Source organism: Lygodium microphyllum, chromosome 28, assembly GCF_053477565.2.
Source record: "Lygodium microphyllum isolate KBCC chromosome 28, Lygodium_microphyllum_v1.1.10, whole genome shotgun sequence".
Lineage (NCBI taxonomy): Eukaryota > Viridiplantae > Streptophyta > Polypodiopsida > Schizaeales > Lygodiaceae > Lygodium > Lygodium microphyllum.
The window spans coordinates 123214902-123286990 of NC_141162.1; the positions used below are offsets into that span (position 1 = coordinate 123214902).

General features: G+C 41.5%; 1 protein-coding gene across 2 annotated transcripts; it reads right to left on the reverse strand.

Annotated features, from left to right (window-relative positions):
- Positions 1 to 15830: 15830 nt before the first annotated feature.
- On the reverse strand, positions 15831 to 26903 carry LOC148011941 (ABC transporter B family member 2-like). Of its 2 annotated transcripts, XM_087670304.1 has the most exons (12): positions 26125 to 26903; positions 25850 to 26032; positions 25254 to 25308; positions 24884 to 25059; positions 22224 to 22424; positions 21800 to 22059; positions 21149 to 21465; positions 20708 to 20934; positions 18564 to 18928; positions 18041 to 18465; positions 17539 to 17774; positions 15831 to 17459 (listed from the first exon to the last, which is right to left on the reverse strand). In XM_087670304.1, exons 2-12 carry the CDS (start codon positions 25994 to 25996, stop codon positions 16245 to 16247), a joined length of 3624 nt encoding a protein of 1207 aa, XP_087526430.1. In that variant the 5' UTR covers positions 25997 to 26032; positions 26125 to 26903; the 3' UTR covers positions 15831 to 16244. The 2 variants fall into 2 exon arrangements, with proteins under 2 accessions (XP_087526430.1, XP_087526429.1); XM_087670303.1 differs by having other exon boundaries at positions 25850 to 26903.
- Positions 26904 to 72089: the final 45186 nt, after the last annotated feature.

The following is a 72089-nucleotide window of genomic DNA, read 5'->3' on the forward strand; positions in this document are numbered from 1 at the left end:
GCTCATATGGTAGGTCGGTCAGCAGGCCGACCTAACGACCTTCGCGAGCTATAAAAGCTAAACCCCTTTGCAGCCATCTTACACTCATCTTTCACCCAGTCAGAGTTGTTGTTCCAGCTAGCCTTAAGCTCTTCACCTATCTTCTGTCTAGATCGCCATCTAAGCTTCACACAGTGGAAGCGCACGGGTGGACAGAGCCATCTTTGTATCAGTTGTTTGGAGTTAAAGAATTTTACTGATTCTCCTCTTATCTGTTGTGTACTCTCTATCTCTTTCTCAGATTCTGTTCGCTGCGCCGTGTAATATTTTACATGGTATCAGAGCCCAGGGGGCTCTAGAGATCGGAGAGAGTGCAAGAGGCAAAGGCTTCAACAGCAAAGAGAAACGATGTCGACTCCGGGAAGCAGTTCTGGCGCATCAGGAAGCGGTGCAGGAGGTGGTGCTGCTGTACCGGCTATTCAAACACTGAGGATTCGTCCACCAACCTTCAGTGAAGGCAAGTTAGATGGTACAAACTACACCTTGTGGAAGTTCAAAATTACTACTATCCTTGATTCTTATGAGCTTCTGGAGACTGTGCTGGGGACTGACGCAGAACCACAGCCTACCCCCGACCCATCAAATCCTAGTGTGATGATTCCTCCGAATGCAGATCTCCTACGAGCTTGGAAACGAAGGAATGCAGATGCATTGTGTGCCTTAGTTACAAGCTGTTCTGACAGTGTTTTGACTCTGATTCAGCATACAACCAAAGCGTCAGAGGCTTGGAATGTACTAAGGAGTCAGTATGAAACACGAAACCAAACAAGGATTCAAAACTTGGAGAATCAACTAGCAGCGGAGAAGTTTGCTGAAGGAGAGACGGTTGAAGCATTCATCACTCGGATTAAGAATCTGCGCGACCAGATGGCTGGCGCTGGGATACAAAAGACTAGCGAAGAGCTAGCTCGGAGGTGTCTTCGGATTTGTCCACAAAAGTTTGATGGACTAGTAACTGCCCTTAATACTCAAGTGAGACCTCAAGCTTTGACTTTTGAGGAGTTTTGTGCATTATTAATGGAGGAGGAGTTGAGGCTGAAAGCCCGAGAAGGAAGCAACAATGGAGATGCTGCATTCTCTGCCAATGCAAAAGGCAAAGGTGTTTCCTCCACCAAAAATGATGGTGACAAAAAGAAAAAGGGCGGCAAGAAGAAGTTTCAAGGAGAGTGCTTCTACTGTAAGAAGAAAGGACATGCAATTGCAGATTGTCGTGTCAAGAAGGCAGATGAAAAGAATGGTACCCTTAAAACTAAAGGGAAAGAGACAGCCAATACGGCTGAAGCAGAGTTGGAATTATTCATGGCGACCATTGAGGAAGTGTGCTCCTCGGCGCAAGAAGAATCTACCACTGACTCTTGGGTGTTGGATAGTGGGGCCTCCCGTCACATGACCAACAAGAAAGGTCTATACAGTTCTATGCAGCCTCTACAAGAATCCATCACTGTGACGGTTGGAAATGATGCTAAATGCCCTGCTGCGGGCACAGGTACTATTTCTTTTGTTGCTGCAAATGGTGAAGTCAAAAAGCTTTCAAATGTGTTGTATGTTCCCGAAATCAGAAGAAATCTCTTATCAGTTGCTGCCATAACTGATCTTGGTCATGAAGTAAGGTTCAAGAAGACAGGTGCAGAAATTATTGATAGTGCTGGCACAATTGTTGGCAAAGGAGAAAGGAGGAACAACCTGTATGAGCTAAGTGCTCTTACAGCCACCGCTGGAGTGGGCACAAGTAAGCTTTGGCATGAAAGGTTTGGACATATCGGATTTGCAGTATTGAAGGAGATGCAAAAGCAAGGTATGGTTGCTCACCTACCTACAATAACTGAATTGAAGGAACCATGTGAAGCTTGTATGATGGGCAAGCAACAGAGAAAGGCATTTCCACAAGAAAGCAAGAATAAAGCACATGCTCCTCTAGAGTTGGTGCATGTTGACTTGTGTGGTAAGATGCCTACACAGGCCTTGGGGGGATCTTCTTATTTTATGTTGATTGTCGACGACTACAGTAGGAAGATGTGGGTGTACTTCCTTCGTGATAAGGCTCAAGCTTTTGGTAAGTTTAAACAATGGCTAATACTTGTTGAGAATGAAACAGGGAAAAGTGTGAAGAAATTTAGAACAGATGGTGGTGGTGAGTTCAACTCAAAGGAGTTTGAAGGCTTTTGCAAGAGCAAAGGGATCAAGCGTCAATTGACGACGCCTCACACACCTCAGCAGAATGGTGTTGTGGAACGCAGGAATCGTACCATTGTGGAGATGGCAAGATGCATGCTAAAGGGCAAGGGATTGCCTAACCATTTTTGGGCTGAAGCTGTTAATACTGCAGTCTACATTCTAAATCGGAGCTACACAAAGGCTCTCAAGGGAAAAACACCTCATGAGGCTTACACTGGTAAGAAACCATATGTTTCACATTTCAGAATTTTTGGATGTGAATGTTATGCACATGTTCCAGATGAGAAGAGAAACAAGTTACAACCAAAAAGCAGAAAATGTATCTTCTTGGGTTATAGTGATGAGCAGAAGGCTTACAAGTTATATGACCAAGAGGCAAAGAAGATCATCGCGAGCCGTGATGTGGTGTTCAAGGAGGAGCCGCATACAGTGGAGGAGGAGAAGGCAAGGTCTTCCACTTTATCATCAAGCGAAGAAGTAGTCCACTATGAACCTGTCCCGAGAGCTATCCCTATCCTTAAGGAGGAGGAAGCATCATCTTCAGATGATGAGGAAAAAGTTCACCAACCTGACATCACCCCACCGGAAAAGCCATTGCCGCGCTGGGTGAAGCAGCTCTATGACCACAATAATCCTATGCCTGCATCTGTTGAGGAGAAGGCAGACGGACCAAGGAGGTCTCAGAGAATAGAGGAGCAAAGGAGGGCTTCTGCTCACATAGTCAACATGGCCTTAATGGTTGAGATTATGAGAGAAGTAAAGGAGCCAACTGACTTAGAAGAAGCACTTGCAGATCCATCATGGAAGGCTGCTATGCAGGCGGAGTATGACAGCATAATGAAGAATGACACTTGGGAGCTAGTGGATCGGCCAGCAAAGCGGAAGATTATTGGCACCAAGTGGATCTGGAAGGTAAAGTACAAGGCTGATGGTACCTTAGAAAAGTACAAAGCTAGACTGGTTGCCCAAGGATTTTCACAAGTTGAAGGGTTTGATTTTCAAGAGTCATTTGCCCCAACTGCCAGAATGACCACTATTCGCACGGTACTTGCAGTGGCTGCCCACAAGAAGTGGCCAGTGTACCAAATGGATGTTAAGTCAGCGTTCTTAAATGGTGACCTCAAGGAGGAGGTGTACGTGGCTCAGCCACCAGGGTTTGAGGCCCCCCATTCTGAGAACAAAGTGTGTAAACTGAAGAAGGCATTGTATGGGCTGAAACAAGCCCCCAGAGCATGGTACCAGCGGATAGATAGGTTCTTTTTAAACCTAAACTTCAAAAGATGTGCCTCAGATGCTAACTTGTATGTTTACAGGGATGGTAAAAAGTCTGTAGTGATTGTCCTATATGTGGACGACCTTCTTATTACAGGTGACTATGAAGATATGATCAACCAAACTCGAAAGGCTTTGAGTTTTGAGTTTGAAATGACAGACTTGGGCTTGCTGCACTATTGTTTGGGGATTGAAGTCTGGCAAGAGCCAGGAAAGATCTTCATCTCTCAGAAGAAGTATGCATGGGAGATCTTGAAGGCATTTGGTATGACCGAGTGCAAGGAGATAGCTACACCTATGGAGGTGAATGTAAAGTTATCCGTTGAGGATACATCAGCACTAGCAGACATTGGGAGGTATAGGAGGTTGGTCGGCAGTCTAATCTACTTGTGTAACACCAGACCAGATATCAGTTTTGCTGTTGGTGTTTTGAGCAGGTTCTCAAACAAACCTCATGAGAGTCATTGGAAGGCTGGGATGCGGGTGCTCAGATACTTGAAGAAAACTCTTGACTATGGTATCACATACAGTTTCGGAACTTCTCTTGTGGGGAACTGTGACTCAGATTGGGCAGGAGACATTGATTCCAGGAAGTCAGTTTCTGGTTATTGTTTCTCTTTGGGTTCAGGAATTTTCTCTTGGATTAGTAAGAAGCAACCAACAGTGGCATTGTCTTCTACCGAAGCAGAGTACAAGGCAGCTTGTTTTGCTGCATGTGAGGCCGTATGGTTGAGAAGGATTCTATGGCATATGGGAGTGCAGGATGAAGAACCAACTGTGCTGAGATGTGACAATCAGAGTTGCATCGCCATTGCCAAAAATCCAGTGTTTCATGCACGCACCAAACATATAGAGATCCAGTATCACTATGTGCGTGATTTGATGGAGGATGGGATAGTGGAATTGGTCTACTGTCCAACAGAGAAGAATGGAGCAGATATCTTCACCAAAGCACTTACGAAGGATCTGCTTCAAGTTCATCTTCAGAGACTCGGCATTGGGCCGAGGAGATAGTTCACCTATGGGTGGACATTGAGGGGGGGTGTTAGATATGATCAATGCCCCACCCTCATTAGGTACTACCAATGATCCATGGTGCTCAAAGTTGTAAGGCCCCCATTATGAGGAGAAGCCAAGTGTGAGCCCGGACATTGGTGGAGTCCTGACTTGTATATCAGATGAGGTCTATGTGACCGGATGGCAAAAAGGTGACCATTGTGGGTCTAATCTTTGAGTTAGACGGAGTGGTTAAGCTGGTAGCAACTCGAGGCACATTGCATTGAGTTGCGTGGTAAGGGAGTTAAAAGGGGCCCCTATTGTGGGGTCCGGGGGCCGCAGAAGCGGCCCCTGGCTGGGGGGTCCCAGGGGGGCCAGCGGCCCCCCTGGCGGGGGTCCGGGGGCAGCGCCCCCGGCCCGATGGTAAAGGGAATATTCCCTGGAATATTCCCTTTCCCTGGCCGACTAGTGGAGGCTCATATGGTAGGTCGGTCAGCAGGCCGACCTAACGACCTTCGCGAGCTATAAAAGCTAAACCCCTTCGCAGCCATCTTACACTCATCTTTCACCCAGTCAGAGTTGTTGTTCCAGCTAGCCTTAAGCTCTTCACCTATCTTCTGTCTAGATCGCCATCTAAGCTTCACACAGTGGAAGCGCACGGGTGGACAGAGCCATCTTTGTATCAGTTGTTTGGAGTTAAAGAATTTTACTGATTCTCCTCTTATCTGTTGTGTACTCTCTATCTCTTTCTCAGATTCTGTTCGCTGCGCCGTGTAATATTTTACAAATGTCAATAGCCATACCAATGCATATGCAAAAGACCACACTTGTGGCACCTTAGGTCAACCTCACAAGTAGATGGTGCCTTATTTGTGTGTTTGATATTATTGTAGTTCAAACATGGTGTGGTGTCGCATGGTCATGTCCTTCTATGTGTTTTTCTTCTTGAATTTGGCCTTGTTTTCTTTATGCCATGGAATGTGGTGTATGAGTACTCTACTTCTATCTTTGTCAAACTACCTATCTGCTTTGCTAGTGATCTTGCCCTCATTCCATACTACCTATTATAAATCCCTCACATACATTTCTCCAAGCTACAATTGCCTTTGATATGTCATTTTCTATCCACTCTTAATTAATATCCTCTCCAAGAAGTGCTTTTATTGAGGAGTTTGCTAAGAGATGGTTCAAACAAAAAATGCCCCACATCAAATTGGCTAGGCTAAGGCAAAGAAGGCCCTTCATTTGATTGGATAAGCCAAGGCAAAGAAGATTTATCATTGGATTGAATGGGGTTGAGATTGAGTAGATAGACCACAACTTTTAGGTTTAGGAGAACAAGTTCTTTTATAATGTAGACAATTTGGTTTTGGTGACAATATGGTTATGCAACTTTACCGTGTACAAACCACCTTCCTCAACCATCGCTACATGTCCTTTTGCTTGGCATGTTGCAAAATGAAAGATTGTGTTTAAAAAGCATTGTTCGGAAGGATGATTTGGAAGCTAGTGGGGTCTACAACTACAAAACATTAGACATTGTAGATATAACCTGGTCTCGATAATTCCAAGGGGAGCTTTGTGGTAAACTTCTTTGGAAACATCAACTGCTCCATGTAAAGGCACTTTGGGTAGCTTGGTTTTCAACTAGTAGCACAGTTTTTAGTAAGAGAAAACTAGGTCAAAACTTGCTTGCTAGTGGGGGCTAATCAAATTTAATTGAAAGGTGAGAAGGATCGAAGCTTGCACGCGAGCTATAGCGGGAGAGCAAGAGCAAGAAAGAGAGAGACAAGAAATGGGAACTCCAACAGTCACAATGTGTGACCGGGCCTTCCTTTATTCAAACTGTCACTAAAAGAATAAAGAATAAAGTGACGTGACGGGCGCCCGCCACCTGCAGTGTGCAGTGGCGGGTACTGTCAGTGTAGTAATACACGGGGCGGCACGGCGGAGGCGCCTTTACCCCCAACAACCTCCCACTTAAAGGCGAATCTGCCCTAGTGAGAGAGAAAAGAAAAAGAAAAGACAGTACAAATGTACATAGGTGAGGAAAGGTGACATCTCATCCAACGCCCATCAACCTCCTGAGGAAGGCAAAGCGCTTAGTAGTGAGGCTCTTCGTGAGCAAATCTGCAGGATTCTCGTCAGTGGAGATCTTGACAAGGTCAACAGACCTGTCCTCCACGACACCACGTATGAAGTGATACCTCACCTCAATGTGTTTCGTCTTCGCATGGAAGACCGGATTCTTAGCCAACTGAATGGCACTCATAGAATCCGAATGCAGTGTAGGTGTAGCATCAATCCCAAGGTCAGCAACTAGACGGCCTAACCATATGGCCTCCTTGCAAGCCTCAGTGGCTGCAACATACTCGGCCTCAGTGGTAGACAAAGCCGTACACTTCTGAACCCTGGACATCCAAGAGATAGCCCCTCCAGCATAGGTGAATACATAGCCAGAAGTGGACTTCCTACTATCTGCATGTCCTGCATAATCGGAGTCAGTGTACCCCACGACCCCTGTATCCTGGCTGCCATAGCAAATACACATATCTGCTGTGCCCTTCAGGTACCTCATGATACCCTTCACGGCATCCCAATGTCTGCTGCCAGGTGTAGCCATATAGCGTGCCACAACACCAACTGCATGTGCAATATCTGGACGAGTGGCTATCATGGCATACATCAAACTGCCCACGGCTGATGCATAAGGGATCTTGGCCATCTCGGTCCTCTGCTCATCTGTCTGCGGACAATCGGCCTATGATACCTTCACATAAGAAGGTAATGGACAGCCAATAGGCTTTACGTCCTGCATGCGGAAGCGCTCAAGGACTTTATGAATGTACTCCTTTTGTGAGAGATACAAAAGTCCCTGATGCCTATCGCGCTTAATGCGCATCCCAAGTATATGTGAGGCCTGTCCCAAATCCTTCATCTCAAAGCTCTTCTTTAGCTGAGATTTAAGAGCATCTAGCTCATCATGAGCTTTCCCTACTATCAGCATATCATCAACATAGAGTACCAAGATAAGCAAACTGGCATCACGGGCTTTCTTCGTGTAAAGACACGGATCCATAGCACTCCTGCTGTAGCCCTGTGACTGCATAAAGGCATCAAAATTATGATACCATTCCCTAGGTGCCTGCTTCAAGCCATACAAGCTCTTCTTCAACTTGCACACTAGGTGCTCCCTGCCAGGTTCTGCAAAGCCCTTAGGCTGATCCATATAGATCTCATCATGCAAGTCCCCATGTAGAAAAGCCGTCTTGACATCCATCTGATATAGATCTAAGTCAAGCTGTGCAACCAAAGCCAAGACTAAGCGCAGGGTGGTCATCTTAACCACAGGAGAGAAGACCTCATCAAAGTCCACACCATGTTCCTGCTTAAAACCCTTTGCTACCAATCTAGCCTTGTATGCCGGCTTGGGGTGTCCAGGGGTACTTTTCAGCTTGTACACCCACTTGCATGGCAAAGCCTTCTTGCCCTTAGGCAAGGCAACCAAATCCCAAGTCTCATTCTTATGCAGGGAGTCTATCTCAGACTGCATAGCCCTTTCCCAGGAGTGACTGTCACCCCTGCGCATAGCCTCATCATAAGTGAAAGGCTCTCCTGCATCTGTAACCAAAACATAATGCATAGAGGGCTGAAATCTGTCAGGTGGACGTCTATCTCTAGCAGATCGTCTCACCGCAGGCTCTGCTGCCTGTCTAACTACCTGTCCAACACCCTGGCCCTGTGGAGGAACTGCTGCAGGCTGTACTACTGGCTGTGCTGGAGCTCTAGGCTCCTCCTGAAAGATCACTCTGCGGATCTCAACCACCTTCTCAGGCTGCCTGTGCATCTTGTCTTCATGGAAGACGACATCATGGCTGCGTACTATTTTCCGCGCCTGCGGATCCCATAGGCGATAGCCCATCTCTCCTGACTCACCATAGCCAAGGAATATGCATTTAATGCTCTTTGGATCCAATTTACTCCTCTTGTCCTTGGGCACATGGCAGAATGCCTCACATCCAAAGACACGGAGATGCGCATAAGAGGGTGGCTTACCAGCCCAAACTTCCTCTGTAACCTGGAAATCCAATCCACTGGAAGGCGATCGGTTTATGACATGCACTGACGTACTAACTGCCTCAGCCCAAAAACTCGGGGGTAGGCCTGCATGGCTAAGCATAGAGCGCACACGCTCCTGAATAGTCCTGTTCATGCGCTCAGCCAAACCATTCTGGGGTGGGGTGTAAGGGGCGGTCAACTGACGCTTAATACCCCTGTCATCACAAAACTGCTCAAAAGCATGTGAGACATATTCTCCCCCATTATCTGTCTTAAGGCATTTCAGCCTATACCCAGTCTGGTTCTCAACAAGAGCAAGCCATCTCTGAAAAACTGCCAAGACATCGGACTTCTGCTTTATGGGATAAGCCCACACTTTCCTAGAAAAATCATCAATGAAGGTAACGAAGTACTTCGCGCCACCCATAGACATGCAAGGCATAGGCCCACAAACATCGGAATGCACCAATGCCAAGGGCTCACTCATGCGTGGCCTACCCGATTTCTTATGCGTAGACCTATTCTGCTTACCATAAAGACAATGATCACACGAGTCAAAACATGCATAATCCAAAGGCGGAAGATACTGCAAACCAGATAACATTTTCATTCCTTTCAAAGACATATGCCCCAAACGGGCATGCCAAAGTGATACATGTGGGATAGAGCCCACTGCCAAAACATGGTCTACAGAAGACCCAGATACAACAAGAGGATAGAGGCTGCCAGCCTTGGCGCCTCTAGCAAGCACAAGTCTGCCTTTGGTAATCTTCCAGGTAGAATCCCCAAAACAGACATGAAATCCTGCATCATCCAACTGTCCTGCAGACATAAGACTACGCGTAAGCGCAGGTACATGACGTACATCCCTGAGCAAAAAGGAACTGCCAGTGGAAAACTGCAACTGAATATCTCCACAGCCCACAATATCAAGAGACCTGTCATCTCCAAGTTTGACTGATCCAGATACAGTACGGTAAGAGTGAAACCACTCACGGTAAGGCGTCACATGGAAGGACGCACCTGAATCCAATAACCAGCACTGTGCATACATACTAGGTGTCTCAGTCAAGTGTGAAGCATCAGAAGAACTAGCTGCAAGTATAAACTCATTACCACCATCGGACTCTTCAGTCTGCGTGACATTAATTTCCTCAATCTTGACGTTGGACTTCGCAGGTACTATGCTGCGATCAGAGGACTTCTCCTGCACTTTATCTTTCCCCTTATCCTTGCGCTTCTCATTGCGCAACTCATGACACTGTGGTCTAATATGGCCCTTTTTCCCACAATGATGACAAGTGACATTTGCATTGCGTCCACGCGACTTACTACGCGACTTGCCACCACGAGATTTAGACCGACCCTTCTGCGAGTCACGGCCTCGGCCATTACCACGGTCATACCTGTCATTCCTGCCTCTAACTGTCAAAGCATGACTACCACGAGAGGCATCCAAGTTTTTGCGATTCACCTCTTCCTGAAGAAGAGCACTCTCAACATCTGCCAATTTTAGAGTAGCACTAGAGGCACAAAGAGCAGTACGGAATACATCCCATGACTCATTCAGAGTTCCAAGCAAGAAAAGAGGAGTTACTTCCTCTCCAAAGGTGATATCCTGCGAAGTCAGGTTCTTCAGTATAGCATGGAACTGGCTCAAGTGAGCAGACATAGTCGCATTATCCTTCATGCGCAGATCCATAAGCTGCTTCAACCAGTACATCTGACTCGCCGGACTTTTCTTATCATAAAGATTCTTGATCTTATTCCATAGATCCCATGCACTCTGTGCTTCCTCAAATACATTATAATGTACCTGTTCAGTGAGAGACAATACAATCGTGGACTTGTATAGCTCATCAAGTTCAAGCCAGTCGTCAATGTCCATAGTTTCAGGCTGCTCCCCACTCAATCGAAGTGGCTTAATCTGAGATTTCTGCACCAAAACCTGCCATATTTGACTCTTCCAGTAAGAGTAGTTGGTACCATCCAACTTTGTAATGTTAAAGATGGCACTATCATGCGAAGATGACGCCATTATGCAGGCTGGAAATGCCCAAACAGTCCAAAACTGCTTGCTGTTTTACTGCAGAAACTGCCCAAAAATGACCAAAACGGGGTCCAAAGGGTGAGCAAAGTGTGCCAAAAGTTGCTGCCCACTTAGTACTAGGTGCAGTACACCAAATCAGGATATTTCAGCATGAAAAGTACACCTCAGTCCACCAATAACTGCTTGCTGTAATAAATTGCAGGTATGCAGTCTAGAGAGCAAACTGTCCCAAAATAGGATCCAATATCAAGCAAACAATGCTAGGTCCAAAGCCGGCATGAAACGGACATAAGCAAGGTCAATGACAGTGAAAAGAACATGAGCTCAACACCAAGCATGTCAAAATAACATCTGCCAGTGAAAGGCACACCCCCAAACACTCTAGGCAAAGTGTTCCTGTAACTGCCAAAACCTGACACAAATAGGTATCTGCTCAAAGAGAAAGATCCAAATATGAGACTCAGCTCATAAGCATCCTGTGAACCAAGAGTACATCAATGCATATCCATAAAGATCGGAGTATGATCCCAAAGTCTCAATGTGTATGTAGCTGCTCAAGACATAAACTGCTCCAAATACATGTAAGTGCTCCAATAGCATGCAACTGTCAAAGGTCAAGAAAGCATGTAAAAATGCTCCCACTGGCACAAAAGGCGTACAAAGCGAGCTCAGAAGCTCAAACAACCCAAGGGAAAGCACCAGTGATAAGTGACCCTGTCAATGCATCAAGCGCATCCGAGAGAGCATGACATACATGAAGCACCGGTCGTATTAACCATGAAGCAATACATAAGCCCAAATAAGCTCTCGGTCAACTCAATGACATCCAAATAGCAACCAAGATCAGTGATCAAGTAAGCCGGGAATGCTCAAATACATCCAAATCCAAGCTCCAAATGTCGGTATGGCATACACGAACCAAATAGCATATGTCACGAACCAAAGCATGTAATGCAAAAGCCTAACTGTCAAGCAGAGACATGAGGCATAGGCGGTCCACGAGCATGCCGAGTTGGTCCAAATGCCAGTGAAGACGGAGCTAATGCGAAGCTCAAAAGCATCCCATAATCTCATACATATGCTCCAAGTCGTCCCCAAATGTCAGAGATATCATGCCAAAGCTCAAAGCATACATCCGGTATCGGTAGGTAAGTGCCAAAGCATGTAAAGTACCTTCAGCCCACTGTTATTCCAGCATGTATTTACTGTTCTAAACAGTAGATTTCAGCCCCGAATTCAAGCCAAAATCATGGTCAAACCAAATGCATACATCCCCAATACATCCGGGTAGGAAATAGACCGCATATGGGCATCAAACAAGGTAACCGGAGTAGAGTATAAGTATTAAATGCCAATGCCAAGTGTGGCTGCCCTGTTTCCAGCACTGTATAACAGTAAATAACAGTCCCAAATCAGCCAATATTTCAAGCCAAAATCATGGCATAATCATGTGCATACATTCCCAAGGCAGTAGGCATCATGTAGACCGCATACGGGCATCAAATAGCACAACCGGAATGGAGTATAAGCAACAAATGCTAATGCCAATGGTGCTGCCCTGTTTTCAGCATGTTATGACAGTTTATGACAGTCCCAAATCTGAAGAAATCAGCCCCGAAAGATCAAGACCAATGCCCAAAGCTTTAATGACATCAAACATGAAGTCTATAGCCCTCTTGATCAAGGTAGAGAGCAAGAAGCAATGGCCAAGTGTGGAGCTGAAGTAGATGAGTGCTCACAGCCTGGAAAAAATGATGCAATCTGCCCTGTTGGTGCTGAACTTGCTGCTGCTCCACATGGGCTGAAAAGGGGGTAATGGGGGGCTCAATGATGGCCCAAGGTAGGCACATACCAAGCCATGAAGGCCCAATGCAAAGGGGAGGGAAGATATGAGCTATGGAGCTCAAGAAGAGTGGCTGCCCTTTGTTACTGCCCTGTTTCAATCTGAGAATACACTCAAATGCCTGCAAATGCTGAAGCAATACCTCAAGGGCAAGGCCCTGATGAAGCTCAAGAAGGCCAGGATGGAGCTCGGGAAGCCGGGGAGAGTCGGGAGCTCAAGAGGTCGGCTATGGCTGCCGAGATGGAGACCCAATGCGTGAAGCGAGTCGATGCGAAGGTCGGGAAGCACCGAGTCGAGCTCGAGCAAGAGAATGCCAAGCTCTGACACCAGTTGAAAGGTGAGAAGGATCGAAGCTTGCACGCGAGCTATGGCGGGAGAGCAAGAGCAAGAAAGAGAGAGACAAGAAATGGGAACTCCAACAGTCACAATGTGTGACCGGGCCTTCCTTTATTCAAACTGTCACTAAAAGAATAAAGAATAAAGTGACGTGACGGGCGCCCGCCACCTGCAGTGTGCAGTGGCAGGTACTGTCAGTGTAGTAATACACGGGGCGGCACGGCGGAGGCGCCTTTACCCCCAACATTAATTCCTTCTCAATGAGGCAAAATATAAAAGACATCACATGGATTCATCCACACTTGCAAATTCAATAGCATTGCTCATGGCGAAGGGTTGCCTAGAAAAGATACGCTTTGCACTCACTGATTGGAGGCATGACGATATAAAAATAACATAATGCTTAGGGAGAAGATGGGATGCAATTGTTTCTCAAGAAACAATACAAGGCAAGATTGCAACAACATTAGATTGTGCAAAATAGAGATGGTATCGAAAAATGAGACCATTTCTTAGTTGTCAATAAAACACAAGGTTGTAGCGATGTGACATTAGACAAGATAGAGTAACACAACATAAGAAGTAAAAGGCAAGCCGATCAAGATTACAATCCAAGATGGACCAAGATACAAGTAGAGCTGACAAGCAAATGGCAAGTGAACTAGCATTATGAAACAATAGAACATCTGAATACAAGAGATTGAGAAAAGGCTATATAGAATTATTGCTACATAACAATATAATTAAGGGTATCAAATTGTCCAATTTTGGTGACTTCATGCAACAATTAAGCTTAGGAGCCTTATTGATGATATTGTTTGTTGTGCAAGATGAAAGAACATTAAGCATGATGATATGTAGCTATGGAGGGCGATGACAAGATAAGAGCCTCCAACCTTCCAAGCAATAAGAAAGATTGTGAACCTCTTCATAAAATCCTTGTGACCATGGATTGTGGGGTGAAAGGTCCCATCCTAAGCATAATTTCTTGAGGCACTTGCACCAATGATGGTTTTGTAGTAAATTCTTTGAATCAATGTATAATTGTTATTGTTTATTCAAATGCTTAAAGGTTATGTTAACTGCCTTGGGTAATGGATTGATAAAATGAAGCTACCTTTATATGTTCACAATGTGATGGTATGCTTTGCTTGATTGAATACCTCAATCCTGACAACTGAGATCTATGGCTGGATAAACTCAATAAGTTGATTATTATTAATCACATTTTGGAAGGATTATTCAAAATATAGACAAATTGCATGTGCCAAAAGCTTCCCCAAAGAATGCATAAATTCTGAAGCATCACCTCATGTTGCTTTTTGAAGGGACTCGCTTCCCTTGAGTACCCAACTTTCCCTCATCATTCCCGCTATCTCACGCCTTTACGAGTATACCTGGTTTAGCTGCCGGTCTCACCTACCTTCCAAGATCTTTTCCCGCACCCTATCCTTACTATGCATGTTGTGCTGCCCAACTCTACCATGGCAGCTACAAATAGCAGAAGTTTGGCAATTCTTGGTACATGCAGCACACCTTTCAGAATGCCGGTAACAACTCCAGCAAGCTTGACAAGAATGCAGCCTACTGTTACTGCTTCAATGCAATTTTTGTGCCCCGAGTACACTACACTGCAGTGTCCCCTAAGCACACTTGCAGCTGAGCCACCATGCCCACAAGGTCTATGGTGAACAATGCGGCCACCTGATCCTTCCCCTTTTCAGCATTCCTTCTCTGCCCTTCCACCATCCTCTTTGCACATGCACGTGCAATACAGCCTTTCCCTTCGCAGTAATGACCGTCTCCTCAGGATTGTTGCTAGGATGCTCTAGTACAAATACACCAGTCCTTTGCCCTTGCACTCCGCTTTCACAGAATATGCCCTTTTCGTGGTCTATTTCCTTGCTGAGGACAATCCTTAGTTCTTCCTGCTTTCAGGCTCACCACAAGGTGCATGTAACTTTTGTAGGGGAGCTGGGGCTATGCAGGAGCGTACCCTAAACTCCCGCTTTGGACTGGCTCCCTCCCAGCCTTCAGTTCTGCAACCAATGAATGCCCTTACCTGTACATGACTCTTGACGTTGTATGTGCACATCAGCTTTATGTTTTCCCAGCTCAGCTATATTCCTGGATCCACATATCCCGCCGTCCACTCCCTTGACCGTGGTCTCACGGGACACGTCCTCAGCTGGTCCATCACCAAGGCTTAGGCAAACGAACATGCTGCACCTGCGGTAGCTCAAGACTTATTCCATGTCTTCATCGGACTCTTCCTCCTCACTGATTACTATTTCCCATAACTCCTTTCCCCCCGGCAGAATGTACATCCTCCATTTCGTGTTCTGTTGTGTGTTGGTCTATTCGTTTTTTGATGAAGTCGCCATGCTTGTGCAGGAATTGTTCTCTTACAACTGACGACCTCCCTGGTTTGTGTGTGCAAGCGTATGCAGCCAGGTGGGAAGGCAGGTGAGAGCAGCCCCTCCTCTGTCCCACTGACAGTGTAGCCCCATAGCCTCTATCAGCAGAGGTCACAGATTGGACCATAGGGGTTGATGGAGCTAAGACGGGATAAAGTAGCCAACTGCATGTAAGTGAGACCAATTACTTTTGTCCGAGCGTGAGTCACAACATTCATGTAGCGGTTAAACAAAGACAAGCTCAAGGCCATAAGGCGATTGGCTGAGCTGGAATTCTGTCACAGGCCATTAACTTTGGTTGATTGTGCATTATCGTGTGAAGGTCCTTAACTTTCCCATGTGTGTGAAGTCTACCTCATAGATGTGAATCATGTCTTTTGACCCTATACAAGCAAGCATAGCCCTCGTACGCCACCTATAGAGGAGGCGTTACAGACCTGCCTTGGTAGTCCCTTTACAGCCCACCAGATGGGTTGCTCACACGACTGTTATTAAATACAGCTAGATTTCTGTGTTGCCTTTGCAGATCAGTATGTCTGCTGGTGAAGTCAGTGTTCAATGAGTGCATGAAGCAAAAGCACAAGTCATTGACGGAGTCTTTAGCTCCTCTTGTGGTTGGTGCTCCATACCACTGACAGTCACTACAAATAAATCAACAGCAATCTGCTTTCCACAATCGTGCATGCAGCATCTTACAAGTGCTCGAAATGAATGCCATTGAAAATCTTACGTCCACATCTTACATTTCAAAGAATGGTGTGTCACATTTAATAATAGTACATGTACATGTATATTACACCTTTGGTTCAACCTACCTCACTGGTTTAATCGCTGACATAGACCCATGGGTTTTCTCATTAGTGGGGAAGGTTGATCTCTGGTTTCAAGCAATGATCTCAATGCAAAAATTGCATATGGGCACATACTGGGGGCGGTTCTCTGAATTCTAGCAGTGATTCAGTGCAAAACTTGCACATGGAGCAAGGATACTTTTCAGGTAAGTCTTATCTTTCAGTAATGTAGCTGGGCCAGGTTCTAACAAAACACACTAGTACCATTAAGTCAGCACACCACCTTCCTCCGATAAGTTGAGAAGCTGGAAATATGCACCCTGCTTTTCAAGTAGCTCATTGTGAGATCCCTGCTCTACAATGGAGCCACTTTGAAGTACAGCAATACAATGGGCATTTTGAATGGTGGTAAGACGATGGGCAACCACAACGGTCGTCCTCCTCTGCATCAGCTTGTCCAATGCATCCTGCACCAGCTTCTCTGACTCCGCATCCAAGGCACTAGTGGCCTCATCTAGCAGCAGAATGGCTGGGTTGCGCAACACTGCCCGTGCTATGGCCACCCTCTGCTTCTGCCCACCTGACAGTTGCACTCCCCTTTCCCCTACTTCTGTCCTGTAGCCATCTGGCAATGCACTGATAAAGCTGTGTGCATTCGCCGCCTTAGCGGCTGCCTCCACCTCTGCTTCTGTCGCACCGTCTTTCCCATAGCAGATGTTCTCATAAATGTTAGTGCTAAACAATGCCGGTTCCTGCTGCACAAGACCCATATGCTGCCTCAGTTGTTTGAGCTTCAGAAGCCTAATGTCTTTGCCATCTATCATCACCTTTCCTCCTTGTGGGTCATAAAATCTTGCTATTAGAGCTATTATGGAACTCTTTCCTGAACCACTAGCCCCTACAAGTGCAAGGCTATGCCCTCTTCTGATCTTGAGATCGAAGTCCCTGAAGATCTGTGCATCAGGTCTTGCTGGGTAGCTGAAAGTAATAGACCTCAACTCTATGGCCCCCTTAACTTGAGCCACTTCTTCACCCTTAGGATCATCAGCATCAATCTGTGTCCCTCTGTCCAAGATGTGAAATACAGCCTCTAATGTTTGCATGCTCCTTAATATATCAGGGGCCAAAGAGAGTGCTTGAGCAACACCAAACGCCGTGATCATGAGCACAATAAAACACTTCATCACATTCCCAAAACTTGCATTTTCATGCTCCATCAATACAGATGCATACCAGAGGGTAAGGGCATAGGAAGAGAAAACAAAAAACTGAGAGAGACCAAAGCCTAGACCCCCTATCTGGGCACGAATAAAAGAATGCTTCTCAGTGTTAACAAGCTCCTTGGAGAACAGCTCCATCACTTTTTCTTCTGCACAGAAAGCAGCCACTGTGCGGATATTGCTCACAGCTTCGCCCGCCACCATATTGGCCCTTGCATATGCCTTCCCAATGTCACCATAATAACCTTTCATAAATCGTTCCTGCAAGTCAGATGATTAAAACAGTGATTGACCAGATGTTCATTAGTACCAGTAACTTTATATTGCTAGTAACTCATACCTGCCCTGCATACGAAGCTAGAAGAGCAGGAAACGTAGCAAGCATTACACCAGCCACTTTCCATTGAAGGGTGAACGCAACAGTGAACGCAGTGATAATCAATCCTACATTCTGAAGAAGAGCTATAAAACGGTCAACAACTACAGCTCGTACCAAAGGGGCATCAGCAGATAGACGAGAAGTAAGAAGGGCACTGTTATTTTGGTCGAACCATCCAATCTCATTTTGAAGTATTGCTGCCAGCATAGTAGCATACAGGAATGTTAGAGCTCATGTACTTCTACTGCACACAAATCAAAACAATCAACATGAATGTGCTTATGGATGAACACCAGCATGACCATGCTTGGAGTCACAACGAGGTTTTCTGTGCCTTCTATGAAACTTGAAAACTATTACTACTGTGGCCTTGCTTGTTGAAGGCTCTCTGAGGCTTTAGGATTACATTTCCATAGGATCAAAACAAAACAGTTGCATTCTGAAAAGAAGGAAAAGACCATACCAGAGAACATCATTGCTCGGATTCGAACAGTTATGCCTTCTCCTACAATTCCAGAATAGTAAAACTCGGAGACATAGGACAGCAGAGCAAGAACACCAGCTCCACCCAATAGAGCTGAAACTTTATTAAGTCCCCTTTTCATGTAAGCAGGACTTGGTGAGTAATAATATTCCAGAGATTGACTAATTATGAGAGCGAACAAAGGAGTTTGGGCTCCAGCAACAAGGGCTCCAATGGAACCAAGGAGGCCATAAGGCCAATCATTAGAAGCCATGCCTACTACCCTTCTTACTGAAGGTCGTGTCCCAGCAAGGACATCAAGCTCTCCTTTCAACCTCATGCTCAGCCCGCTGGTAACTGAATCACCAGTTGAGCGAAAACTGAAAGTCCTTTGTGAGAGAGAGAGAGAGGAACCACGAGAAAGCCTGCCAAAATCATAGTTCACCCATTCTCACAGATGGCTTTTGACAAAGAGGGCTACAAAAAGTACATCTACTATTTCTAAACTTCTACTTTTTCAAACCTGGGTATGGTACCCCCTTCTTGGGCTTGTCTTGTATGGCCAGCTTTCTGCAACCTTATTAACGAAGCATATGCTCCAGGATTGGCCATCAGCTCTCTATGGGTGCCAACCTCCAAGACCCTTCCATTCTGAACAACAGCAATCACATCAGCATTTTGAATTGTAGATAAACGATGAGCCACCACAATGGTGGTCCGTCCAACCATTATCCGGTCAAGTGCCTCTTGGACAATGTTCTCTGATTCGGCATCCAAGGCACTTGTGGCTTCATCCATGAGAAGGATTGTTGGGTTCTTCACCATAGCCCTTGCAATGGCTATCCGCTGTTTCTGGCCTCCAGATAGTTGAACACCTCTCTCTCCGACCTATTAGATAGACACACAGTAACAGGTCTAAAAGCCATAAAATTATTACGTTTTGGAAAACGTTTGGAAGCTTAATGAATGCCAAGTCACAATCAAGGAATAAATAGAGATGCACAGCCTACCCAATGATAAGAAACATATACACATGCCATCTAACTGTTAAGTATACGATAACATTGTACCATGCACAACTGAAAACATGATACATGCTCCTCCAGTTAAAATGTTCTGATGCTGTTAACCTAAAACAAGCAATGACACTGATGAGGTATTGGTGAACATAAACAAAAGCTGTTGATCTGTCTTTCCAAGTGAAACACAATTATAGTGTCTGGTGAAGTATCTAAAACTTTGTCCAACCAACAAAATAAAGAATATGTCTGTGCAATTATCTGACACACAGCCAGATTGGCTTCCCCAAAAAAAAATTTGTCCACACACAAGGGGCCCCACAGCTATGGAACACTAAGGAACATCTGTCACTGCAAGTAGCCAGTCAGGAATTACTCTATCTCTGGACACTCAGGAACCTCGGTGGATTGAGTTTTAAGGAGCCATATAGTCTTGTAACTCAGACAGTAAGTGTAACACCACATTGTGGTGCAAAAATAAGCAATGAAGTATTTGGAAAGCCAACAGCCTCTGAAATTTGGGATGCAGATGGCTGGACTTCCAGAATCGAAACTTCCTTTCCAAGATAAAGCATTTCTATAAAATCAATGGAGCAGGCAACTCCCCTTTGGAGATCAACTGAGGAACAAAAAAATAAGTCATAGGATAGCACCTTCTGTATAACCTTCATTGAGGCACGAAACCTGCAATTCATAAGGTGCCTACAACCTGGAGATCAGCTGTGGGCATTATATTCTTCGCCGACTTCCACCAAAACAAGCATAGATTTGTATGACTTGCATAAAGATGTTGAACCCCATGAGGTAATATGGAAGACGAGGATCCAACCCTTTTCACTTCCTTGCTGATTGGGCTCTTCACAAATTTGCATGACCCAAACTACTTGTTTCCTCTAATTGGGATTGGTTCTCACATAGGAAGGACTGTTCTGCTAATTTTTATTACAAAAACAGTGAGGGTGATTGATCAAACAAGGTAGCAACTTCAACAAGGAAAATGGAGACATTAGCATGACTTGGTAATAGGGAATTAGAATTAATATAACAGCCAGGTTTGATCAGAGATGAGTACAGACAAGCAAATACAGACAACACACATGCACACACTTTTTTGGGTGAAACTACAGCTCATTAGCTTGTTACTGTACAAGGGCAACAGACTTTCTGAATAAGTCTATCCAAAAGAGACGAGAACAATGATAAATCAGGCGTGATGAACATACACATGCACACACGCATGCATGCATGTGCACACATACTCATTGTTTAACAGTGATTTTTGTCAAATAAAAGCGGAGAAATGCTTCATTGATCAATTTGATACCATGGAAAAACTTTTAAGGTCAAAGTTCAACATATACAAATTCCATTAGTGCAAGAAAAGCACGCTTGCTCAATCTATAGAACCTCTGGAAGTGTAAGACTGAACAGACAATGGATACATGACAGCTAGTCATGTTGATAGCTTTTTGGTAGTATCAAAAGTTAACAAATAATAGATTCCAATTAGTAGAAGAGCAGGCACACTTGCTCGATTTAAAGAGCTCTGAAAAATGAACACCAAGTGAACAATGGGTACTTAACAGCTCATCATGTTGAGAGCTTTTTCATTGTGTTTTACTTAATCAAAAGAGAAAGGGAAGATTACCTCTGTATCATAGCCTTTTGGAAGAGCATCAATAAAGTCATGAGCACGAGAAACTGATGCAGCCTTTACTACTTCTTCCATGGAAACATTTCCATCCGATCCATATAAAATGTTCTCACGAATATTAGTGGCAAAAAGGGCTGGCTCTTGGTTAACTAGACCCATTTGTGACCTTAGCCACTTCAACTGCAAACTTTTTATGTCATGTCCATCCAGAAGAACTTCCCCTAGCATTTTGGAAGAACACGTTTTTTCAGCCCAAAACTGTGTTGACAGAAAAGCATCACATGAATGCCAGAAAAGTTCCACACCAAGAAGCAATAAACAGCAGGGCTGACAAGACCATCAAGTACGACTCATAAAACACCTAATTATATTAACCAAATTGGAGTATAGTATCAGATCACCTCCCAAAAATTTTTACAAATGTGCTGCTCTAACCTGATATTGGATCATAAAATCGTTCGATAAGAGAGATAACTGTACTTTTCCCTGAGCCACTGCTACCTACAATTGCAACAACCTTGCCTGCTGGAATTGTTAGAGAAAATTCCTGAAAAATGCTGACATCAGGCCGAGAAGGGTAGCTGAAATGTATAGCACGAAGCTCAATGTGGCCATCTACTTTGGCTAATGTAATACCCTCTTCCTTATTAAAGCCAATTACAGGCTTGCGTTTTATCATCTTCATTATGGTGTAACCCGAAGCTTTTGCCTTGCCAATGGCTACTATATCTGGTGCTGCTTGACCAAGGGCACTGCACAGCAGATGTTTTATTTGAGCAGAATCAGTATGATTCCTAACAGTGAAGCAAACAGTAGAGCCAGTTAGCCTAGTCTATTAATTTATTCAACAGTTATGTCAATTAATCTTAATCATGTTCATTTATCTTCAGCTTTCCATGTAGTCAAAGCTACAGCAGCAACTGAGGTTATGCTCCGTTCTTTGTAACCCCATTTGAGGTCGTTTTGGATGCCATTAAATACCACTCTACTTTGCAGCAATGATGATCAATTGCACTTTGATACTGATACAAAGATCATCCTGAATAAATGCAAACATACACAGTATGAAAGCTGTATGTTACTCACAGCGAGCTTGCAATAACATTGAAGATAGTGGAGAAGGCTTGGCCGCCATTGGTTATATGCTTCCGAACTAGAGTACCAGAATACCACAGCAAAAATGCAAATTGGCAAAAGCCCAGACCATAAAGTACACCCATGCTCAAGCCTTTGACCAGTCCGTTTCTTTTACCAAGTTTCTTGGTCAATAGGAGAGCCTTGGAATATGCTTTGGATGCCTTCTCCTCACCACCGAAGGCATACACTGTCCGAATTTGAGCAATCACCTGAAAACATCCATTAATACTGAAGACTGGCAACATCCTTTCAATGTCTTGAGTGTTCCAACAACAGCATGGTTTAACACCGATAGTTTAACAGATTACTGAGATACATACAATCTAGAAGTATAAATGATCAGTGCAATAAAGTTCATGATTGTTCTACTTACTTCTTGTGCAACTTCTGCTGCCTGTACATATGATTCTTGACTCTTTCTGGTGAGTCCAACCATGGTGTATGCACAAGCACCTCCAGCCGCAATCAATAGTGGCATTATAGCAAGAGTTACAAGCGTGAGCTTCCAAAGTGTGATGAATCCAATAATATATCCAGAAATAAATTGCGCAATGTAGTGTATTATACTCCCTGTCTGGTCACTAGAAACATCTCTCTCTCTCTCTCTCTCTCTCTCTCTCTCTCTCTCTCTCTCTCTCTCTCTCTCTCTCTCTCTCTCTCTCTCAAAGGTTAATGAAATAAAAGAATAATCAGATGTACAAGAGACCGCCTGGCCAGCATGTAAAAACCATATTCACCACCAGGAGAACAAAACCCAAAAAAATCACAAGAAAGATACAACCCAGAAAAAAGTTGCCAGAAAGAAAGAGAACTTATTGAATCCCTTGAACAATAAGGCTATCCTGCACCGCCACGCACAAGCAGTGATCAAAGTCGAGCAAATAATCTCTATCATGGAACAATCACATCATGGATGCCCATTGACAACCCCTGCTAATATAATAAAAGCCACCTGCCACAACGATAAGCTTCTAATGCGACCAACGTGACCACGAATTCTGAAGGAAAGAATCGAAGGCAAAAGCACTCCCTAGTATGCTAGATGTGCCAGAGTCCAATCTAATGCAAGAAATAAAACAAATGGGAACATTGCAGATCAATATGTCAATCATGCGTGATTAAATAATTATTTGGGTGTCACTAAAGTCCATAACCTGGATATTAAATCCCGAATCCAAGCAATCAAGCAAGAAACAAAAAGAAGCGAAGTGAATTCCACACATGCAACACAAAAGACACAATGACCACTGACAATCTTGCATCGCCATACCATATTACCAATATGGCAAGCCTCCATAAAACTCTCCAAACAGAAACCTTGCCCTAATATGAGATCCTTGACTTCCATGACCATAGCAATCTATCCCATCAGTTTGTATGATCATCTCTACATGACCACACCTTACTGCCTTGTCCGTAACCCATCTTCTATTTTCTTATCGTCTTATGCTACATTGCAAAACTTGAAAAAATAATAAGACGGGTTAACCCCATCTCAGCAAAGCACAAGTCCTCAAAATCAAAAAGATGGGTGTGCTGCCCGATTTTCTCCTCACCACACTGACTTATGATTCCTAGGTATGCAGAAATATTGTCTCAAACAACAAAAGGAATAAAGTCTTGTCTGAATAGCCAAATCTCGCACCTATTTTAGGTACAAATCTAAAATTCTATTCATTTTTTTTCTGAACATTATCTGGCCACTATAGCAATTTAGAAACAAAGAGCACTTGAACTTAAAAATTGGCATTTTGTTTAGGATCTTGAAAGCATCAATAAGTGAACAATAACAACCCTTGCCAAGAGATCAAGTGTGATAATAAAACTAAGTTGGGGCATGTAATTGTTTGACTAGAATTCAAAACAACGTTCCCAAGGGCCAAGAGGCTTAAATGCGTATTGTCATGAGAAATCCCCACCTCATAATAAAAGCTCTCTCTCTCTCTCTCTCTCTCTCTCTCTCTCTCTCTCTCTCTCTGGGTAAATATATTAATTATTGAAAAAGTACAAAAGTCACAAATAGACTAAAATGACATAGGAACGGACATGCACAACATGCCCGCCAAAAAGCCTAGTGGGGTTCAAAATGTATAAAATAGAGGCCCCGGGTACGCATGGGGCTCTCTCTCTCTCTCTCTCTCTCTCTCTCTCTCTCTCTATATATATATGTGTGTGTGTGTGTGTGTGTGTGTGTGTGTGTGTGTGTGTGAATATACATTTGTATGTCTGTATGTGTATACATATGCTTCTCAAATATCATTTATGTGTCCACACAAGCACATAAAGGCTTTGACCTTGCATGCATGCATGCTTGTGTGCCTGCACACGCACACAGAGCTATTGGACTGAAGATCAGTATGTATGTGTATATGTGTGTTTGTCTACATTCATATGTACGTATATATGTGCATCTCAATTATACATTTATGTGCCTATACAAACACATAAAGGCTTCAACCTTGCAAGCATATGTTGTACTGAAAGTCTCTTTTTTCTAATTTATATAGCCTAGGCTGCATTCCAATCTTGGAAGGAAGATAACCAACCATTCTAAAAAGAATACTGAGAAAGAGCATAGCCAGAGAAACAAGGGAGATGCATTGCTAACGTGTGTAAAAGAAAAAGAAGTATCCATTATCAAGCAATTTGTGAAAAATGCAATGATACCTCTAAATTTTCAAAAAGTCTTAAAACTGATAAAGATAGGTCTATTTCAGTTATACAAAACCACTGAGCTTGTATTTGAGAATGGCCTAGTTGGACTGACCCTCTTCTTTTTGAGCTGTTAGACATTCCTTTTTCAAAACTTATCACCTGACTCTCATCTAAGCTACCATCACTTTCCATAATGTGGGTTTTCACATCTTTGAGATTATATAGCATTATACAAAGAGGAAAAAGATGAAAAGCATGTGCATGAGCACATGTATGCATGCTGTGTGTTACATATGCACATGTGAGCATACACCATTTGTTTAGATGTGAAGACTGTATATAAGACTATAATAAAAATTCACCCCATAAACAGTTCACCTTAGATCCAATAGCCTCTTGTATGAGAGCAGTGTCACTCGAGATTCCAACCACCACTTCACCAGTGCTCGAGTCAGTGTCAAAGAAGCCCACATCTTGGCTGATTAACGCCCTCAGATACTCTCTTCTCATTTTCGAGGCTTGCCGGTCTCCAGTATATAGCCAAAGAGAAACCTCTACAAAATTAAATTAAACCAACTCAATATAAAGTCCAACTGCAATACACCGTAGCCAGTAGAGTTATATTTATAGGATACATGAATGCGAGCAAGGCTGGATGTTCTGTAACCTTTTTTGCACTACCCCTGTAGGAGCATGTTGATAGCAGTTAATGAATCTGAGTTTCAGAAATGGAAAAGGACGCGCTTACCAAGCCAACCGCTGACCAGCCGCACGATGCTTAAATAGACGAAGTATAGAGCATCCTTGCACAATCAAAATATAAGTAGAAGTGAGAAGAGGTGAATATGAGAACTGAGCAGAGTCCTGTAAATTCCTCCTCAGCAAATCATAGCCAGAGTGCATGATACTCCATGCACTCTCTTGCTAGGTTCTATGGGACCCTTAAGAATGACTTCATAAAAGAACACAGTAAAGCCAATTAAGTTACTTCTCAGCCAATCATGTCAGGAGAGCATGATGCTCCAGACACTCTCTTGCTAGGTTCTCTGGGACCTTTAAAACTCAATTTCGAAAAGCCAATGTGCAAGGCCAAAGAAATCAAGCTGATTTAAACATATACGCTGTCTTAACTCTCTTGCATGGATCTAGTATGGGACCTTTAAAACTGAATTCCAAGAAAACTAATGTGCAAGGCCAGAGAAGCCGAGCTGATTTTTGCAAAAAGGCTACCCAGTCAAAACGCAATCCTTAGTTGCATCATAACTATTAAAAAGCTTTCTGACAAGGAGACGATGAGCCAAAAGACAGGGTGCGGAAAATGAACTAGTATGTGGAAAGACGTACCTGGGCGACTTCATGCACCATATGAGATCGTTGTGACGGAGATGACGTCGAATACCTTCCCAAGGAATGAACAAGGTGTGCAAAGAAGATGAAGAAGGCTGGCATGGCAGCCCCGTGGATGGCTGATGCTAGTCCGCCGAATACCATAAGCAACCAGTCCAGCCAGTCCGCAAACGAGAATAGCTGATAGAAAGGTACACCCCTCTTAGCATCTTCTTTGTCAGGCGGTGGTTTCTGCTGTTGCATGTCATGCATGTCTACATGGAAGGCCTGACCTGGTTGAGAAGCAGTAGCAGGAGATGCACCGATAGAAGACTCTTGATCCATGTTCAGGTAATAGTGAACCCTCTGGCTATCCTCTTCCTGGTATACGTTAAGCCGTGAAGGTTCTGCCTATCCTCTCTTCCTGTAGTAAGTGAAAAACGAAGAAGCTCCCGGCTTTCCTCTCTTCCGTAATAAGTGAACAACGATAAGGCTTCTGGCTATCCTCTCTTCCTGTAATAAGTGAAAAACGATGAAGCTCCCGGCTTTCCTCTCTTCCGTAAAAAGTGAACAACGATAAGGCTTCTGGCTATCCTCTCTTCCTGTAATAAGCGAGCAATGATGAAGCTTCTGGCTATCCTCTTCCTGTTGTGAGTGTAAGATGACGAAGCTTCTGGCTATGGTCCCTTCCCGTAGTACGTGAGAACTGTATGCATGAGCAAAGACTGTGAGAAGTGGTGGCTATTGCCATAACTCCAGTTATTCATGCTACTCCTCCTTCCATTTGATCTTGATAACAGCTCTTGGCAGCATATAATGCTCCTCCTTCTTCTTCCAGAAGCTCCGCACCGCAGTAGACGAGCTCAGAAGAAGTGGTAGGAAACCGAAATGAAAGGAGTGCGATGATGCGATGGCTCAGCTTCTGCATTCAAAACGCACTGCAGCTGGTATTGAATACAGAATCGTCGATCATGAGCATTGAGCACGGCAAGAGAGTCAGAGAAGGGCGTTAAAGGGAGAGCAAGTGTGCGTCAGAGAGAGAGAGAAAGAGAGAGAAGTGAGATGGATGTGTGACTGGTTTAATGGCAGTCTTGGGAGTAGGTAGTTGTATCTCGTCTCGTCGGCATTTACGTGTGCCAAGAACGATCTCAGGAAATTACGCTGGCCTGCGGACTATCCACATCATTTCCCGTCGAAGGCGTTTGGGGCTGCCTTACACGCCAGTCGGGAACCGACTCGTGCGAAACCGCCAGGGTCACAAGTCACAAAACCACGGTCACGCTCTTCCTGTCTCCGCAGTCCACGTTGACCTGCATTGGATGGTTCGTCAAGTCCCAAGGCTGGCATTATAATTTATGACCATACTATATCTCTTTAAAGTGGGTGGGCCCCGGCCCGTCCATCCCCGCACACCGCATACATTAAGGTCGCACTATGGTCCACCACGGCGAATGACAGGATAATTTAACCTTAGTAATTAAGGTTAAATTTACTATTAATGTATAAGCCTATATTACATCATGGATATTCCTATTATATAGCAATAATAGTCACTCGTGTTGACCATCCAATACATATCCAAATATATTGACTATATCATCAAGCATATTAATATTGACTTTAATTTTACTGTGGTCATGTATAATAGTTTATTAATTTAATAAATACTTATTTAACATGGATTCCTACTTTTTTTCCGCGTTATTCATATTAATATGTTATCAAAAATTATGTGTTAATATTAATACACAATCCATAATAACTATATTGGAGCAATATTATTACATGTGCAACTAATCTTTTTTTTTTTTAATTGTTGATTGATTAAAATTCCAATATGAATTGTGTGCTATTTTTGGTTCTGCTCTTTCATTTGTCTTTTTTTTTTTTCATGCATGCACATGAATTAGTTATAAAACATTAAAAGCATTGAACTTTGAACTTCATTGCTAGACTTGTGCTTTGCATCACTCTTCATTGCTTCATCACTCGCTATGTTCTTCATCCCTCTTCATTGCTCCTATACTTCATCATCTTGTGCTCGAACGGGTAGGGTATCATAGATCATGTTCTTACATGCAATAATATAGTTACGAAGTATATCGTTGTCCGTTGTCTAACAATGTGCCATCCGACGATTAATTGACGTTTGAAGATGATGCACCTTCTCACAGTGTAGCATGGCAATGTCATGTTGTACGAAATGGAATAGTATATAAAGTATGTGAAAATGTAAGTACATATGATGCATGTATATGATAGTATGTAAGCATTCAATGATGATGCTGATGCGTGTACTCTGTATGTGTGTGTGTGTGTGTGTAATAGTGTTAATGTATGTAATATTTAACATATATAATACGATGCATGATGAATATGTACGATAGTGATTATGTATGTATTTACGTATATAATACTATGACAATGGTGATGATATATGTATGTATGTAAAATAACTTAATTGATTAGTTAACTTATATAATTTAACATTTCATCAAAGATGTATATAACTTCATTAATCATTAATAATAATTCATCATTATAATAGCTTAATTAATTAGTTAACTAGTAAGTAATCGTAATGATTAGTGAATGAATAATTAGCTCGAATCATTGACTAATTTATTAATAAGTTAAGTAATTGATTATTAATAACTTATGTAATTAGTATGTAATTGTATTGATCAACTGATAAATAATTAGCTTTAGTCATCAACTAGTATATTCATAACTTAATTAATTGGATAATTTATTAATAATATACTTATTTAATAAGCTTAAGGGAATATTAATTAGGTATTATAGGTTGTCAAATATGTAGTTAATTGATTATTTAGTAATTAATTAATTAGTCAATTAGATTAGCTAATCATTAATTATTTAATTGCTTAGCTATTTTTCATTAATTAAATTATTATTGATTAGTAGCTATTATCAAATTACTTAATAGTTGTTTAATTTTCTCCAAAATATCAAAATCCAAAGAAAAGTTCAAAATCCTTTTTTTAAAAATCGTCCGAAGTTACTTCTTCAATATGTTACTTGTATATCATGTTCGCCTGTTCCATTATGTTGTTACCATGCTTTCACGAAGTTTTACAAGTTTGTTTTTAACCGAACAATGATGAAATATCATTGGCTTTTACCAATGAACTTTTTGGTGTTTGATTTTGTATTTTGTAAGGTTCTAATCTTCATCAACACATTTCAATCTGTACGACAAGGTTCTAGCCAAATTTGTTAGCTTCGTAAACTATGAGTGTTGTTTACCTCATGTATAGTTTTAAATATGTGTATTCATTCTTATTACATATGGTTAAGAACACATTCAATTCAACAAGATTAATATGATCCATTAAAAACCACACATTCTATTCTCATACATAGTTCAAAAAGTATGCCTTTATTTTGCCTAGATATGGCTAAAACCAACTTTCATTTGGCAAGATTAATATAATTCATAATGTAAATAGTTACAATTTCTAGAATAAGTTACTCCAAGCATTAATTTTGTAGTTAAAGGATATAGTACTTATCATTCAACGTAGAAACATCAACTAAACTTGGCCAAAACATCCTAAATTTAGATCATGTAGTTTTTTACAAATAGATATTAAGATGTAAAACAATTTTTATTCATAGATTGGTGCTAGTATCACAACTAAACATGCATTCTTATGCTATAACAAAATACACAAGAATGATGCACTCCATGGAGATACCAATTTGTAGGGCCTCATTAAGGTCTTATATAAGGGGAAAAAAAACTAAGGCTTCTAGAGAAACATTGCTAAAACCATGTGTCACAAGCTAGTATGATATATACAAATCGAAATCATCTTAGGCAAATGAATGTACAAGCATCATCGGTGCACAATCAACATGTGCAACTTATGGAGTAGTCAAGATGCAACAATAGACCATTGTATCACACAAGACGACTAGACGTATGGAATAGATGCAAGTTTTAATAACTCTATCAAAGCACAATCCTCATCCTTACATGCCAACAACATAGGGTTGACATCATAATTAGGAAATGTGTTAGATTGAAACAAGCATGTGGTCACTCTTTTGCTAGACTATGCAAAAAGCATTCTTCACATCGATCCATTGAAACTACAATTTTTAAGCATCATCAATGTGTCAACCTTAGTGTCCAAAACAACAACAACAATTCATCATCTCCTCAACCATGTAGCTGACTTAACTTTAATGACATCTAGCATTGCTTATGTGCCCACTTTCAATATGCTGCATAATCTAATAATGCAATGGAACATCCACATCCAAAGATAGGTCTTTATATACTTAGTAAGCAATCAATTGAAAGGATTCTAGGAGTGCACTATGAAGACTCCATTTCAACACAATGCTAGAAGCAAAAAATACATTGGGTCATAGTTTGTTTAACAACATTGTCGAGGACCGCTAACATACATTCCGGGCTTATCAACATGAGTTACCATGCATTGTTGTACATCATATCTTGTATGAGAAGGTGGTATTTCATTCTAAAAGAATGCCATGACGCAACATGTGAGGGCATTTCATTGGATAGCTTACTGCTTAACAGGCCTTGCATAAAGTTGGATATTGGTAGTCGACAATCTTTTAGGATTCTTTTGAATAAGCAAATTATTGTGATGTCTGTCAAAGACACAACACTAAGGAGAAATGTAAATGGCCCCCCAACCCCATCCTAATGACATTCCCATTTGAAAAATGGGGCATTGATTTTATTGGATTGGGATGTCCTTCGTCAACAACACAAAATGGTATATTATCATGGCAAGTCTACTTCACAAAGTGGTTTGAAGCCTATGCTACTATGAAGGATAATGCCAACGAAATGGCTAGTCTCATCCTAGAGAAAATCGTATGCCATTGCAGGCCATCAAAGGAACCCATTTCTAACCATAGTACACATTTATTAAATAAGATTAGAGTAGCTTTGATTATAAAGTATTAAAGATCAAGCATAATAAGAAGACTACTCATAACCCCCAAGCAGATAGACAAGTAGAGAGCATCAATAAACAGCTTGTACAAATTTTGTCAAAAACAAAAATTGTGTCAAAATCAAAGCGCAATTGGGACAATAAATTATATGTGATTGCCTAAGCATATGGGGAGGAATGTGTCTTGCCCTTGGAAATCAATCTACCTATGATAAGGTTCATAATGAATCACTCCTTAGGCAAAGAGGAGGTGCCATGAGAATGCCTAAAGCCTCTAACACATCTTGATGAAACTAGCTTGCAAGCTCTATTACATTAGAAGGTAGGAAAGAAGCAAATGAAATCGCTGCACAATTTGCATGCTAAGAAATATAATTTCAAAAAGGGATGATTGGCTCTTATTATGACACACGTCAAGAACCATTCTGAAAGAAATTAGAGCCTAAGTAGGATGGGCCTTACAAAATAATATGCATAGGTGTTTAGGGCATACATCACGAGAAAACAAAGAATACGACAGCACATCATCCCCTTAAAAATAGAGAACATGAACACAAATATACTATCTGCACAGACTTCAATCACCATAGCCAAAAGTTTTTGGTGATTCCATAAGGCAAATCAGAGACTCAAACACGTAAAGATCATGACACAATTATTAAGAACAACTTGCGGCAGCCATAAAAGCATGGCGCTGCCTTCCTGTCTGTATTTCAGAATCACACGACTGACTTCAGCAAAAGTAACTCCTTGAATACCAGAATCAGTCCCGTGACATTGTAAGACACATTTACTAGGTTGATCCATATATGAAAGTAAAAGACTAAGGTTACTAATGGAATTCATGACCTAGGGATTTGTGCCCCTAACACCTAGCACAACCCTAACACAAGCATGACCCGAACCCACAAGCAAAAAAGTAAGAAATTGTATAACATAAAGAACATACTTATACCTTGCTAGAGGCCTTGCACCCCTTGACAAGCCACACTGAGTAGCAGTGAGTAGAGTCCCTCTAGGATACTTAAAGCCCTCTGATGCAATTGCATAAGCAGTTCTAAAGCCAGTGAACAAAATGGCTGAAATACAAATATCAAAATGACATAACAACATGATACTAGAACAATTAGAAAGTAATAGGAACATAGACAATAATGTCTTTGCATGATGACATCTACATTGTAGGAGATTTACCCTCATGACCAATAGATACATCAACTCTCATCTCCTGGAATTCCTCGTGCACCTCATGCATAACCTCTTCCACAACATTATTGGCATCACCAACATGAAAATGCTTTTTTTGCAACAAAGTAGCCACATAATCCTCACTATTTCTTTTCACCTCCAAAGCCCCTTGCAATTTGATCTCCAATTCATGGCATTTACTCTCAAGCAAAGATATCTTCATATGCAACTCTTTGCTTCCATGCATATCGGCATGCTACTGTACCACAAACACATCCTTGAACATACCAAATGGTCGGGACACTAAAGCATCAAAGGCTTGAGCAACCTTTTGCCAAGATTGTTTTACTTCCAAAAGCAAAGCATTATGAAGTTCATCAAACTCTGATTTAAGCACTACAAACCCATCCACATCTACATCCAAATTTTGCAGAATTTGCTACTCAACCACTTTCAAAGGCTTAAACCTATTCATCAACAATTTATGCTCAACCTACAACTGTGCATATAGCTTACCACACCAATTGTAAGCTCCAACCAACCTGCAATCTTGTCTCAGGACATCCAGTTGTATTGAGGCATATATGTTGGCGGCCCATGTGTGCCATGGAAGGCATGCAAATTCATACATCCCGATTCTTTCCAACCATGCCTTAGTAGGTTCATGGTCAACATCCAATGTCAAAATAGAGTCTACAAATGGTGTAGACGCGGCACTTGTAGCATTTACCTTAGGAGAAGTCGTTGTTATTGGTGTCGCCTCATGCTGCTCCGAGTGTCAATATCTTCATCATCCTCAACAAGAAACTCTCATCTTCCTAGACATCGCTTTGGTAGATGTGCACCAAGTGTGTGTCATGGCAGCCGACGCATGTCGACACACAGATGAAGAAGGAGAGAAAGAAGAGGCAATAAATGAAGAACTCGTCTTCTCCATCTCTATGCTAAAGGCCCAATACACTACTAATTTACATATTTTCATGCCATTTGTCATTTCAGTACGGCATACCTTAGGCCATTCCACACAATCACTGCTTGTCACACTTGAATTGACTAACCGTGGTAAAATTAAATTAACTTGTGCATAATAAGGTTGAACTAGTCTTTCGAGCCTGAATCCATTGATTGCAAGCTGCAACACCTTGCCCTATAGATCCCGAAGCAAAAATGTGCCATGCCCAACATCTTTAAATACCACAAATGAGCATGCATAATGGAGTTTCAATTTACCCGAAAACTTACCAAGTCGGGAATTATACACCACAACCCAATCACCTTCCTGAAAATTTTTCTTTTTGATATGCCTATTAACCCAAGCTTGCCTCCTCTGATGAGTAATCCCTGAAATGTAGGCAGCAAGAACCATGTTGTCCTCTAACTTCAGGAGTTGTCCTAACCTATGGTTCATTGATTCCTAGGGATCCAATTTATGTGTGACTGCTATCCTTAGGCTTGGGACCACAAACTCCATAGGCACCACAGCCTCCAACCCATACACAAGTTTAAAAGGTGTCAACCCAGTTGTAACCTTGTATGCAGTCCTAAATGCCCATAATGCTAAATCAAGTTTAATATCCCAATCTTCCCTATTATCCTCAACAATTTTCTTCAAAATGCGGAGTAAAATCTTGTTGGAACTTTCAACTTGACCATTAGCTTGAGGCTGATACAGAGTAGATTTCTTGTGTAAAATCATATGCTTGATAGTGAATTATCTGATCACTTGATTCAAGAAATGCTTTCTCTGATCACTAATCAGCTCAATAGGACAACCAAATCCGGTGTTAGAGTATAAAAACTTGGCCACACTTGCTGCTTTATTATCTTTTAATGCCTGAGCTTCTACCCACTTTGTAGCTACTAATCAGTGCAAACCAAAATGTATTTGTTATCTGTCCTTTTAGTTGCTGGTTTGATGGGCTTGACAAAGTCAATTTCCCATTTTTGAAATGGCTGAAGTGGTAATACAGGATGATCTTGCATCCTATCCTTCCTCCAAACATTGCAAACATTCTTTAGCATATTGATGAGCATCTTTCAACGTAGTAGGCCTTTAAAGGCCCACCTGCAATATTTTCTTGCCTGTAATCTCACCTGAAAAATGGCCTCCTGATAGTCCAGAATGAGCTTCATGCAACGCTACTGGTTGCTCAAATTCAGGAACACACATTCTCAATACATTATCAACTCCCCTTCTATATAGCGTGTTCAAAATAACCTGAAATAATCTACTCTTTAATGCCAACCTTATTCTTTGATCTGTTGAAAGGTGTGCATGCATAATTCCTGACTTCGAGAAATGGAGCATCTGGTCACAATATGAATCAGGGTCAAGCACCTGAACCTCAAAAAGTTCAGCATCATGTAACTGATTATGAATTCCTACTTTAGACTCATCGGTTTGCAATCTGCTAAGATAATTAGCAATGGCATACTCTTTCCTAGGGGTATGAATAACCTTAAAATCAAACTCTTACAGCAGCAGCATCCATCTAGCCAATCTACTTATCATTTGGGGCTTATTAATAAAAAACAACATGAAAGGGGAGAAGGATCGAAGCTTGCACGCGAGCTATGGCGGGAGAGCAAGAGCAAGAAAGAGAGAGACAAGAAATGGGAACTCCAATAGTCACAATGTGTGACTGGGCTTTCCTTTATTTACTAGTCACTAAAATGAATGTAAAGAATAAAGTGACGTGACGGGCGCCCGCCACCTGCAGTGTGCAATGGTGGGTACTGTCAGTGTAGTAATACACGGGGCGGCATGGCGGAGGCGCCTTTACCCCAACAACCTCCCACTTAAAGGCGAATCTGCCCCAGTGAGAGAGAAAAGAAAAGAAAAAGACAGTACAACTGTACATAGGTACAAGGGATGAGGAAAGGCAACATCTCATCCAATGCCCATCAATCTCCTGAGGAAGGCAAAGCGCTCAGTAGTGAGGCTTTTCGTGAGCAGATCTGCAGGATTCTCGTCAGTGGAAATCTTGACAAGGTCAACAGACTTGTCCTCCACGACACCACGTATGAAGTGATACCTCACCTCGATGTGTTTCGTCTTCGCATGGAAGACCGGATTCTTAGCCAACTGAATGACACTCATAGAATCCGAATGCAGTATAGGTATAGCATCAATCCCAAGGTCAGCAACTAGACGGCCTAGCCATATGGCCTCCTTGCAAGCCTCAGTGGCTGCAACATACTCGGCCTCAGTGGTAGACAAAGCCGTACACTTCTGAATCCTGGACATCCAAGAGACAGCACCTCCAGCATAGGTGAATACATAGCCAGAAGTGGACTTCTTACTATTTGCATGTCCTGCATAATCGGAGTCAGTGTACCCCACGACCCCTGTATCCTGGCTGCCATAGCAAATACACATATATGTTGTGCCCTTCAGGTACCTCATGATACCCTTCACGGCATTCCAATGTTTCCTGCCAGGTGTAGCCATATAGCGTGCCACAACACTAACTGCAAAGGCAATATCTGGACGAGTGGCTATCATGGCATACATCAAACTACCCACGGCTGAAGCATAAGGGATCTGGGCCATCTTGGCCCTCTGCTCATCTGTCTGCGGACAATCGGCCTGTGATACCTTCACATAAGAAGGCAATGGACAGCCAATAGGCTTTACGTCTTGTATGCGAAAGCGCTCAAGGACTTTATGAATATACTCCCTCTGTGACAAGTAGAGGAGTCCCTGATGCCTATCGCGTCTAATGCGCATACCAAGTATGTGAGAGGCCTGTCCCAAATCCTTCATCTCAAATCTCTTCTTTAGCTGAGATTTAAGAGCATCTAGCTCATCATGAGCTTTCCCTGCTATCAGCATATCATCCACATAGAGTATCAAAATAAGCAATGAACCATCACAGGCTTTCTTCGTGTAGAGACACGGATCCATAGCACTCCTGCTGTATCCCTGTGACTGCATAAAGGCATCAAACTTATGATATCATTCCCTAGGTGCCTGCTTCAAGCCATAAAGACTTTTCTTCAACTTGCACACTAGGTGCTCCCTGCCAGGTTCTGCAAAGCCCTTAGGTTGCTCCATATAGATCTCATCATGCAAGTCCCCATGTAAGAAAGCCGTCTTGACATCCATCTGATATAAACTAAGTCAAGCTGAGCAACCAAAGCCAAGACCAAGCGCAGGGTGGTCATCTTAACCACAGGAGAAAAGATCTCATCAAAGTCTACACCATGCTCCTGCTTAAAACCCTTTGCTACCAATCTAGCCTTGTATGCCGACTTGGGATATCTAGGGGTACTTTTCAGCTTGTACACCCACTTGCATGGCAAATCCTTCTTGCCCTTAGGCAAGGCAACCAAATCCCAAGTCTCATTTTTATGCAAGGAGTCAATCTCAGACTGCATAGCCCTCTCCCAGGAGTGAGTGTCACCCCTGCGCATAACCTCATCATAAGTGAAAGGCTCTCCTGCACTTATAACCAAAACATAATGCATAGAGGGCTGAAATCTATCAGGTGGATGTCTATCTCTAGTAGACTGTCTCACTGCAGGCTCTACTTCCTACCCAGCTGCCTGTCCAACACCCTGACCATGAGCATTTGCTGCAGCTGTAGGCTGTCCAACTGGCTGTGCAGGAGCTCTAGGCTCCTCCTGAAAGATCACTATGCGGATCTCAACCACCTTCTCAGGCTGCTTGTGCATTTTGTCTTCATGGAAGACTACATTATGGTTCCGTACTATTTTTCACGCCTGCGGATCCCATAGGCGATAGCCCATCTCTCCCGAATCACCATAACCAAAAAAGATGCATTTAATGCTCTTTGGATCCAACTTACTCCTCTTGTCCTTGGGCACATGGCAGAATGCCTCACATCCAAAGACATGGAGATGCGCATAAGATGGTGGCTTACCAGCCCAAACTTCCTCTGCAACCTGGAAATCCAATCCACTAGAAGGCGATCGGTTTATGATATGCACTGCCGTACTAACTGCCTCAGCCCAAAAGCTCTGTGGTAGGTCTGTGTGGCTAAGCATAGAGTGAACACGCTCCTGAATAGTCCTGTTCATGCGCTCAGCCAAACCATTCTGGGCGGGGGTGTAAGGGGCGGTCAACCGACGCTTAATACCCCTGTCATCACAAAACTGCTCAAAAGCACGTGAGACATATTCTCCCCCATTGTCAGTCCTAAGGCATTTCAGCCTATACCCAGTCTGGTTCTCAACAAGAGCAAGCCAACGCTGAAAGACTGTCAAGACATCGGACTTTTGCTTTATGGGATAAGCCCACACTTTCCTAGAAAAGTCATCAATGAAGGTAACAAAGTACTTTGCGCCACCCATAGACATACACAGCATGGGCCCACAAACATCTGAATGCACCAAAGCCAAGGGCTCACTCACGCATGGCCTACCAATTTCTTATGCGTAGACCTATTCTGCTTACCATAAAGACAATGATCACACGAGTCAAAACGTGCATAGTCTAAAGGCGGAAGATACTGCAAACCAGATAACATTTTCATTCCCTTCAAAGACATATGCCCCAAACGGGCATGCCAAAGTGATACATGTGGGATAGAACCCACTGCCAAAACATGGTCTACAGAAGACCCAGATACAACAAGAGGATAGAGGCTGCCAGCCATGGCGCCTCTAGCAAGCACAAGTTTGCCTTTGGTAATCTTCCAAGCAGAATCCCCAAAACAAACATGAAACCCTGCATCATCCAACTGTCCTGCAGACATAAGACTGCGCGTAAGCGCAGGTACATGACGTACATCCTTGAGCAAAAAGGAACTACTAGTGGAAAACTGCAAGTGAATATCTCCATAGCCCACAATATCAAGAGGCCTGTCATCTCCAAGTCTGACTGATCCAGATACAGTACGGTAAGAGTGAAACCACTCACGGTAAGGCGTCACATGGAAGGACGCACCTGAATCCAATAACCAGCACTGTGCATACATACTAGGTGTCTCAGTCAAGTGTGAGGCATGAGAAGAACTAGCTGCAAGTATGAACTCATCACCACCATCGGAATCCTCGGTCTGCGTGACATTAATTTCCTCAATCTTGACGCTGGACTTCGCAGGTATTATGCTGCGATCAGAGGACTTCTCATGCACTTTCTCTTTCCCCTTATCCTTGCGCTTCTCATTGCGCAACTCATGACACTGTGGTCTGATATGGCCCTTTTTCCCACAATGATGACAAGTGACATTAGCGTTGCGCCCACGCGACTTACTACGCGACTTTCCACAAGATTTAGACCGACCCTTCTAAGAGTCACGGCCACGGCCATTCCCACGTTCATTCCTGTCATTCTTGCCTCTAACTGTCAAAGCATGTGAAACACGAGAGGCATCCAAGTTTTTTGCGATTAACCTCTTCCTGCAGAAGAGCACTCTCAACATCATTCAATTTCAGAGTAGCACTAGAGGCACATAGGGCAGTGCGGAATACATTCCATGACTCATTCAAAGTCCCAAGCAAGAAAAGAGGAGTTACTTCCTCTCCAAAGGTGATATCCTGCGAAGTCAGGTTCTTCAATATAGCATGGAACTGGCTCAAGTGAGCATACATAGTCGCATTATCCTTCATGCGCAGATCCATAAGCTGCTTCAACTAGTACATCTGACTCGTCGGACTTTTCTTATCATAAAGATTCTTAATCTTATTCCATAGATCCCATGCACTATGTGCTTCCTCAAATACATTATAATGTACCTGTTCAGTGAGAGACAATACAATCGTGGACTTATATAGCTCATCAAGTTCAAGCCAGTCGTCATTGTCCATAGTTTCAGGTTGCTCCCCGCTAAACCAAAGTGGCTTAATCTAAGATTTCTGCACCAAGATCTGCCAAATTTGACTCTTCCAATAAGAGTAGTTAGTACCTTCCAACTTTGTGATGTTAAATATGGCATTATCAGTCAAAGAGGACGCCATAATGCAGGCTGGAAATGCACAGACAATGTAAAACTACTGGCTGTTTTACTGCAGAAAATGCCCAAAATCCACTGAAATGAGCTCCAAATGGCGAGAAAAGTGTGCCAAAAGATGCTGCCCACTTAGTACTAGGTGCGGTACACCAAATCAAGATATTTCAGCATAAAAATAAATTTCAGAACTGCAATAATGAGAGCAAACTGTCCCAAAACTGGATCTAATGTCAACTAAACAATGCTAGGTCCAAAGCCGGCATAAAGAGGACAAATCATAACACCGAGAGATATAAAATATATGAGCATAACACCGAGAGATATCAAATAGCATCTGCCAGTAAGAGGCACACCCCCAGACAATCTAGGCAAAATGTACCTGCAACTGCCAAAACCTGACACAGATAGGTGTCTGCTCAAAAGAAAGCGGATCCAAAACTGAGACTCAGCTCATAAGCATCCTGTGAACCAAGACATATACTCAATGCAACATCCAATTGTTGGAGTATAATCCCAAAGTCTCAATACATCTGTAATTGCTCAATGACATAGACTGCTCCAATAGCATGTAATCCCTACTCAAGGTCAAGTAAGCATGTAAGATGTTCCCACTGGCACAAAAGGCGTACAAACGAGCTCAAGGGATCAAGCAACCCAAGACAAAGTACCAGTGACAAGTGACCAAGTCAATGCATCATACGCATCCCAAGAGCATGACATACATGAAGCAACTGATGAAAGCAACCAATGAGCAATACATAATCCCAAAATAAGATCTCTGTCAACTCAATGACATCCGATAGAAACCAAGTAAATGATCAAACTGAGTCAGAAATGCTCAAATACATCCAAGGCAAAGCTCCCAATATCGGTAAAGCATAGACGAACCAAGCGGCATATATCACGAACCAAAGCATGTAATGTATGAGGCCTAATTGTCAAGCATAGACATGAGGCATAAGCGGTCCAAGAGCATGCCAAGTCAGTCCAAATGCCAGTGAATACCAACCAAGACGGAGCTTATGCATAGCTCAAATAAATTCCATAGATTCAAACATGAGCTCAAAGTCGTCCCCAAATGTCAAATACATGATGGCAAATCCCAAAGCATACATCCGGTACCAATAGGTAAGTGACAAAGCATCCAAAGTATCTTCAGCCCACTGTTATTACAGCCAAGTTTGACTGTCAAAACTGAGAAATTTCAGCCAATATTTTAGGCCAAAATCATGGCATAATCATGTGCATACATTCCCAAGGCACTAGGCATCATGTAGGCCGTATAGGGGCATCAAACAAGGTAACCGGAGTAGAGTATAAGCATCAAATGCCAATGCCAAGTGTGGCTGCCCTGTTTCCAGCACTGTATAACAGTAAATGACAGTCCCAAATCAGCCACTATTTCAGGCCAAAATCATGGCATAATCATGTGGATACATTCCCAAGACATTCGGGCATCAAGTAGACCGCATACGGGCATCAAATAGCACAATTGGAATGGAGTGTAAGCAACAAATGCTAATGCCAATGTTGTTGCCCTATTTTCAGCCTGTTATGACAGTTTATGATAGTCCCAAATATGAAGAAATCAGCCCCGAATGATCAAGACCAATGCCCAAATATGAAGAAATCAACCCCGAATGATCAAGACCAATGCCCACAACTTGAATGACATCAAACATGAAGTCTAATAGCCCTCTTGATCAAGGTAGAGAGCAAGAAGCAATGGCCAAGTGTGGAGCTGAAGTAGACGAGTGCTAACAGCCTGGAAAAATGGTACAATCTGCCCTGTTGGTGCTGAACTTGCTGCTGCTTCACATGGGCTGAAAGGGGATAATGGGGGGCTCAAGAAGGGCCTATCAAAGGCCTATGACAAGCCTCTTTGAGCCTTGATAGGTGTAAGGCACAATATGAGGGGAATAAGCTTCAAGGGTTTGAAGCCATGGCTGCCCTTGCTGTTTGCAACCTGTAGACTGAAATAAAACCCTGAAAGAATGATCAAATACCTCAGTACCAATGCCTTGAAGGTGCCTCAATAGGCCGGAAAGGTGCCTCAATAGGCCGGGAAGGTGCTCGGGAAGCCGGGGAGTGATGGGAGCTCGGGGACATCGGATATGGCTGCCGGGATGGAGATACCAATTGAAAGGGGAGAAGGATCGAAGCTTGCACGCGAGCTATGGCAGGAGAGCAAGAGTAAGAAAGAGAGAGACAAGAAATGGGAACTCCAATAGTCACAATGTGTGACCGGGCCTTCCTTTATTTACTAGTCACTAAAATGAATGTAAAGAATAAAGTGACGTCACGGGCGCCCACCACCTACAGTGTGCAGTGGCGGGTACTATCAGTGTAGTAATACATGGGGCGGCACGGCAGAGGCGCCTTTACCCCAACACAACAATGCTTGATGATCCACATGGAAAACAACTTGATTTCCTAATAAATAATGTTTGAATTTCTGCACGGAGAAGACATTCCAAGTGCTTCTCTTTTTGTTAGTGAATAGTTTTTCTCTGCAGCACTCAATCTCCTACTTGCATAGTAAATTGGTCTGTGCCAACTTGGCAGTTTATCGTGCATGAGAACAGCTCCCACTGCCAAATCAGATGCATCCACAAAAACATGAAAAGGTAATTCCCATGCTGGAGGTTGCAAAATTGGAGCCACCATCAGCATCTTTTTCAAAACACTAAAAGCTCTCTCCTGATCTTCCCTCTAGACAAACCGCATCCCCTTCTTGGTGAGAGTTGTAAGAGAACATATATGTGACAGATACCTTAAGTATTTGATATGCCACTTAATTTGCCCCACAAACCTCATGATCTCTTGCACATTAGTGGGAGCCTTAGCCTTCTGCACAACTACAATCTTCCTGGGGCCTATACTCATACCCTCTTCAAACAGGATATGACCCAACAACACACCTCTTTTGGCTACAAACACTGACTTGAAAGGATTTAATGACATACCAAACGTTCTACATCTCTGAAAACATAGTCTGAGGTGGTTTAAGTGTTCCCTTTTGCTGCCAAAAACACAAAAATCATCAATGAATACTCATAAAAGTTGTTAAATATGGTTCAAACGTTTTGTGAGCAACTCCTTGGAACTCATGTGGTCCATTCTTCAACCCAAAGTTCATAACTGTGCTAACATAAGCTCCCCACTCTGTAATGAAAGTTGTCTTATCCATATCTTCTGGATGCATCTTGATCTGATTATATCCTAAAAAACCATCCAGGAAATTGTACATCTCATGACCTCCTACATCATCTAGAAGAGAAACAGTAAAAGGAATGGGAAAGGGATCAATGATAGTAGCTGCATTCAATTTAATGTAATCCACACAATCTCTGATCTTCCCATTCTTCTTTGGCACTATAACAATAGGAGATAACCAAGTAACCTCATTAACCGGTTTGATAAACCCAACTCTCAAAAGCTTGTCAATTTCTTCCTTGACCTATTTGGCATAGTTAGGATTCATTCTATACCTCTTCTAGACAATAGGTTTAGCATATTTCTTCAAATTTATAATGTGCTGACACACAGCTGGATCAAATCCTTTCATATCTGTATAATCCCAAGCAAAAATGTCTTGAAACTCTCTACACAACTTAATTAAATCCTTCTTGAAATTGTCTTCCACAAAAATACTCACCTTGATGGGTTTAGGCTCTCCTTCTATATTCAGGTTAACCTCTTGAACCTCATCTTCAACCACTCTTGCTAATCTTCTCATTGTATGCTCATATCTTAGTTCAGTCTGAACAATAGCTTTCTACCCTTCTTCATCCAATGCACTAGAACTGTCCATAAAACTATCCATATCAGTTTGTTGTTTTTTAGGTATTTCTTGCTGAGAAACTTTAGGATAAGCTATACTTTGATACTGAATTAATTTATTCTGCTCATTCCCAGACATGTCATGAAATACAAATTGCTTCTAATCTTCAGGAAAACCTTCCAAATTCTGCCCTGACTGATTTTGTACTACAGTTTGAATAGTTTGTTGTTGCTGGGCAACCTTTCCAAACATGTTGGGCTGCTCCTAATACTCTATATAATACCCTCAACATCAATTCCAAAAATTGGAACCATAAAGCTCAACTTTTCAAAACAACCTTATTTACTGTGGATAACCTGATTTCCTTAAGTGCTCTTGGGATGCATGCATAGTCATTTCCCCAATCCTACCTAAGTTTAGCCAGTCTGGACCACGGACTTCCCACCAACATTGTATAAGAGTCTCCAATTTCTGACATTCTCAAAACCACAAAACTGACCCTAAACTTCAGGCCAACTACTCGAAGAATACCCAAAGACTGTAACCTTTTTTGGTTTGCCATCCAAACTTGAAATGGGGCTGGGAATAACTCTTCTTGCTTAGTTGCCAAATATGTATGTTCAGGAAGTATAATAACTCCTGAACCTATATTTTCTTTCTACATACTCAACTTGAATCGTGGGTACTTGATAATCCACAACTTCTTGTTGAGTTGGTATGACTGCCTAACACTCAGGAATTATCTAATCTTGAATTGTTATACTTGCAAGAACTTATTGTTGCTTCTGCCTGATCTTTAGTAGTAATTTCTCCTTAAATCCTGGTATTAGATCCAAAATTTGTTCCAAGGTCAAATGCAAAGAACACTGCTAAAGCTTGAAATAGCTCCCTAAAGCCTCTTTACTGTAATTTTCGAGCATTTATGTTATTAAGAACCTGCTCTTGATCATCAGGAGACCGATTCCATTGTTCAGGAACATATTCTTGATATTTAGGAAACTGCTTCTGTAGTTCAGCTTTTTGCAAACCTAAATCCCCTACATCATCAACTTGATTATATTCAAATTCTTCAGCCAATTTTTGCATTTTTCTAACTTGCTTTGTTGCCTTTTTCATTGTCTTCTCTTGCTCTTGCCAATCAAGCTTCATACAAGCTTGGCTCCTAGTTACTACTAAAACCCTTGGTTCCTCTTGGCATTCCACCACTTCAATACAATTAGAACAATCACAATGAATATGCATACTTGCAGCATTAATATTACCTGACACCCCCTTTGCCTCATGTTGAACCTTCTCTTGCTGAATTTTCCTACAGCCAATAGTTCCTACACCATCACAAGATTGCCTTTTCTCATCTTGATCAGGTAACTCTATAAGGACTATTGCAAACTAGGGCAGGTGGATGTTGTTGATGAGATGCTCCTGCAGGTCTTCCGTCATTGCGGGACCTTGCTACTGGCATTTCTCTCTTAGTCCTATGTCTTGCCCAAAGCTCATAGTTTGGTTGAACAAAGTGTACTTGACCTCCACAATAGTGACATGCTCTCGTTTGGGTAGTTTGATGTTGTGCCTGAAAATTTCCCCAAGGCTCTCTTGCTTGCATTCTTGTAGGTCCTTTGAAGGGTCTCCATGGTATGGTATCAGGGATAATCTGATTTAGTGCAGCTGGTTGAATAGGTCTTGGCCTTGCCTGCATCACTGGCATTTGCTGTGCCATCCTGACATTAGGATTATACCAGCAAGTCCTAGTTTCATGGCCCTTTCTCTAACATATTTCACAATGTTGTTCCTTCTTCTTACTTTCAAAAATACCCAAATCTTTTAAAAAAAATTTAATCATTTTATCCAACTTGCTGTCCTCTAACTACTTTCTATCTTTGTCCTTTGCTTTCTTCTTTTTGGTCTTGGCTAAACCTGATTTCTTCTTCTTCTTATGTCTCCTCCTGCTAGAGTTATCCTCATCAGAAACACTTGAATCATCATTCGAATCTAAGCTGTAATCACTACCCTCATCGTCATTATCTATGTCTGAATCTGATTCTAAATTTGTATCAGAATTTGAGTTCGAAGAATCCTCATCTTTACTATCTTAGATCTAGAGATACCAAGTCTTTTCTTCACTCTCATAGCTGCCCTAATCAATGTGTCCAGTGTATTATTCTGACCCATCTCCACATTGGCAATGGGATTCTGAGTATTACCTCTCAAACCCTTCATAAAATAGGTGATCTGCATTTCCACTGAAGGTGTATCATTAGCATCCAACCTATTCAATAGGTTCCTAAATTTGTGGGCATAGTCCTCCACCAACAATCTTTTTTTTAAATCTTTTTGATCTTCCTTAAAATATCTCCCGAAGTTTTGTCCTTACGGAACCTGCCTAAAAACGTTGTTTTTAGAGCATCATATGAATTAAAGGCTACCATACCATAACTAGCAAACCAGTCCATAGCCTTTCCCTAAAAGGTGGCAGCAAACTGGGAACTGTACGAAGTATTTGAATGACAGGGAAAAATGTTTTGCCATCAAAGTCCTTGAAACAATTACTTCACATGTGCCGGCAAAGTGCTGGCAAGTCATATCCTATTTCTTGCCGGCAAGAACTTAATATTTAAAGCCATAAAACGCTGTTTCTTCAAGAAGAAAAGAATGAGTTTAGGATTCGACAGTTTAGATGGTATGAGAATTGGTTTAAACTTTAAATTGCTTTTTGACCTGGTCCCCATACATTTGATTAAAGCCATTGGCTATCCATCTTGTCTTGAATTGTGCCACATGGCAATCCGGGTCTTCTTTCTTCTTACTTGAAAATTTGGATGCTCGAACCTTTGGATTAACTAATTGATTCTGATTCATTTGATTTTCTTCTTGGGCTTCCTTTGAGGTGGTAATGGATTAAAATTCAGAACCCTCTATGATGAAATTCTAACCCTTCTTAACAAAAACGTTCTTCCCAGCACTGCATGCTATAGCCTCTCAAATGCCTTCCTAGGAAGGGTATCATGTTGTTTAAGAGGTAATATATCCTCATCATTAGATAAATTTGAAGAGTCTATTGAAGTGGCATGAGAGTGATAGGCTGTTGAGGTACCTACCGAGGTGCCCCCTTCCAAAGAAATCTACCCAGCATTAATAAATTGCTCCTCATCTAGCCTGTCCAAGCCTTCTGAACCTCTCCTATCATCCAACCTTGCATCTTGTTGTTGTTGACTTGCTAAAGCCTCCCTGCTCTTGGTAAGGATAGGATTGGAGATATAGGGATAATTGTCTGACATAAATTCTACCCATAGAAGGCACCCTATCAAATCTCAATGCCATCAGCATGCCTATTGCCTGATCAAATAATTGTTTATTCCAGATCTGCGCCTTAATCAAGAAAATGACTTCCCTGAAACCAGCAGGATCGCTAAAGTGTTTAGGGCATACATCACGAGAAAACAAAGAATACAAGAGCACATCATCGCCTTAAAAATAGAGAACATGAACACGAATATACTATTTGCGCAGACTTCAATCACCATAGCCGAATTTTTTTGGTGATTCCATAATGCAAATCAGAAACTCAAACATGTAAAGATCATGTCACAATTATTAAGAACAACCTGCGGTAGCCATAAAATCATGGCATTGCCTTCCTGTGTGTATTTCAGAATCACATGATTGACTTCAAGAAAAGTAACTCCCTAAATACCAGAATCAATGCCTTGACATACAGGTAATCAGTCCAGTGACGTTGTAAGACACATTTACATAGGTTGATCCATATATGAAAGTAAAAGACTAAGGTTACTAATGGAATTCATGGCCTAGGGATTTGTGCCCCTAACAGTGGGAAAGAATGACTCTACATCCCTTCTTGCATATTTTCAATGGGTAGTGTGTCAAAACAAAGTAAATTTCAATAAAACTAAGCCCTACTATATATAGTGGGATGATACGAAGCTCGGTGCCTTTGTATGCGTTTAATGCCATAACCCAAACTTGCAGAACTTGCAGAGAGTGCCAAGATCATCAGATGGGGCATTTAATTCTATACCTAAAGCATCCATACTACTTAGAACAATATTATCACTAACATCGAAGGGTCAATTGGTAGAGCAAGGGTTACCATCTTATTGAGTGGTTGGACGATTCTTTCATGTGAGATATTAAGGTCTATTACCACCATTGTTAGTAGGTCCTTCTTAACATTCCCATTGAGTTTAGTGAGGAGGGAGGTATGGTGCCAATGATGCATCCCCTATCTTTATTAGAATTTGATTACCATACATACAAGTAGCTTGATCTACATGGTTTGATGTATAAATGAGGCTCTAGTTTATACTCTATACTTTGATGTAGCTTCTAAGGGGCTAGCTAAGCATGGAAGTATTGGCTTTGTCATAAAATACCCTCATCATCAAGTGATTATGAAGATGGGTGTTTATCTAGATGTCGATTTTACTAATAATATGTCAAAATGTAAGGCCTTATTGATGGGGCTAAATCTTTCTAAACATGGTGGTATCCATCATTTATTAGTAAAAGGTGATTCACAATTCATAATCAATTAGTTGAATGGGACTTATAGTGTTTACGATCCCATTCTTTGTATGTACTATTATGTTGCCTTGGATGTTTGAGACATTTAAGATTGTAACTTGCCAGTTAGCTCCTTGTTCATGGAACCTATTTGCAAATTCCTTGACAATTTATGCTTATGTTGAATATGTATTCTTTAATTGAGGGCCTTGAAGCTTACTCGATGATATTAGCCTAAGGATACTTTGGGGTTTACTTTCTAAAATGCCCTTATTTGGTCTTATCGATGGTTAATATGGGTGAAACATTAAGTGGCTATGGACCACCTTCCAATACTTTCTTGGATACATATGATTGCTTGATGTCATACCTGTTAAACACCCTTGCTATTTATGTAAGGGGTTGGCCAATAACTTAATGCATTTACAATAGAGGCCTAAATGGCCCATCCTTTGGTCTAGAAATTACACATTCTATGAGCTCTATAGGGATTGAGGGAGTGCTACTTAACACTATGTTACTAACCATTGTGCTGCCTCAATATATCTCATTGGGCTAAGGGGGCCATTCCATTCCCTTTCTTAGATGTTGGTGCTTTTAACCTGCATGCTGTTATTGAGTTTTATTGAGTAGGTTACCTAATTAGAATTTATTTGGGGTCCAATCATTGTGACAAGGATTCTTATTAATATCATGTGTCTCTATCACCTTGCCTTTGTTTTGGTTGTCATTTTGTTTTGGGGTAAGGGGTGGGGATTATCTATGATGTACTACTTGGGACTATTACCAAGATTTAGGCTAGGAATCGAGCGATCTGTGAGAGGGATGCATCCATTGCTTTCCCCTTTCTTAAGGATGCTCGTAAGCTGAACATGAGAGTCATTTCAACTAGCCTAAAGGTCAATGGGTGTTAGCCTTTCTTCTATAAGGTAGCTAGCCTAGCTGCGAATTCTTGGTTAGTCTCATGCCACAATGAAGTCCCATAATGTATGAGGGGCTAGGGTTTGAGTGATTGTCTACTATAGTGTAAAATTGCTTAAAAAGTCCCATCATGAATAAGGGAAAGAAAAAAGCCAGAAGATACTAGCTGCCTTGCGAGAGCTTTGTAGGTTCTTAGATTCAAGTAGGCCTAGGAGATGCCTTGTCGTCCTTGGGATGAGACCTAGCCATGGGGAATAGAGATAACGATAAAGAAAATGAAAATCCTATATGTTGATTTACGAGATCTTGGTAGGTTCCTAGGTGCGAGACATTCTTCGAGCCATCCCTATGGCCATTGCCTTGATCTCCATGGGGCATGGTAGTGCCTAAAATGGTTTGATAAGCCATCCCTACTAAATGAAAGAATAATGATCAATGATGGACTAAAATAGAAAAATAAAAAGGGAAATAAATGGGCTTTAGTGTTTTATATTTTTACACTAGAGGGTCTTAAGTGATAAGGAGTTGGCCTAGGATTCCTTCTTATGTTAATATGCTTTATGTAGGCTTGGGATGATTCATAGATGCTTATGTAAATGGTTTAGGATATCCTCTAGGTTGGCTAAGATTCACCTGATAGTAAGGGTACTTATGGAGAGCTATCCCATTGGGGGATGCTTATTCTTGGTCTCTATCTTGGAAATTGGATCCATATTTACGAGGCTAGGCATCTTATCATTTTCAGTTTTAGTATCTATATTTTTTCCAATAGTCAGTACACTTTCATGTCATGTTTTATTTTGGCAATATCTATTCATGGATTTAACGAGATGGGTCACCTTATCCCATGGCTACCAATGAGAGGAGATTTGAAATTGGAGTTATTTTATGGGATGTGAGAGTAGTTTTCAAATATTTAAAGCCCATAAATGAGGATTCAAGACTCATATGAAGCTTGTTTTACATGGCATCCAAGGTGCAATTCATGGTGTAATTTCAAAAGGTGAAAGTGTAATGGAGTGCAAAGTTAGTGTTGCAAGTAGCGTAGCAATGGGTAGACTTATGTATTGCATAAAAACAATGTATTTTGACCCACTAATTTTGTGTGCTACTCTTTAAATAACTTGCTTGAGCACATGGCATAGACTTGCTGCATTAAACGCTACACGTTGCATGGACCAACACATTGCATTTTCTTTCTCTCAATTGAGTGCATGTGAGAAAAGCCAAGATGTAGTTAGGATTGTGTGTGTTAAGAGGGTCAATAGAAAGAGTGGAATAAGTGATGCAATACGAGCAAAAGTCAAGACCCAATGAGAACCAACCCTAATCAATTTTAGGATGATTGTGATAGAGGCTAGAATACTCACTCGAAGGGGCCTACATCTATGTTGGGAGGGGTGTTTGCACCTTGTATGTTTGGGATGCCCCTTGCTAGGAGTTCGAGAATGAGGTAGCTAGGGATTGGACTACATAAATAGGGTTTTAGTGTACTATGAGATCTTTTAGTGAGTCTTCCAGTCACTCATGGGTACACAACCATGGGGGTTTGGGTTGTAGGGTCCGAGAGTGTACTTGAGGGAAAGAGAGCCATTGTTAGGCCATTTTAGGTCCCAACAAGTGTGATTTAAAAAATATTGTAAACTTGTAAAACTTTATGAAACTTTTGTAAATTTTTGGAAGGAATTATCTCATGCCAATGAACAATCCTAAACTTGTGATTTGGTTAACCAACTATGGCAAAGTATGGTACCAACTTGAAGAGAACCAATCAAATAGAATCCCATGAGAAGGTAGCACCAGGCATGGCTTTGTCCTTTTTGGATGTTTTCCAATAGTTGTAGAATGTGTCATGGGATCCCCCTCTCATACATATGTGATAGATCAGGTAAGAGCCCTTACAAGCAAATGTAAAATCTCATTGCACTTGTTGTGAACAACACAAGTGGTTATCCTTGTGTTTGGTCGTATACTATTTGTATTAAGTAAGCCAACAAATTATTAATGAGGATTTTTCTTGGCAAGGTGGTTTATGTGGAAAAGCATGATTGCTTGGGATTCTTATTCATGGTGTTTCAAGCCGCCTCACAAAATACATTTCTACATGGTTATTTGCTTTGTCTTTGGCCTAGCCAAACCAAAATTCCTCATGAAAGCCAAGTTTTGTAGCATTATTTGTGAAGCAAATTGAAAATGGAATAGTTGCAAGAATTGTATTCTCTTTTCCATCAAGATGTGCATCAAAATCCACCATAACTACCTGCTTTATATGGATTATAATAAACCAGTGATAAAATTGCTAACATGGCTTCTTTTGCTTCAAGGCATAAATGCCAATCATTATCTCTAGGATAAGTGAGCTTGTTATGTCGCATCTATAATTCCATGACTTGTTTATATTGATCCATGGCTAAAATGACAATTTGAGAATATGACCATGAGTGGATTGTGAAGGGAGAGCTCAAAAATATTTTTATAGAGCTTATGATGGTTAATATTAGTACATCAAAGTTGGACAAGAAAATCCTATGTAAAATATTTAGAGTTGTATAGCCATACACACCTAGCTTGCACCTTTTTGTGCAAGGGGGACCAATATTTCATGTACAAGGAGTGTCAATGTCACTTATATCAACCCATTATAGTGATAATGGGGTGTTAATATTGGCCCCTAGCAATGACTAGAAAGTATAAATGTATTGGACCTCTTCAAGTTATTAATCCCTTTACCCTATCTTTTGGTACCACACAAGTTGTGGGGTTAACATCTATGAGTGGTGTGGTCAATGGATGTTCTCACTTGCATGTGGACACTTTCTTAGAGTATCCCCCAGTCTTCACTATATAAGTAAGTATACTTGCACGTAGAAGGGTTGTAGCAAGGTCACATGCAAGTAAAATATCTTGCAAGAGTGCTAGTAGTATTCATAATCAACTTATGTGGACAACCATCTTAACTTGAACACTTTTGTTTAAGGAGCTACTTGACATTTATGGAGCACTCCCTTTTGAGGGGGTCCTTTGTTACTAGTTGCCAAGTGGGAAAAAGTAATTGGCAACCTCTCTCTCTCTCTCTATATGCATGCATTTGTGTGTATGTGTGTGCACGAATGTGTGCACACATGCATTAAGGCATCTTGGAATTGTTTCTACCACATAAAAATTCTATTGTCTCTCTCCATGCAAATATACCTATGGGTTATATTTAATCTCTTTTTGTCCTTTTATACTTCAATGGAAGTAGGCCCTATTGTAATTTTATAACCTTTCATACTTTAATGACGGCAAGTCCTTCCATGATTCTATAGCTTTGTGTCTTGTAGCTTTCAACCATAAGAATTGAAGTTAGATAATATATATCTAATGTCCATCATAAATTTGCTAAGGATGTATGAATTGATCCAAGTCAACATGAAAGTGCTCTTCTTTTGTGCATGAGATTCCAAGTTTATACTTGTCCTCGTAAGTAGTCCTTCATCTAACATGAATCATTGGAGTCTATTGACTAGATTATTGAAACTTTGGCATTTTTATATATATAGTGAGTGTAGAAATGGTAAGAAAGTTATCTTTATAGATAATGAGTGTATTGGAGCTCCTATGCTACTATTGAAAAAACTTGTTAACATGTATGATGATGTTCCTGTCGTTGGTGATATGTGTTAAGTATAATTTTTTAAAGTTGCATTTGAAGGCCTTGTAATGTGACCATAACACTTATTCATTGTTGTTGCTATTTAAAGTAGGAATATAGTGGTTACAACTTTTGCCCAATATAGTTTCTTAAAACTAAAGAAGATTTTATTGCAAAGTTGAGAATATCAAATTTTAATTTTCTTATCAAATTCTTAAAGGTTTCACATATTCTCCCAACATCTAATCAAACTTGTCTATTTTGCACATGAGAGAGAAAGCTTCGATAAAGGAGCTTTGTGTGCATGAGAGTGCGTGTGTGCAAAGAGCAAAGAAAAAATTATATTTATTTCCTATACTTATGAAGTCAAAATGATGGATATAACTAATTCATTGTATATCTTGTAATGAACAAACGAAGAGAAATAAGAATTAAGTTAAAAACGAGGATGATGCCATTGTTGTGTTGTGCCATAGGGATATTAACTCCTCCATGTTAGGGTCTTGTGAAGTAAATCTCCTTAACAGTGTCCAAGAGGGCAGTGATCATCAAGCCTCAAATATACTTTAATGGATGCCGCTTGGTTGAATATGGCTTCCAACATATTACATTGTTGAATTTTATGTAATAAAACCAATAATTGCATTTCTACTTATATCTCTTAACCTTAAAACCAAAAATCTTATTTTTACTTATTCCTTTCAATCTTCATATTGACAATTTTTTTATAAAAGGGCTGTATTTTTTTATGTGGGGCTTGTATTTCAATATTGAATCCTTAGAACTTTTTTATTCACTTTTGCAAATTATACTTTGTTTCTTTAGTTATGATGTGGGTTGCCAATATAGTGTGATATTCATTGCAATGTTTGCGTTGAATATCATTATATTATCACTTTTTTCCTATAAATATTATTAACATTCTAGACTTAGATATCTTCATAAAATATACGATTATTTTGGATGCTTAAGATTAATTATGAATTGGTAAGGGGTCTTTTTTTGGCAAATAACTTCTAAGAAACCATTTACCATTTTAGGCAGAGATTCTAAGGTAAATGGGCCAATAAATTGACACCCCCCAAAGGCAAAATGCACCATATCCCAATTTAGTGACAATCTTGTGAAAACGATGCAACTTTCTTAGCCACTTAAAGTTTTGATAGAAATGATTTTAAAAAAATCATGTTACTTATAATCTTAATGTGAGTTAAATAGTTTAGCCATGTAAACTTTTTAATATATTGGATTTTGTAAAATCTTAAAACAATGTATCCTTAAGTGTCACTCTATTGGCCCCTCATTGCTACTCTTTTGTGAACCCTTCATTCATAACTAGGTTTACTTGATAAACGTATCAAAATGCCAATGAGTTTTTTTCTTTTTCTTTTTTGGGAGCTGCATATGATATATACAGTTTGACTACAAAAAACATTTGTATAACTCAATTGGGGAAAAAAATATATGATAGGGATTGCTAGATGACACTCTATCGTGCCTTTGCCCTATCCCTTGTCTTCAATTGCTCTCTCTACCTTTTAGACTATTCCAAAAAATATTTATCTTTATTTTTTAAAGGTAGATCCTCATTGTAACCCCCCTCTCCCTATCCCTTGTCTTCACTTGCTCTCTCTACCTTTTTGACTACTCCAAAAAATATTTCTCTTTATTTTTTAAAGGTAGAGCCTCATTGTAATCCCTCTCTCGTAGACATCTATATCCTATTGTGCAATACTAGTTGAGGGGGATGATAGTATGGACACTTGGTGTGGTATATTAATGTTATCTAGAATGATTCATCACATTTACAACAAAGCTTGATACATGTATCTACTTTCTTTGTAAAAGTTTGCTATTTTTCTTCATTAACTAGATGCATTGTGCCTTAAGTACAAGTTTGAAAATTTTCCTCAACAACTTACCACATTGAATCAATTTCACATGCAAAAGTCACCTTTTTACTCATCATACAGATGTATTCTATTAGTTTGATCTATGTTTCTCTGAATAAGATTTTCTAGGTTCTCTTACTTATAAATTTATTAATATTTAACTTTAAAACAAAATTTTTGCATGATCAAAATTTTGTGCACCTTTTTACGAGAGAGAGAGAGAGAGAGAGAGAGAGAGAGAGAGAGAGAGAGAGAGAGAGAGAGAGAGAGAGAGAGAGAGAGAGAGAGATGTTTAAAACATTATTTGGTTGCCAATATATGTATGTATGTATGTATGCATGCATGTATGTATGTATGTATAAGGTTTATTTGATCTCCTCAGAGAAGAGACAAAGGTAAGGAGAGTAAAAGAGAACCAAACAAAAATTTAGAAATAGACATGATAAAAATTTTAATTGGCTACAAACAAATGTATGTGTATGCACATATTGATCGATTTGAAAGGTCAAAGAGGATATATGAGCAAAAGAGGGCTTGTGAACCCATTGTAAATATGGCATTGTTGGCTAAGATAATCCAAATTAAACACGCCTACAAGTTGGATGAAAGTTGCAATAATCTAAAGTGGAAAGCTACTATGCAATTAGAATATGTGAATATCACAAATAATGAGACTTGGGACTTAGACGATTGGCGAAAACATATGTTCAAGTGATTAGTAACAAATGGCTTTGTACTATTCAGAAGTAGAAGACTTTGATTTTTAGGAGACATTTGCATGTACAACAAGGATGATCAATATTTGTTGCAATTCAAGCCTTGGCTACTCATAATAAGTGGTCAATCTTTTAGATGGGTATGGAATCTATATTCTTGAATGGACATATGAAAGAGGAGGCCTATGTGGCCCAACCACTAAGGTTTGAGGTGCTTGGTTAAGAAAACAAAGTTTGTAGGCTTAGATAGGCATTCTACAAGTTAAAATATCCACAAGAGTGTGGTATCAAAGGATAAATGACAATTCAAAAGCACTAAGTTCAGTTGTTGATATGCTTATGATACCAACTTGTACATAGTTAGATAGGATGGCAAATATGTTGTGTTGCCCTTGTATACATGATTAGATCATCATGGGAGATCATGAGCTTATGCTTTGTAAGTTGACAAAAATAAGTTCTAAGTTTCAAATGGCTAACATAAGGTGTATTCATTTTTGTTTGGGCATTGAGGTGCCTTAAGAACTTGGAATATTTATTTTTGTTCGTGATGGTATGCTTAGGAGATTCTAAAGGCAATCAAGATGATGAACTTTAAGGTAATGGTCTCACCAATGGGACTAGATGTAGAATGTTCACCAAAGGATGTATCACTGCATGTGGATGTCACTTATTATATAAAGCTATTGGGAAGCATTATCTTTCTATGCAACACAAGACCTATTGTTATGGAGTTGGAGTCATGACCAAGTTCTCAAGTATGCCGTGCAAGAACGTTTAAGGCACAAGGATGTGGGTTTGAAGTATTGAACATATATGATAGACTATGGCATCACCTATAGATTAGGCACAACCTTAAACATTGTGATTTGGTTAGGTGAGAGAAATTGATTCCTAGAAATCCATGACTAAATAATACTTCTCATTGGATTAGGAGTCTTGATTTGGATCAAGAAGAAGCAACTCATATTGCCAATATCTTCAATGATGATCAAGTACAAGGGTGCATGCTTTGCTACTTATGAAGTTGTTTGATTAAGAAAAGTCTGAGAGACATGTGAGTTTCGATCAAAGAGGAGGCAACAACCATAACGTGAGATAATGAAACTTGCCTAATGATTGTAAATAAATAGTTTTTCAGCTCACATTTAGCCAGTAACTCCCAAGTTGTAGGATACTTGTTGATAATGTTTTCCAAATCAATAAGTTGGTGGACCTTCAGAGCTCCAAAGCTCCACAAAGTGACGAAGGTTTGGACGTCAAAATGAGAAGCTTTGTCGTGAACACAACCTTCTCATTAGTGCAAAGGTCCTTAATGGATACTAATGCAAACATGTCAATTGGTTTGGCTACCCTTTGCTTTGAAAAAAAGGACCACATATTGAGGAATTTCTAGTTAAACAAAAAAACACAATAAGAGCCAAACCATACATTTTCTTGTTATAAAAAATGCCAAAATTGATTGGGCTTAGTTTCCTCCCTGCAAACAATGAAAATGAGCAAGCTTCCTAGTGTGGAGGTGGAATAAGAGAAGGACTAGAAAAGATGTTAGTGCAATACAATTAAAAAACATAAGAAAACAATAATAAATTATGGACAAAAAAAAACCTAATGCAACTAGGCTAAGGTTAAAGAAAAGGGGATGGTGGGGACAACCACTATGTGTAAAAATTGGGGTTACACTCCAACTCTACAAATGCATCAAGTTGAAATGGGTGCATAACCAAGCAATACCACATGGATCATAATCACCAAGATGGAAAATGTATTGAGACAAGCTATACACAATGTAAGGACTAGCCTCGTAGTTGGAACTAAATGCAATTAAGGTTGTGTATGGGTAGACAAGTGTGTGAATGGAATTGGATGGCTGTTATAGAAGCAATGGGGTGTATGGATGAGGGACGGGTGGAGAGAAAGTAGTGCGAAATTGAATTCCTTAATAGAAGTGAATTTGCGGTGTGAGTGATCTTATGGAAGTGAATGTGGTGAAAGTGAACTTGTGGTGGAAGTGATCATGGTATAAGTGAACTATGTGGTGGAAGTGATCTTCTAGGGTCCTAATAGGGAGGGATCTTAGGTCTAGTGTGGACGTGATCTTAGTATAAGTGATCTTGTAGTAGAAGTGATGTGTTAGTGTAGGAATAAGGGTATAGTGTGCAATAAGAGGGGTCTCAGTTGAGTGGAAGTGATCTCGTGGTGGAATTGAATTCCTTGGTGGAAATGAATTTGGTGGAAGTGATATCGTGGTGGAAGTGAGCTTGTAGTGGAAGTGAACTATGTGGTGGAACTAATCTTCTAGGGTCCTAATAAGGAGTGATCTTAGGTTTATTATGGAAATGAATTTGTGGTGAAAGTGAATTCTTTGGTGGAAGTGATATTGGTGGTGGAAGTGATCGTGGTGAAAGTGAACTACGTGGTGGAAGTGATCTTCTAGAATCCTAATAGAGAGTGAACTTAGGTTTAGTGTGGAAGTGAAGGTGGTGAAAGTGAACTTGTGATGGAAATGATTGTGGTGGATGTGAAATGCGTGGTGGAAGTGATCTTTTAGGGTCCTAATAAGGAGGGATCTTAGGTTTAGTGTGGAAGCAATCTTTGTGTAAGTGATCTTGTGGTAGAAGTGATATCGTGAAAGTGATCTCATGGTGAAAGTGAAGTGCTAGTGTAGGAGTAAGGATATAGTGTATGACAAGAGGGGTCTCAATTGAGATCAAATCAAATTACAAGGGCCAAGCAATCGACCAACATAACATACGGCAATAAGTAACAACTAAGCAAACAATGAAAATAATAGCCATGTATTTTATTCTTCCATTATGAGTTTGTATTTTTTGAGCTTTTCTCAACTTCCTTTCTTTAATGCATCCATAATCAATCACTTGTAATAAGCAAGATGCATCTACAATATTGACACATGGATTGTTTAAGTAAGAAGTTTCGAGTTTTATGTTTTTGTGTTTCGTCTGTGATGCGACCCCAATGCCCCATAATGGATGTAGATCTCCAAAAAAAAAAAGACGTGTCTAGTGGATCCCATCAATGCACAATTTGCATCATTATGCTCAATAAAAGGATCATTTTCACTTCAATACATGCACAACCAAACAAGCATGACAAGCATGATGCATCTTCAATTCACAATAATATCATATAGTTTCTTTAAGTAAGAAGAGATTGATTTTTGAGTTTTGCATTTTGGGTTTAGAGTTTTTGTGTTGTTATTGTTTGAGTTTTGTGTTTTCTTCTAGTTGAACAAATCTAATATTTGCAATACTAATTCAACGAACCAGTTTCTCTTGATTTAGCCTTCCTAAACTAGCCACATGTATTTTAGAGTATACAAGGCACAAGTGTTGATGATGAATACCCCATGAGTTCCATTCACATAAGTGGATAAGCCTCCTATTTTTCCACATGGTAGGAGTATGAAAACCTTAGTGGTTGACTATCCTTGGTCCCAACCAATGGAACCAAAACGTTGGGCTAAATGCAAAATAGTTAAAACATTGGATAGACTTCTATTGTTTCAAAAGTTGTAAATCACTTCAGTAAAACAATCTCTCATCTTTCTCTCAACACTTCACCATAGCTAACCATATATCCTTCTCTCCAACCCAATAAAGCAAAAAATACAAAACTAGCTTTAAGGTGTAAGGAACTCACCTACCTTACCTTATTACACTATAGTCCAAAAGCTTGAAGATTGAAGATGGTTCCACGATCCAAACAACATAATTTGATGCTATTGCTCCACATCCACCACTAAGCACACCAAGGAGTTGAGAAGCTAGTAAAGAAGAAGAGAAAAGTAAGATGATGATGAAAAGCTTCACCTTCCCTTAGTCCCTTTCTCAACATGCCTCTCATTCTCTCTCTCAGAGTCACTCTCAACAATGGAGGCAAGATGATAGAATAGAAGAAGAGAATAGAAAGATTCAATCGTTGAACTAATAGAGCTTTCGCAACATGGATGCACGACATGGGTAAATACAATCGAGACCTCCCACCACTATATAGAGCAAGATTAGGGTTAGGGTTAGGTCACTTGTCTAGAATGGCACTCCATTTGAAATTTAGGGTTTGTACCCCACTTTGCATTTTAGGGTTTGTGCCCCTTTTTCATTTTAGGGTTTGCATATTCTCTTTGATATCCTACCCACTTTGTGGAATCTAAGTTGGTTAATCCTTGAAGGATTCTTAGGTGCCCCTTTTGCATTTTAGGTTTTCCACAACTATGAATTAGGGTTTGCATCTTCTCTTTGGCATCCTACCCACTTTGTGGAATCTAAGCCAGTTAATCCTTGAATGATTCTTGTACCTTAGACTAAATAGACCTAAGTTATGCTATTCTAGTCACAAATCCATTTGTGCAACCCACACAACTATTGTGGGTGCAACAAATACAACTCTAGGAGATAAATACAATGTGTGTAGGTATTGTGAGCTCACATGTCTAAATACAACGCGTGCAGGTATTGTGAGCTCACATGTCTAAATACAACGCGTGCAGGTATTGTGAGCTCACATGTCTAAAATAATATAATGAAGCTCCATAAAATAATAATCCACCATCAAATACAACTCTGGGAGGAGATAAATACAATGCATGCATGATTTGTGAGCTCACATGTCCAAAATAATATAATGAAGCTCCATAAAATAATAATCCACCATCAAATAAATCTAGCACTTTAGCTTTCACTTTCTTGATCTTCTTTGTCATTAGCCTTCATCACAAAATGCTGTTAACAACTAGTGGGAGAAAGCCCCATTCTATGTATGTTTAAGGTCTCCAAAGGGACATTCGCAGAGCTTTGGCAATGGAGGATTTGGCACCACACGATCTGAACCATTTTGTGGAGCAAGCCTTGCAGGCAAAATTGGTGCTTTCAAAACATAATAAAGGCAAAGGGAAGATTCTTGAGGGGCTTTAGGTTTGCAGTTGGGTTGCCAGCTAGCTCACTTAATGGGTACTTAAAGTTTCTATGGAGTTCCAATTTGTTAGTTGGGACACGGTAGGTGATTGGTGTTGATCAGTTAATGAAACTCCCGGACATCATGCATAGGGGCATTGTGGGTAGGTTAGAAATTATGGTTTTGTTGGGTTTGCTAGGCGAATTTACAACTTGCTTATATTTATCCTCATCATCTGAGAATGGGAGGTCAATGGTTGCCAACACATGCATCCAATCGTGCTCATTCCTTTGAGTAACCCTTTAACATGGCAGAAATGGTATCTAGGTCCATTAGTGAGGTTTTACAAGTGTCCTCTCTACTCAGACTGCTTCTGATCTATTGCCTAAGAATATTAGGTTGTTATCCCAATCCTCTATCACTTGGTTATTCCTCATCTAAGGTTTGCCTAGTAGAACATCATAATCCACTCCCTTCACCAATGTTCATAGAGAAATGGATTCACATTATCTTTAAAGGCCAATCCTTTAGGACTCCGAAGGGTCTAACCTTCATTCCATTCACTAGAGTAACATTGAATCATGTAGTTTCTATAAGTGGGTTTCCACAAGCTTGCATGACTGCATGGCTAAGTACACTAACTTTTGCTCCTATGTCTACTAACCCCTTTCGTGTAGTATCCCCTAGGGCAACGATAGGTAAGACTGTGTGAATCTTAGTGCCTTCCCAAAAGGCATTCACTTGTGGATACTTAGACATTGGATTCAACATTAGACTTGGTATACACATCACAATGTCATGATCATGTAAGTTTTGCGGTTCATGTCTATCAATTTGTTCTACCCATTGCTTCAACCCTTGCCATAGTGCGGGGATTTGCCTAAGCAATTTTCCCAATATAAATGTTATAGGAGTTGATAAAACTGTGTTTAGCAAATTGCCAACCATCTTTCATTCCTCAGCTTCATGGGCTTCTTGCCAATGCCCTTGGGCGGCCCATCAATTCATGGCATCCATGCTCTGCTTATGTGACTGTGCATGTGGTGATGTTGCCTCCCCCTGCTCTAAGGTACTTGGGAGAGATTGGTGGTCTCATGGTTGAGATTTCATCAATCTCATCCTCAATGATAGATTCAGTATCTCGCAAGTAAGATTGTGCTTGTTTTATCCATTCCTTGACCTTATTCACCATAGCCTTCAATTTTCGGTTGGGGTAGGGTACTCTCCAATTGTAGCACTTCTCTTCTCTCTCGTCTTAGGAGTCGATGTTTCTGCTTCTGCATCAATAACCCACTTTTTCTTTGTTAAGGTAGTCATGATCTCTGTTTTGAGTATTATTTTTGCCTCAGTCTTCTTTCTTCTCCTTCACCATAGAGGCTGTATCTAGGTTGCTAGGTCTAGGTAATGAGATACTAGCTTGCTTTATTTGGGCTCATGTCATGATATTTATAGGGATGGTTATGGCATAATTGCCAGATGACTTGATAGAAAAGAGTTTGAGTGGCACATATGATATGATTGCCGAACTAGTGGAGGTTTTCTACTTAGGGCAATTTCTAAATAGGTATGTGATTGTATATATTAGCTACATGTCTTCCATGATGCGCTATCCTTGTCTGCTAGTCACATTGTGTGATAAGTCATTAGAAGTCATTTGAGTACCTTGCCACACTGAAGTCAAGGTCAAGGTCAAGGTCATTCTCATTCAAGCTAGTACCTACCATGGTGGTTCAGCTTGGGCGGTCAAATTGAGTCTCTATCAAAGGGTAAGCAGTCGATGGTCAATTATTTTAGTCATTCTTGGATTGTTAGTTAAGGTCCTAATGAGAATCAGCTCTATGGTCTCGTTTGTAGGCCTAGGTTCCAACTTGGAGTACTAGACAACTAGTTGTTGGCCCTAACATGTATTTAAATGATTAAAAATGGTCAAAATTGGTATTTTGGATAACTCATGCAAATCCCAAACTCGACCGTTCGAGTCCTAGATTCGGCCATTTGAGTGGGCCTTAAAAGAAATGATTGTTTGAGTGTTCATACTCAGACTCGGACAAGGGCTTCTTGTGTGAGTGTTTGGGTTGGCCATCTGAGGTTTGGGATTTGGGGGTTGACCGTCACAGGCCCAAAATGGTCTAAGTCTAGAGTGGACTCTTGTTCGAGTATTCGAGTGGACTGTTATGTGAGTCAGATGCTTGAGTGGACTAAAGGCTCTTTTACAATAGTTTTAGGGGCGCCTTGCATTTAAAAATGTGCTTCTATCTTTGACTCAATTTTAGAGGCCACCCTTGCGCTTTTAGTCATTCTCCATCTCGCCTCTTCCATTGCATCCGATTCCCTCCTGGGCCACCTCTTTTAGGTGACCCAACTTGCACTTTTTCACCTTTTCCACTTTCTTCTTGTGCCAAGGTGAACATTACCCTCTCCTAGTTTAGTGCTAGTCCCATGACACTGATGTGTAGTGGTTGGAAGGTGGGATGGGTGTAGCCACATGGATTTTTTGAGTTTGTATACAATCCCTTGCGGGGATTGTGTTGGGTGGATTGGCCCTTGAAATTGAATATGTAGTTGGGGTATTTGATGCTAGCCTTGAGGGGATTTGTGCTTTGAAATCAAATATCGTGTTGAGTAGATCCGTGCATGGAGAGAGGCTGATGGGCAGACCCATATTTGAAATTCAATATCATGTTGGACAGATCCGTGTTCTTGCGCTCTGCGGTTGCTACAATGCGATCTTAACATGGCTTTTCCCCATCGTCGTCAAGTTGCCTTATCCCTTCACTATGTCTGTGTAGAGTTCACCATTTTTCCCAAGAGGAAACATGTGTGGCTTATTAAATGAATTACATTGCACCTCGCACTTTCCTTGTGAGAGCATTTGGAGGTTCTCCCTCATCCTTGAGAGAGTATCTTTCATCCTTGAGATGCGCCAAAGTAGTTAGAGTTTCCTTTGTCTCTGAGCTTGCCTTTTGCACTATTCCAAATGAGCTTCTTCATTCACTTTTTGACTAGGGCTACCTCGATCTCTACCTTGGTTCATCTGCATGGTGATATTATTGCATAAGATGACCTCTCTCTAGATGGATGCTAGTTCCAAGACATTTGAGATTTTGCATTGATGAAGGTTTGATGATTTAAAAGGGCAAACGTGTGAGCCGATGATGATGGGGTCTTGGGGGAATTGGTCTTGGGAAGAAATGGAGCACTCGGTTAAGGTGGTGGAGGTTGGGAGCGCATTGCATGGATGATGGGGCCTTCAAAGTTGGGGCTTGGAGCCTTTGGTTGTACCTAAAAAGAAAAAAAGGTGCACTACCTAGGGGTCGGCCTATTTTACCATGTGGTGCTTTGTGCTTGTGCTAGTGGAATTGGGAGTTGGGTCAAAGCCTGGGTGTTGTCCCTCACTTGAGGACCCAGTTTGTGCATAAGGGAGGTGCGGTGCATGTAGCTTAGGGTGACAAGTCTAACCATAAGAGAGTGTTACCTCCCTAGGCATGTCTTGCCCTTGATGTGCCCTAAGCATGAAGTGGGGAATCAAAATGAGGCTAGGGGGTTAGCGATGGAGCCAATCGACCGAAGCCACCAAATGATGCATCTAACTTGAGAACCCCTAGATGCAATGCTCATGGCCAATGTGAAGTGAGGTGGTGCACCTGCTTGCTCGTGAGGTGCTTCTCTTTTTCTCTTGTTCTTCTACTTTTTCTTCTTCTTATTCTTCTTCTTCTTTTTGCCCTTCGAGTGTTGGTACAAAATAGAGGATCTATTCCTTGGGCTCTTGAGTGTGAGATGGGGCGGTAGGGGGACTTCAATGATTTACTAAGGAAGTTCCTACTTAGCATGTACCCTTTTTGGCCTATCCTAACATGGAGAGGAGTGATGGACAAAAATGGATGGCTACATTTGGTAAAATAGCTGTTGTTCATGTCCTCAAGGAGGGCCATGAAAAATGATCGGGAGCAAAGGAGCATGTAGTATCAGCCGAGTCATGGTGCATCCATCTATTCTCATATTAATGTCAAAAAAGAGTGGCAAGAGATGGTACTTTGTTGGTGTAGGGGGTTGCTTGAGGAGTGCCCTAAGTAATCTAATATAGTTACATGTTGTTACAAAGGCGGGGTCTGGGTAGGAGGAGAATTCCATCAAGAAGTGAGCCATGGAGTCCCATAGATCCTATTTTGAGAAAGCGAGTGCTTCCTCAGGCTTTGTGGCGTTGATGTTGTAGATATTTGGGAAATCATATCGACCATGGATCTTAGGGTCAAAATCTACTTCTATGCTTTGAGGATATGGTAGATAGGTCGGATCATTTTTCTTGAAGGGCAGGGAGATGCAAAACAACATCCATGCATCCACATTGCCATTCTAGACTCTTCTTCTCCATTTAGGTTGTTGGGATTCATAGCCTTTCACCGTGTGGGGTACCTCCTCAACCTTGTTTTCCTAGTAATCTAGAGATTCTATCCCCCAAGCCGTTGGATTCTTCTCTCTTTCGGCGGGCCATCAGTCAACCAAAACTTCTTCCCATGGTGATTACTTTCATTATCACTACGGTGGATAACACTTTCCACTACTCCCACACTAATAGCTCCCTGTTCCAATTCATGGGTGAGCAGTCCCTCTTTGGTGGGATGGGAGGCTCTGGGATTGCAAGCGGTTATGCTTTTGCCCTTTTGCATGCCTGGTCAAGTTCTAGCCCTTTTCTTTTTAGCTTTTGCTTTCATTTCTGTTGTGGCATCTTGCTCTTGAGGGGGTTCTGGTTGTGGTGAGGGTGGTGGTGGAACCCACTCCTCATCTCATTGTGCCTTGTCTTGGCTTGACCCTGCTACTACTTCTTGTGGTTGTTCTTCTTGGAGTCCCAATGCGTCCACCTCCTATGGCATTAAGCCCACTCTCAATAGATTTTCTCGTTGATCTTGCCAAGTTAGATTGAGGCTTGTGTCCTAGATTTGGGAGCACATCCCTTGTTTAATCGTCTTGCGAGCTATTTCTAGTTTTCTTTTAAGTGCATCAACTGCCTCCTCCTCTTCAAAGTGTGTGACGTCTAAGATTGTGCTGAGGAATGCATGTTGTTGGGCTTCTAGATTGGCCTGAGTGGTGCGTGCTCTGCTTTTTGCTAGTATTTTGCTTCCTTCCGCAAGGGCCAAACAACGTGCTAGCTCCTTCACTTTCTTCTCGCTTTTGGCCTCCCATTCCTTTGCCTTCTTTTTCATCTCTTTCAAGCCCTCACTTTGCCTTTGTGACAAGACCACTATTGTTGGCTTCTACCCCTTCCATTTTTGCGCAATTTCTTATTTTTCCTTTGTCAGGTGCTCCATCTCTCTTTCCAATCTTGCTTGTTCCTCCCTTTCCCTTTGCACTCTATACTCTGCTTCTTCCCTCTCTCTTTGTCATTCCTCTTGTTCTTGCACTCTCTTTGTCTCTAGTGTGGTGAGCTCTTCCATGTCTTCCTAGAGTTTTTTCATTTGCGTTTTGAGCTCTGCCTACTGTAGAACTAGGAGCTTGCACTCCCTTTGCATTTCAACTAGCTCCTAGTTCTCTTCTTGTAGTCTTTTTTGCCATTGTTCCTCCTCATCTTCCTTAGCCCTTAGTTTTGCTTTTAGTGCCTTGATTTCTTTTTGTTCCATGGCCACTTGGCGTGTTTTTTCTAGTTGGAAGACAACTGACATTTCTCTTTTAGTTTCTAGCTTTGTCATTACGGCTATCTTCTTCTCTTTTTCTCTTTCCAATTGAGCGTAAAGCTCCTTGATGTGCTCAATGGACATGTGCACAGCTTGTGACAAGTCTTCTTCTTCTTTTCTTCTCAACTCTTTGTCTTCTTCTTCCACCTTCTTTTGTCGTTCCTCCTCTACCCTTTTTTTGATTCTTCTATTATTTTTTGCAATTCAGCCTTCTCTTTGTTTCTTCTCTCTTCTTCGGCTTTCTTGGACTTTCTTTGCACTTTTATTAGCTCTTCCTCCTCCTTTTTTGTCATTCTCTCTTCCTGCCTCTCCTGTGTTGTCTTTTCCTTGGGTGTTTTTGGTTTTCTTTTCCTGGGCTAGCCTTCTGGTGTTCCCTACTCATCATTAACTGTTCTTTCACTTGACTGTTCTTGTTCTTGTTGGGGAGGTGACCTTCTAGGTGTTTCATCAACTCCTTCTTTTGCATTTTGTGTCTCCTTTATTGCTTCATGGATGAGGGCTGTCAAGATTGCCCCATATTCGATGAATGAGGCTTTGGATGTTGTTTTCTTCCTCTCCACTCCCTTTGATGTTGGGTATTTCCCATCCGTCGGCTTGCTACCCAAGGCTAGTGCCTTAATGGATTGATCAATGGTTTTCCACACCACGTAGCTATTCCAGTCTATTTCATCTAGCGCGCGAGGTGCCAAGCTCTCCAGCACAGGCACACTGATTCTGTGCATAAGGGAGTTGTACCATTGGTTGGAGAAGAGGAAATGGATGACTTTTACCTGCATTTTGATTTGTGGGTTAGGGATGTCTTGAATTCTCATGCCATCGTTTGTTAGGACTTGCTCCTTCCTCATGTTCAACATGGCATATACATCTCTCTTCTGTCTCCTTTTCACCTTGGGTTCCAGACCTAGCACCTTCTCCACCAAGGACTTACTTGGCTGAATTTGAATTTTCTTTGCCACTTCTCCCCTCCCCATAGTCATCGTCCCACATTCCCTATCAAGGTTGTAGGTCCTTAAGAAGTCCACACACTTAGCGTGGTTGGGTTCCTGTTCAAACTTCTCGATGTACTTGGCTAGGCTGCATTGCTCCACGAACCTTTTGGCAGCCTCCTCCTTAGCCACCACTTCTGCAATGTTATGGATGCTTTGGAAGTTCAAGTGGTTGTAAGTGTGGTTTTCAAGGAAGAGACCATACTTTGCTTTTTCCTCATCTGTGAACGGAAGACGATGGGCACGATCCTGTTGTGCTGCCATCTTCAACTCCTGTCATACAACCATGGTTCACTGTTAGCGTTTTTAAGACACTTCCTTATTGGAAGATAAACATGAGTTGATTATGGTTTTATGGAGAGAAGACATGCTTAAGCATAAAAAGAGAATTTTCCTTTGCGCAGTTCTTATTTGTTTCCCAAAATTTTATGACACTCTTTCTTAATCATGAGTTGATTTTCATCTATTTTAGCATTGATTGAGACTTTAGTTTTTCCTTGCATTTTTCATTTTTCCTTACATGTTTGACTTCATCTCTTCATTCCACTTACTGATTTTGCCTTCTTCACCTTACTTTTATTCCACCTTCCCCCTCCTTTTGCTGTGGAATGAGAAGAATCCTTTCTAGGATTTAGAGGTTGAAAGGTCAAGGGCCTTCAGTGCTTGTGTTTTGGGGCTTTTACTTTCACATGAGCCAAGTATAGAACTTCGGATTATATTCTAATTGAGCATAGTGGTCCATGTCGAAAGGAGGAATGCCAACTTGAGTGATGTAAGTGAGAACATCCGTAAGGAGTTTACTCGACTGGCGATGTGTAACTCCTCCTCAGTCAGAATTCGATCTAGATATGGGTGGGTCAGGAGGTGCTCTTCTAGATCGAATTCTGACTGAGTCTCTTGTGACCCGTATCTAGATAGCAGCCCGAGTCTCTTGTGGCCTGAGTGCTTGATCTGTTATGATGGTTTGTGTGGTCAAGCTTGAGGGCAGAATTTGAGTAGGGCCTTTGGCCATTTTGGCTTTAGGTACCTAGTTCTAGGTGTTACCCTCATAGTAGCCTTGCACTTGCAATAAGGTCTTGGGGACCCATCGTGGCTTTCCTGTCAGGGCAAAGGGAAAAAGTCAAAAATTAGAGAATTTTTAATTTTTGTAGAAGAGATGGAGGGGAAAAAGGGTCCATTGACCCATCATGTCATGTGTGCTGCCCGTCGCCTATTGTCGTCAGTCACTAGTCACTCGTCGCAGGTCACGATGCTCCCACGCTGGTCACTGGCGTGTTGCCCCTAGTACCCGTGTGCCCTCCAAGTCGCAACTGCTAGTTGTGCTAGCGCCTTCCACTACCCCTTTGCCCGTTGCAGTCCATCACATCACACGTGCCACTGCCCCATCATTTGCCCGCTACGCTTGTTGCTGTATGTCTCTGATTGCGTGCTAGGCACCCTGACTGACCTTCTTGACCATATGTTGATGTTTATGGTTTTGTCTTGGCCTCCTAGGTATTGAGTGTGGATCTCTAACTTTCCAGAGCTAGGGATGTATGCTGCTAGGTGGCGGGTTTTGATGTTTATATATCCATTGAAACCTTGGTTCATGGGTCGTAGTTTTGGCTTCAATGATTTGTAGATCTTTAGGGTTGGCAGGTAGTGGTGAGTCATGACCCCCCTCCTTAGACTTGGTGGTGGGTTTCTCTATTGATGGCTTTGCAGACTTCACTGGAGTTGCGCAACCCTTGTTGAAAGTGGTAACTATATGTACATTGCATATGGCAAGGTGAATACGTCAGGACTCATAGTCAACATTGTAATGAGATTGCTTTTTAAATGTGCATCCTAACAACAATTTTGTTCCTACATCCTTGATGTTTGGCAACACATAGAAGATCATTGGTATGATTTTAGACTCAATAGAGACTACAACCTTGCGCTTTCCCAAGAGTGCATATGATCGGCCCCCCTATGGGCTGAGTTTGGAGTTGGTGGACAATAAAGACCCCGGTCTACCAATGTGAGTCCAATGATCGTAAGTTAAGACATTAAAGTCAGATCCCTCATCGATCAATGCATTGAAGGTGTGTGTTTGCTTGGGAGTGATTGTTATGCTCAGGTAGGTTGCTGCTATTGCTTCCTCATCCTCATCGTCAATGTCTATGATAGTGGCCGTTCACACATTGACATGGGATTCGAGCATTGGTGGCTCATGCAGTGGGTGCATGGGAGGGTATACTTCTCTATGCGGCTGCCATTGGAGAAGCCTATGCCCTTACCCTCTAGGGTTTCAAGTTCTACATTGCTAGTTTGACTGATGGTAGGACTCGAAAAGGCCCTAGCCCTCTAAACTTCATTTTTTACTTATGTCCCTTGACTGAGTACAAAAATACCAAGTCTCCCTGTTCAAAATTGCGCTACTTGATGTGCTTGTCAAACAAGCTTTTGCGTCTGGCCTTTTCGCATATTAGCGCATAGGTGGCTAGAAGTCTAGTTTTCAATAGGCATTCTAACACAACTAGATGATTTGCCCATGCTTGCTTTCCATCCCATCTCTCTTAATGAGTGATTCTCAGGCTAGGAACGAAGAACTCCACAGGTAGAATTACTTTCGTCCCATAAATTAACCTGAAGGGAGTCTCCCATGGCCGTTTTATAAGTTGTGCGGTAGGCCCATAAGACTGCTATGAGTTTGTTATCCCAATCACTGCGCAAAGTAGAGACTATCTTAATCAAGACGTTGACTATTATTTTATTCATATACTCAGTCTAGCCATTAGCTTGAGGATACTACGGTGAGGATTTTCGATGGATAATCGTTAGAAAGGTGGATAGGAGATGAGAGATCACTTCATTGATGAAGTGTGTGCCCGCCTTGGTCCTAACAAGTTCAATATGGTAGCCAAATCTTGAGATTACATGTTTCCAAAGGAGCTTAGCAGTGGTTCTAGCGTCATTCTTTCTTGTAGCTTGTGCTTTTACCCACTTCGTGAGGTAGTCTATAGCAACAATGATGTATTTCGCTAGTGAGTATTATGCTGTGGGATTGATTGGACCAATGAAGTCAATTCCCCATTTCTCGAATGGTTGCCTTGCAATGATTGGACTCAACTCCATTTTGTCCTTGTGAACTGGCACCTTAGTCCTTTGGCACTCACCACAGTGCTTCACGAATCATGTTGCATCTTGAAAAAGAGTAGGTTACCATAGCTGAGACTGCAGCATCTTACGAGCTATTGTGTCTCCATTGAAGTGCCCTCGTATTATTCCACTGTGTGCCTCTGCAAGCGTGTCATGCATTTCATGGTTGCACACACATCTGTGCAGCAGTCCGTCTTGCCCTAGGTGATAGAGTTGGCCTGCTATTAACTGATATGACTGGACTTTGAGAATGAGTCGCCTAAGTCGGTCTTTTTCTATTGGTCATTCAGGGAATTCGTGCTCAAGCACTTGGACTATGCCATCTGCCCAATAAGACATCAAATAAGCTCTAAAAAAATCTTTTGCATTGGATAGGATGAATAGTCAAGGGGATGCAATGGTAGTGGAGAAGGAAAAGAGGAAGATGCAGGAGAGAAGAGCACACACAATGTAGGTGCTGTCAAGAATGATATATGACAACCTTATTGCACTATCTCATATATATGAATAAAGAATATGGGTGGTCATTGTACACGGGTAGGCCCAAGGGCCTTTTACCCCAACAACCTCCCACTAAAAGGCCAATGGGCCAGGGAGTGAAAAAACAAAGAAAAAAAAGAGACGAGGTGAGCAATCATTACATCTCACCCAACATCCAATTGGAAAGCAAACTGTGCAATAAGCGGGAACCTTTGCAAAAGAAGAGTCAAGCATCCCCGAGTCCATGACATCCAGGAGACAAGCAATCCCGCAGCTTCATACAGTGGAGCAATCCAAGAATGCTTCTCATGAAGCAAGCACAACTCATGAGTGCAAGGCTGTAATGCATAAGCATCAGAGTAGCACATAGCATCAGTGTAGGAGATAGCTGAGAGCACATAGACTCTCTAAAGTCAATCAGAGAAGAAGGGCCATCATCCCAGACACATATCGGATGGGGTCTCAAGAGAGTATGCTGCCTCAGTGAAGTGGAGGACTGACATATGGCTGTAGCATCAAACATAAAGCGCACTGAACGTGCATCAAGAGGCTTGAGAGATGTCTGTGTCTCATAAAAGACAACATGATGGCTGCATATGACCTGCTGTGCATCCAAATCCCATAACATGTAAGCTTGAAAGTCACCATCTCCATAACCAAGGAGGATACATCTACATGACATAGGCATATCTGGCATACATACAAATGCGTGGCAGCCAAACATCCTCAAGTAATCATAGAGGGTCTCATGCCACTCCATGCCTCTCGTGTGGTGTAATACCATCCAAAGTCAGATGCGGTGTCCGATTAAGCAAGTAGACTAATGTCATAGGGGCCTCAGCCCAAAAGCCATAAGATAGCCTAGGTGTGGTAAGCATAGAAGCAACCTTTGCCTATAGAGTCAGGCACATGCCATGAGCAATCTTGTAATACCGTGGGCATAGGAAATCAATGCTAGGCTGCTAATAATAGGACTGAAAGTTGGGAGAGATAGCATGACTCTCATAATCCATTTGCAAGCACCTAGGCTTGCAACCAACAAAATCCATAAGCCTATCGAGCATAATTGCGGCATCCTCAATCCGTACCAAGGGAAAAGCCCAAACACTATGGGTAGCATGATCCACGAAGGTCATAAAGTATAATGCTCCACCAAGTGATTGGGAAGGCATAGGTCCATATACTGCACAATTGACAAGATCTAGAGGATCATGCCTCTTACGATTGCCATGAGCCAAAGGGGCTCTGCAAGGACCATAAGTATAATCAGGGCAAGCATCAAGATCTGCATGTGACAAAGGAGGCAGCATGGAGTCTGAACGAGACAAGATCTCCATCTCTCTGTGATGCATATGGCCTAGGCAATAATGCCATAATAATGCATGTGGTATCTGGATAACTGCAACCATAGAATCTCCCAAATGAGAGACATGCACTGGGTAATGAGAACCAACTTTAGAACCTTTGGCCAAAACCAAGCAACCACAACAAATCTTCCGCGACCTATCCTGAAGAGAAATAGAGTAACATGCATCATACAACTGACCGACAGAAATCAAGCTCATACTAAGCAAAGGAACATGTGGAACATCATGGAGAACAAGAAGAGAAGTTCCATCAGGCAAAGCTAGGTGTGTGTCCCATGTACCAACAATAGCATAAGTTTGCTCAAGGCCCAAATCAATACATCTATCAACCTCCCTGTAAGAAGAGAACCATGCTCTATGAGGGGTAACATGACAAGAGGCTAAAGAATCCTGTTAGAATATCAAGCTATCGTTACTCTTCAGTCAATCTATCTTTATGTGTGTGACCGACATTAGTTGGATACAGCTGTACATGTGTGTGACATTCAATAAGTTGGTGTAGTCAGTGACTTAACCACAATTAGACTTGGTTAGTCATACCTATGTGTGTAAGTCTCTTTCAGTTAGTATGATGGAAGAATAATGGAAGAAGAAGAACAATGAGCTGAGGCTCATCTTCCGTTCCACTTGTCTCTCTCCCTCTCTTCCAACATGGTATCAGAGCTTGAACACATGAACCCTGAAGGCTTGGTAGTGGCCATTTGACATCAAGACATCAGATCTAAAGAAAATGTCATCAAAGGAGACCCTGCCTGCAGTTCGTTTTTTTGCAAAAGCTATATCTTGCTACAAAAATGATTTTTGGATAAACAGCCCGCGATTCCTAATCGTTTCGTCGTGGTTACAACTTTACAAAATGATGTTTTTTCAAATTCCTCATAGATTTTGAGATATTAAGCACATACTTGTGTAGACTCGCTGTTTACTATAGTAAACAACATGTGATTCTAGGGGACTGGTGGCTTTTATCCTAACAATGTATATGCCCTTATTATCATGCATTTGAGCATGATATTGGAGTGTTAAATGCTCAAGTTTGGAGCTTATTTGTAGGTTGGAAACAGTGAACTAGTTGCTGTCTTGAATTTGGAAATAATATACCTACAGGGTTGAAGTATCTGTGATGCTTATTTGCTAGTGACAAATGCTTGGATCATACCAATTGAGTGGTAGATGCTTTTTGGG

Excerpts from the sequence above, each read along its gene's own strand:
- LOC148011941 (XM_087670303.1), bottom strand. The coding sequence starts at position 26,176 with ATGGATCAAGAGTCTTCTATCGGTGCATCTCCTGCTACTGCTTCTCAA. Across the intron at positions 21,466-21,799 it reads AATGTTATTGCAAGCTCGCT|TGCCCTTGGTCAAGCAGCAC; the intron begins GTGAGTAACATA and ends TCTGCTGTGCAG. Across the intron at positions 18,929-20,707 it reads CAAAAGGCTATGATACAGAG|GTCGGAGAGAGAGGTGTTCA; the intron begins GTAATCTTCCCT and ends TCTATCTAATAG.